The sequence below is a fragment of the Athene cunicularia genome, assembly GCF_003259725.1.
Source record: "Athene cunicularia isolate RWA chromosome 7 unlocalized genomic scaffold, athCun1 chr7_part1, whole genome shotgun sequence".
Taxonomy (NCBI): Eukaryota; Metazoa; Chordata; class Aves; order Strigiformes; family Strigidae; genus Athene; species Athene cunicularia.
The window spans coordinates 24,334,765-24,406,853 of NW_020799107.1; the positions used below are offsets into that span (position 1 = coordinate 24,334,765).

Below are 72,089 nucleotides of genomic sequence, written 5' to 3' on the forward strand. Positions count from 1 at the left end.
GATAGTAAGGTACAGGTTTAAGTCTCACCTTCTTTGTTGCCTTAATTGGAAGATGATCTATTCCTGCCTGTTACTTCTAATAATTGAAATTCTCTGTATCCGTCACTCCTTCTTTGCAAGACTACCTACTGCTTGCCATTTCCCATTAGTGATACACAGAGAGGCTCTACAGTAGGTTGAAATGTTTCCTATTATTTGCTAGTAGCGTCTTACTCTGCTTCTTTGAGAGAATCAAGCAAGTGACCTCAGTTTGCCTCACAGCAATTAATTGTATTAAGGTGATTACATTATTATCACTAAACCAGTGATGCATTTCAGAGGTATATATTTACCATTGGAAGGATTCTTTTGGATGTTTGGGCTGGAGGGAGGCAAGGGGCATTAACCCAGTAGCAGTATGGAGAAGCTGGTCTAAACTGTCGAGTAGGAAGCATCTCTGTTCTTGCATAAGGGTAAGTTCTGTTGTGGTGGGTACTTGCTTGGTATCGTTGTTCTCATATTTGGGACAGGACTTTCACAAGTGATAGATGGCAATATTGGTTTAAGAAAAACAACACTGTGTGATTGTTGATGGAGATGGACGATAATCAAACTGCAGTTTTGTGTGCAGATTGTCTGATTAACCATTGTGTTCTGCAGCAATTGTTTCTTAGTTTCTTAGTAGTTATTGCAGTTTGCTGTTAGGATAGCTTTAGCTGTTCCTGAACTTTGAAGAGACGGGTGAGATTCCTGTTTGCACAACATAACCATTATAATATAACTTCTGGTTTTGTAATTGTTTCTCTGTTTTCCTTCTAAATACAGATGGTAGGACAATTTTTCATTAGAAAGCAAAGGATGTGAATCAAGTAATCTTAACAGTGTACAGAGTACATGCTGTGGTTCACTTAAAATGTTGTGACTGCTAAGGTTTCACTCATGTCTCTGCCTAAGTTAATAAAACTGAAACTAGTTACAGGTATGCCTAACCATAATGTCATGTCAGTGCAGGCCTGTGCAGCTTGCCCTTCTGCCCTCTGTTCTGCTTGTAAGTGTTGGGTGAAGTGCTGTACAGATGGCTTTTTGTGAACAGTACCAAATTCCCTCCTCCTGACTTTTCTTTTTCTTCTGTAAAAAACCTAAAGTGTATCTTGAGTTTGTTAGAAAAGCTTCAGACGTTTGTTCCAAAAAAGTGTATTTAATGGATAAAAACTTCCCTTCTTCTCTGTTCATTTTTTCCACTACTAAGTGATGAAGCAGCAGGCAATGTGGACCTGTTCTGTGATAAAGTCACTTCTGCAGGCATGGAATGTGTGGGTTTTTTTTCTTTTGCCCCTCAAACTCATTGAAAGCCAATGTCTACTAGTTACCTGAAACAGTTTTTACAGAATGTGTCTGGTTATCAGAAGACAGCTTGAAAAAAGAGTGTGTGTGTGTGTGTGTTGAAGTTTTTTCTTGTTACAAGAAGAGTGCTAACATGATTCTCTGCCCATCTTTCTGCCTTTGCAGCATACCTCTTGTTGATTTGCTAGACAGCGCAGAGTTGCCAGAAACTTGTGTTGATGATGCCATAGGCCGTCAAGTTGTTGGCTTGGCAACAGGAGATTCAGAAGAGACTGTTAGTTGCCCTCATCCTGGCACAAAGGAAACTGTTGCTGAAAAAGCAGGCTCTGACCGTAAGTAAACTTGCAGATTTTTCCCTGCTGTGATCATGTGGGGGGACCAAGTTAAGTGATCATGTTGTTATGGCGTTGTTTCCTTATAAAAATTGAGAAGTGTTTTAGAAAGCTCCCTTAGATTATATGCATAAGGACAGTTTTGCCCATCATGGGGACAAGTCGATCAACTCTCCCCCTTTCAGCTGGAAGCAGCATATTTCCAAGGACAGGGGTACAAGGGAAAAGTCACAGTTCTTCATGGGATGTCACTTTAGCCACAAATACAGTGAAGTGCAGCCATCTGAGCAATTAACTCTCGCTGCTTGCTCCCCTGTGAGGACCGCAGTGTTGTAATTAGGTACATTCAATCTGGAGGCTTGAAGGTTGCATTGAAGGTTGAGCAAGTAGTTTCACCTATCCCTCTGCTTTTTCTACAGCTTTAAAACCATATAATTAGTGTTCAGGAAGAATGAATGTTGCAAGTCAAGTAACTCCACAGTGACATTAGGAAGATGATATATCTTTTCTGTCTTTTTCAGCATTTGAAGACACATTCCTAAAGCTGAAACAGCTGGAAACAGAGTGCAGCAGCCCCATGTCAACTGAGGGTCCCAACATAAACATAAATGTACAGGTACTTGGGCTTCATTCCTCCTGGCTGAGTTTTGTTCAGATAATTCTGAAAAGTCTTCCACTTACCTTGGGCTGTTTGCCAGATTTTTAAGAATATGAGTGAGTAATATTGGGGAATAGTAAATGAAATACAAATGCTGTGTTATCTATAAACCTGTGTGTGACAGGGCAGTGAGATAAAGATGGGGGCAGAGGTGCATGTGCATGTACGCAGACTGCAGCCTGTTGAAATTTTCAGAAATCAATGGGAATAAGAGTCATAAATGCTTGAAATGTCCCTCAGTTGTTTTTATCTGTAGGTTACTAACTGTATGGTGTTGTGTAGTTCATTCTCTTTTTTGTGGGAGTGAGCTGCTTTCCTGGTGTTTTTCAGTTGCCTTTGGTAACCCTCCCAGAATGTTGTTTTGACATTTTGTTTTGAGTCAAGTTTGCTGGTGATCCGTCCCTCCTGTTAAGTAACCAGTTTTTAAGTGCTCTCTGAAGTAGGTGTTAGTGCTCTGAGTGTTTACATAGAGAGAAGTGATGTGGTTTGATTTAGGGCTCTCCTAAATCTCTTCGAGCAAGTCAGGTTGCATTTCTGCAGGCAGCTGAGCCAAAGTACAAGCTTTAGTGCCCTGAACAGGGTGAGGGTCTCTTTTACCTCGCTCATCTTTGCTCATCCTTCCCTGGCTTCCCTCTTCTCTGTCACCTCCAGGAATCACTGCATGTTTCAGTGAACCAATGTAGCATACAAAACAGCAAACAAAAAATTTTTTGCCCTTTTTGTCTTGAAATTTTTGTTAAGGTGTTGGGTTTTTTGGGGGGTTGGTTTTGTTATTTAAGTTGCTAAATAGTGGGTAAAATAGGTTCATGGAAGGGGTCAAAGAAATGCCAGAGCCGTACAGAAAATAAGTACTGATGCCAGAAGAGATGGAGAGTACAGGATGCTCCCATACAGCAAGAGTGAACTTTCATAGATTCACTGGTTATCAGACAACTGCACCATGCAGGATATTCTTCTATTTTTAATGAGCTTTAAACAACAATATAGAACTTAGATTTCCCTTACTCTCCTTCTCCTGGTGTTAAAGCTTTAGGTGCTTTATTGCATTTTGAAAAAGCAGAGAGTGTCAAACACCTGGCAGTGTTATCTCTATGCTACCCTCCCTTGCAGGGAGGCCTGACCATTTATCTAACTTTCACTGAAGCAGCTATGATATTTTTCTTTCTTCCTCAAGAGTAGAATGAACTTGATGCCAAGAGAAGTGTTTGGTGTTTGGGCTAAGCCCATTCCTGAGTATTGGTTCGCCTGCTCCATGTGAGAGAAGGCTGCTGCTTTGGTATGCTTGGTGGTGAGGCTCTTTGGCTCATGTCCCCTTTAAGGGCTGTTGTCAGGGATGCCTTGTGCACCTCTCTGCTGGGTGAGTGCATTACAAAGATTACCAAGTCTCTAAGAAGATTAGTCAGTAGCCCATAGGTTCTGTTGTGCTGAAACACTGCCTCTGCATAGACTAAAGCAAATGAACACAGTTTATTTCAGAATATTTTTGCCTGTTGAGCTGCATTTTAGTTCAGACAGGGGGAGGGAAAAACATTTAATTGATTAAATGGATAGAATGGAGCAAAAGCATATTAGTGGTTTTTAAATCATGGCTAATATATAGTAAGAAAGATAAGACTCCTGTAATGAGTTAATCTAACAAACAGCCGCCAATACAGTACAGTCACAGTTATCCAGCCGCTGTCATATGAGGCACCGAGTAACTTTGGATGTTAGAGGTTACACGTACTGGGGTGATAGTAACCTGATTAGAGAGCAAGAACATTAGCGTAACTGATACATATATGTGATGTGTGGATCAACAGTACGCCAATGTGATTCTTTCCTTGGGTAAAAGAGACTTCAGCTTTCAAGAAAGAAGTGCAAATTGTATTATGAAAACATGAGTATATTGTGAGTGGTTTTCCCCTCAGGTAGAAAAGATTGAATAAAGCTTCTCAGCCTGTGATGTAGCTTACCAAGAGGTCACTTAAGAGTGTTTGTTTAAAAAGGTAGACAAAGATTAGAGATTGTCTCTGTATACTTTAAATTCTGTATGCTTCAAATTGCAAAGATGCATAGGTTACGGTAGCACCAAATGAGCACACCCAGTTCTGATTAGAGATGTAAGTTGGTGGTCTGGAAATGAGTCCCGAAAATAGCGACCTAAGAGTAACTATAAAAAGCACTTTTGTTTCCTGCTTTTGAAAAAACAGAAATTTCCACGTATGATGTTTGTTACAAAATGTAATTATTGGTTCTCCTCCAGCACTTCCCTTCTTAAACTATTTTTAAAAATGTGTTTATGGCATCATCTTCTGACGGAAGACTGCAGTATTGCAATATATCCACTAAAACCTTGCAATGAGTTCAGATCCTAGAACTTGCAGTTACTTTACATCAGTGTTGCAGTGTTATCTCTGAAAGGGTGTGATTACAATTTCAGCATGTCTCATCTCTCTTAAGTTTTACCAGTGTGTAAGATACATACCTGTGTAGAAACAGTTAGAGCACATAAAGGGTTTGGTAAAATGCTCTGGGGGAAAGGGTTAGCTTTCTGCTTATGAAGGCAGAGCTGCATCCTGAACTTCCTAAGTGACACTGTCAAATGCCAATGAACTACTCATTTCAGCTTTGTTAATTAAAAATCTTTACCTGTTTTCCATCAGGGATCAGAGATGGCCTGACAGCCATCTTTATGTAATTCTATCCTTGCAATCAATCAATCTTGATTGATTTCTTTCATAGGGAAATATTTACCTAGCTATCTGTGTTCTTTTAGAGAAAAAGAGAAATCTTTCTAGAATGAGAACTGGGAAGGGGGAAATGAATGACTTCATTCTTCACCACTGCTCCCTGCCAAAATCTGTTAGGATGGAAGAATGCGACTTTGTCCTTTCCCAGCTTTCACTAGTGTAGTGACCAGATCTGACACAAGAGAGCAAATAGCTCTTAAATACACCAGCACTCTGCTTTCATCAGCTTCTGAAGTGAAATGAACAATAAAAAGTTCACCCTGTTTGCCCATGTTCGAAGTCTGCTTCAGAGTCAGAAATCCAAGGACGTGAGGGTTGGTTTTTTTTCTGAATTCATTGTGATCTGTAAACATGTGGAAGCTGCTCCAAAATGTGCCTGTATTAGACTTCATCTCTGGCTGCACAAAGTGATTTTCAGTGGCACCAAGAATGCTGCTCAAAAGCACAGGGGATTGGCATTGCATGCCCTGCTGCTGCCTTGAGTATTTTCTTACTTTTTACATTACTGCCTAGCTCCATGTTTTGATTGAAGAATAGAGTACAAATATAGTCTGTCTAGTACATGGAAACAGTAAAAATTGGTAACAAGCTAGAGTATTGACAAACCCCAGCAGCTTTATGGTTTTATGCGAACAACTGAAATGTCATGTAAATTAGACATCTGGAGGCATTATCAGGTGCCAGATGCTTTCCCCTCTGGCTACATGCTCTTTTCATTAAAAAAAACAGTAAAACACCAGTGCTTTTTTCAAACACAAAATAGAAAGGATTGAGAAAAATCTATCTGTAATATTGATGGAAGTATTTCCTTGGTGGTGTAGAACTTATACTTGATTAGTACTATTAAGAAATATTTTAATGTAAACTTTTCAAAAGTTGGGAATCTTAACTGCTAATAGACTAGTGACCTAATTAAACTGGTTGTTCAGGTGGAGGAAGCTAAGAGAAAGGTAAACCACAAAATGGTGCTTAAAATACCAGTGTACTGATGTGCTCAGTTAAAATAATCGAATTTACTATATCACTGGTACTAGAATAATGCATTAGAAATTCTGTACAGGGACTGTTAATATATAGCAACTGGTTCAGTGAGGTCCTCCAGTGTAAGAATTTAAGGATTATCACAGTTGGGTACTCCGACTGTACAAATGATGATAATAATAATAATAATTCAGTTCTAATTATTCCAGCAGCTTCTCTAAAATAAAAACCAATGTTTAATAATTAATTGTTTTGTTAAGTCTTCATTAATTATGTGAATGTGCATCTCTTAATACCTCCTAGCAACATTCTTTGGCATTACTGGTTGTTGGTCCTCATACCTTTTTATGTTGACAGTGACCCTTAAATATTTTGCAAAGTTCATTGCTGACTGGGGTCAAAATTTTAAAATGGGTTCTCCTTTATAAAGTCTTGTGAGCTCCTATTTGGATACCCTGAAATTTGATTCAGAGAGAGACAAGAAAATCAGGTGTTTTTTCGCCTCTCAGAAGACCAAATACATAGAAGATTCTCACTAGCATTTCCAGTGAACAAAAAGGCTAAAAGTGGATGGATTGCTGCGGGGGGAGGCACGTATTCACCTCTTTTAATTTCTCTGCCCTGCTCTCTCTCTGTGCGATGGGCTTCGCTCCTCCTGGACACTCCGCAGTTCGCGCAGCAGGACTGTTCCTGCTCCGGAGCTTGCAGGAATGTGGCACTTGCCTCCAGGAGAGAGAGCCTGCCTTGCCAGCCAGGGTGGCATGTGGTGAGGAAAGCGGGGCTCTGTCTCCCCCTGCTGAGTCATACCCCGAGAGGAAAGGTCACAAGGTTTAGCCTCCACTCAGTTAATTAACTTCTGTTGCTGATCAAAGAGCAATTAGTAGACTGAATGCTTAATTAAAATTTTATAATTAAGAAATGCAATTCACATAATGAAATATACTGTAGTGAAAGGTATCTAATTTTTAATTGTCTTCACTACGTATCTGGCTGCCAGTTTGCTCTGATACAATCAGTGATGGTGCTAATACTAGTGCATTAAACTGTTTATATATGTAAGTGGTTTTTAAGGTAAAAATCTTCCCAACTTGCATGTGAGAGTAAATTATCAACTTATAGTTAGGCAATACTGATATGATGTGATGACTGCTATATTGATCTCCTATCAGTAAACTAGGCTGCAAATTTAGGGTTCACTTCAGTTCTTGCACGCTGTATTTTTAGCACAGCACTTTGCATCTCCATTTTTAAGCATTCTGCTTTTTTTACTTTATGTTTTGCTGTGACATTACAACTGAGTTACAAAATAAAGGAAAAAATTGCTTTTTCATTTCAGTATAAATCTGCTGACTTTCCTCTCACTCAGAGCCTTGCTGTTATTTAGAGATGTCAATAAACTTCAGCCCAGACTTTTCTATGTGGGAACTGCTTCTAAAAAAGATTTCTTCATGTCTAGGATGAAGTGGTAAAATTGACAGATAAATGTCTTAACAATGCAATTGAGAGCCCAATCGCAGCAGGAATGTGGCTTCCAGCAGATATCAAAAGCAATATCCTGAAGGCCCAGGCAGAAGCAGGGCACAAGGTAAATACTCAACTGATTAAAGGACTGTGTCGCACTCGAACATTTTATTCTCTTCAATTGCCTGGTGTTGGAGAAGGTGCCTTGCAGATAAGGGTGCTCCAAGAGCCAAAGTCCAAGGTACAGTAAGAGAGCTGTTCTTCACAATACTAGCAGTACAGGAGCGGTTCCTCAAGGAGGAATCTCCATCCTTGATGATACTCAGCATGTAACTGGATGAAGCCCTGAACAAGACCTTCCCAACAACATTGGGAAGTTATTGAGCCAGATAACCTCCAAAGGTTTTCCTCTAACCAAGAAATTATTCTGCGATTCTGTCACTAAGACTATGCTTCTAGCATGTTCTAGTAAATTCTGTAGCAAATAATGGTATTTTATTTGGCTACATCAGTAAATTGTTTTTATTTCTGCACTAAAGTTTTCCCATAGAATTGATGTTTTAAGTCCCTGAGCAGTAGATGAGCAGCACACATTTATGCTGGCAGGGAGGCACCCTGCTCTTCTGTGAATCTCAGAACTGACACAGGATGGAAACAGGTATCAGAAATTTATGTCTTTGTTCCTTTTTTCCTCTCAGATCATAAGAGAAGACAGTCTGACAGGTGTCAAGAATTCCAATATTCAGGATGCTGCTGCCAGGTACTGAATAGATTTGGAAGAAACGTGTAATCGAGTTACCCAAGAACAGCACTGAGAACGTGCAGTTCAGCGTGGTCTTAGCAGCTCAGTGAGCGTTGCATTTTTCCTTCCATAGGGTACCTTAACCTGGTGTAAAGTCTTTTTAAAATGAAAAACAGCAAGCACAATAGTTGCTAGGTTTTATTATATACAAGGTAATCCAGATACTCTTTATTCTCCCATACTTTAATTCGATAAACATTGTCCCAGTAGCAGCTTCAATCACTAGTTATTTCTGATCTGTGAACAACTTTGGTGTGGAGAGAGGGGATGGGTCTGTTTAGAGTAGCTGTTTTATAATAGAGAAAAAAATGTGTACAAAAACTTGACACTGACAGTTGTTTTCCTGAGAATTACTGAATCTCAAATGATTGCTAGTTCCAGTGGGATTTCAGATATTGAAAAAGTCAAAGGGTTAAAACATGTAGTTTCTTGACTATTTGTGAAGATTAAGCATGTCAGACCTCAAAGAGCACATGGGAATATTGAATAAAATTTACATCTAGTGATCTCAGAAATACGCTGTAACAAGTGATTCATGAAGAGCTTTCCCTGTAAGGTTATACCTGTTTTTTGGTTTTTGTTGTTCCATGCCAGGAACATTTTCCCATCAGGCAAAACACAGAGTAGTCCCCCAGCAACCAGTCCAGTATTTCAAGACCCAAGAGAGCTGCAGAAGGCAATCCTTGCCTCAAACACCTTTGTTCCGTAAGTGATTCAGGAGAAACGTGTTTCTGGGTTAAGGGAATCACGTGGATATTATCACGAACAGGTCTGAAAAGAGGAGGAACAGTTGCTGAGCATTTAGACTAAGCAGGTTTACCAATACATCTTTAATTACTGTTCCAACAGTTAATCAGTGTAGGCCAGGCCTCAGGGTGAATATCCTAGCAAGCAGTAAGCAAATCTCTCTCATCTGAAAGGACTGAAATATCACATCCTGCTGCCCCTGGCTCTAAGGAGGCAGATAAGAGGATGATGGGGGAAGGCTTCAGGCGAATTAGAAACAAGGGCTGAAGAAGCTCCTTTGAGATATATACATAGATACCGTTGGGTCTGTACACAGCTGTAGCTGAAACTATGAAAGAGAGCAGTAATCTGTGGAGGCAGTTGGATGGCATTAACTTCAACATAGTCGTAAACATCAGTCCTTTGTCTGCCTCACATGGAACTGGTGTTGAGTTTTTGGGTTGAGCTACAAGGGAAGCAGCACTGTTTCATGCTGTCCAGTCAGTGTGCTGATGAGAATGTTTTCTCCTTTCCGTAGTGTGTTAAATGAGGACAACGCTGCCTCTAGCCATGAGGACCTGCTGATTCCAGCTAATCGGGCTCCAGCTGAGGAGGCTGCTGTTTCAAAGGTATCCCCACCTCCCAGCCTGGAAGGTTTCTGTGTGTCACGTTCTGAGCTACTGATGCCTCCAGGCAAGCACAGCAGACCTTGCTGCATGCCTCTCATAACTTGATGAATACCAGTCCTCAGTGAATGCCAATGAGTGCTTTCTGAAGCAGACAGGACACTGTACAGATCTCTCCAAAGGCCATTTCTGAGTGTTCTTTCAGGTTCTTTGCCTGACACTTATTTTTCTAATCTGATCATTTTTCTCATGCTAGTGGGGAGACCCTTATATCCCAGTGATTTGATGCTCCAAAAAAGAGACTTCAGGAATGAAATTCTGACATAGGCAATTCCTGTCAAAATAACCAGAGATCAGAAAGTTTAAATTGAAATCTTTGATTGTTGTATTCTGGTTACCTTAACGATAAGGTATTTTTTAACTGGACTCCAAGAAATGCACATAGTAATTCAGGGGTCAGCTTTCTTTTGTCTCTCTCCAAAAGAAGAGCCCAACACTGGACTCTGCTGTTACTTCAGCAGACTGAGGGGTTATTCTGGATCACTAAAGCACCATGCCCTTTATCTGTTGTCCCTCTAAACCATTAGTGTGTAGTTGATCCCACTGAATAATTATCAATTTCATCTTCTTAGTTCAAATACTCAGCTCACAGACCTCACTGACCTTGTTGAATGGCACAGTACCCTGTCTTCGCACAGGAGAAAGGGACAGTTGCACAGCTTTTACTTGGCAATAACATTGTTTCTAGTATGTTGATGAGAATAAGTGAAATGAAAAGGTTATTAAAAAAAGATCGTATGGAAGGATTTGAGAAAACAGACCTGATAAGCAGTGGTGTTCATTAAGGACACTGGTCTGTAACTTGGGAAGCCACTAGAGTATTCAGCAGACCTGTCTGGTTACTACTGGGGATTCAGCTGAAAACTGATTTATTCCATAGGGCACTCCAGATGACCAGGACGTTTCCTTAACATCATTGGCAGAGAATCTAATTGATTTTACAGAAGCCACACCTCGGGTAAATGTATTTCAAAACCTTCTTCCTTCACATGTACAGTGGTTTTTACTCATAAACTCTCCCCTGGCTTTAGTATCTGTCCACTAGGCTAGGATCTGCTGCAGCAGAGTGAAGTGGTGATTGACCTGGATCACTGCATGCATACCCCCCTGCTTGAAGGGTGGCTGGCCTAGGGTCTAGGCCCTACAGCTTTGTAATGGAAGGAACCTGAAGAGTTAACTTGTATCTGTGCCTGTACTCTTTATTTTAGTACATCTGCAGGTGCCAGCCTCCTTCTGGGGCTTTTGCGTTTATATAATACTATAGAAGTTACACTTAAATGTGTATATACACACAGACATATATAACTGTGTGTATATATGTAAAATAAATACTTGAAAAATAAACTTTTAAGAGAAATCAACCCTTTTATATAGATAAAACCACTCTTACAATCTGTGCTAGCGAAAAAGGAGTTAGATTGCATGCACCAAAAGGAAAGGGAAGGAGCAGAACCTTTAAACTGTTCACAGAAGTGCGCTTGGTTAACTTTGTCCACAAAGCAGAAAAAATTAGCAGGTTCAGTTGCCTTTTGGAAGGGAGTGCTATGCTGAAACTGCTACCAGAAAGTTTCTGTGAGTGAGTGGATATTAGCTGAATGCTGTGTGGGTGCCATTTACCTTGTGGTATGAAGTGACATCATCTGTAGCTCATCACTAGCATGGTTCAAAGACTAGTGATGGACAAATATCTGAGATCGTTTTGGGAGGCAATATTGTTTTGAGAATGTTTCCAGCTACTTCAAACACTTTCTAATGAGCATTTGTTTGCTTTTTGTAGGTGTCTTCCCAGCCCACAATAACACCAAGGTGGATAGTGCCAGTGAGTTATTTGACCATTCCTTAACAACAAAAAAAAAAAAAAAGGAAAAAAGAAAGCTTTTGTCATGATTAAGAAACAGGAGCTCAAGTAAAATAGTAAAATATAATAATTTGTAATAAGTTAAAAGCCCATAAAATAATGTACCAGACCAAAAATAAAGCAAACTGATTCAGCTGGAGTAAATCAAACGACATACATATCCTGATAATATTTATACTTCATTTTTGCTGCATTACTGTGCGGGTAAACCATAAAATTTCATTAAGAACTTGCATTTAGTAAAATCTACCCTGAAACTTGATGAATCTTTGTTTTTACTGTTAAAAAAAATAAATTGAAAACTTAGCTTGTCTTGTCCTGGTTTTTATTTCAGTTTTGTGTTTATTCTCCCCAATTTAGACTGGACTGATTTCTAATGGGCCTTTGGGAGAGGATGTCACCTTGGCTATGAAGGCAGTGAAAGGCAGCACGGAGACTCTGTTGCCATCAGCTGGAATGCCACCATCCCAGCAGATACCTGAAGTCCTTGCAAGGTAAGGTCACCTCAGCACTCACTTCAGAAGTCTGTATGGCGTGGAAAGGAAGTATGTGCTCTTACTAATTCCACTTAAAAAGTTATAGAGGTCATTTAGACACAGTGCCTTGCTTTGCTGTGCTTATAAACTATAGTTCTGTTTCACTTTATAGCATTTGAAATCTCAAATAAATAAATAGAGCACCTGGTGTGTGTGTGTATTTTTATATAACAATGTTTTGAAGGGTAAGAAAACATTTTTAAAATTTAAATAAGTAAAGAAACAAAGCATACAAATTTAGCTGGAGTTGGAGGTAACTTGTCATTATAAGTCCTATAAAATCAATTAATTCTTTTAAATTATCATTTCACTTCAGTTTCTTATCTACTAACATGTTTTAGGACTGGACTGAAATTATGGTACAGATTAATTTTCTGAGAAATCACTCTACAGTGTTTCAGTGCCTGCCAGAGGATTGGTGGGGGAGGGAAACAGTCTCCCCGTTATTTCCAAGCTGTAAGGAGGTCAGAGGACAGAATTTGTAGAAACTTTTCCTCTTGCTATTCCATGCTGCCATGATGGTGAGGCAGAACAGTGTCAGCAATGGTCAGATCTTTCGGTGAACCTGTTACAGTGCGGGTGGCAATGATGCTGTTACTGCACTGTGAGAAATTGATTCAGTTTGCTCTTCTGTGAGTTGTCTGCTGGTCTTGTTAAATTACGAGGGAAGCAGCTACTAACGCTTTTTGGAACAATACTCATCTTTTTTTAATCCATTACGGCAGATCTTCTTGGAGGAGTGTATTTACAGGGCCTCTTTTTTTTTTTTTCCCTTTTAGTCCAGTTACTGAGGATGCTACAATAAGAATGAAGTGTTTACTCACCACCGAACTCTAGGAGGAGTTTCTGCACTTCCCACCTTGTAAAAACTCCAACCTTCTAATATATCTCCAAGAGATCCTTCCAAAAGACTTGCTTGGGATCAAACTCTTGCTGAACAAGAGTCAAACAGCCAGCTGGCTTGCTAGGATCCAGGAAGAGACTTCTAAATTTATTGCAACCTAACTGGAATTACAGTCTGAACCACAATATAAAACCACGTGCACGTTTGATCTTCTCCCTCAGAAGTGAAATACCACACTGGAGCTAGTTCTGAACGTGAGGAACAGAGTCTAGTTGTGTTGTGCTCACGCTAGGTTAGTCTTGCTTACGCCGTGCTGCCCCTCTCGTGCTGAGGGAATTCCCGGGGCCGGTGTGAGCGGTCCCTCCCCGCCGCAGAGCCACGTCGGGAGGATGAGGAGGACGCGCAGGGCCACCTTGTGGCCGCGCTACGTGCGGCGGCTCACGGTAGTGATGACTCTTTGATACAGCCAAGGACATTTTCTTCTGTGTGATTATTCCCTCTGTTTTTCGTTGGTTTTACCAACACATTCCCTCCTTTTTGGCCTTAAACCCCTCAATAATCCTTGCACCTCTTGTTACAGTACCTGGAAAGAATGAAAATTTAGTCTGTCAGTGACCAACTATAATGACTGGATTTGAGCTGCTCATTGCAACCAGGCAAAGGAAAATTAACCTGCCAAACAGCTTATAGCATTAGCAGACTACAGCAGAGGTCCCACATTTTGACACTGATTATTTCACTTCCTGCATGACTCAAATACCTGCATTTTAGTCTAGAGAGATGTATGTTTTAAATGCTGAAGCAGTGAAGGTATGAGTACAGCTTACTTCAGGAACTGCTTATTGGTTAGTTTTGTTATCATATAGGACTAGGAAGGAAAATAATTTTCTTGTTTCCATTCATGCTGTTTCAGGGTGTTGTTTCCAGATGCTGTGCTTTGGAAGTACTTAACAGGTATGTTAGCAGCATGAGGGTACAACTAGATCAGTTCTTAACACCACCTCGATTTCTGTTCCAAGTGTCATCTAATAGTTGTATGTGGAATAACCAACAGAAGGAATAAGATGAAAACAGAAAAAAAGATTAAAAGTTCCTATAAACAGTTCACTTCTTTGTAGAAGGAAGCTAGGAGCGCTTCAAGAGCACATTCCACAGAGTTGGTGGAAGGCCTTTTGGTGTTCAGGTGAAGTACAGGATACAATATGTACAGTTTGAAGAGATCATTTGAGTCCTGGGTGGCAGGATCCCCATGTGGATGTGTAGAGGTGAGCACAGGGACCCTGGGGATGCAGCCTGTGAAAAAGGTCAGTGCAGGGTCAGAGGGAGGAGAGATACAGAAGCCTGATGATGAGCCCCACATCTCCTGACAGGGAAGCACAGGTGAAACAACTGGGATCTTTCTTAGGAAGGTTTGTACATATGACTGGGGTTGGGGGGTATCTTCTACTTAGTGCTGCTCTTTATAGCTATCTATATACGTGTGGTTCTTAGGAATGATTTTGAATGTGAAAGTTGGCTGCACAACTTCTTTTCTGCACACCGGCTGCGTGCACATCTCTCCGTGTAGACAAAGATTTGGACCAAACCATTGTGGGTTGTGCAGGTAAGCTGGTGCCCGGCTAGGCTGCTTCTTTCAGACTAGGGCGTCCTTACTGCTGCTCTTGTGCTCTTGTTTGCAAGATGCTGAATGAGCATGTTAGGAAGAAGCCACATGACATTTATGTGGTCCACTGCCACTCCTCTAAACCCCCGAGGCCTTAACAGAGAAACATAGAAGCCATGGAGAGCTCTTAGGACTAATGTACCAGTGTCTCTCTGCAGACAGTGATTTGCAGCCCTTGCCTCAAGAACCAGGAGTCAAAACTGGGGGCAGGTGTATCGGGTAGTCCCTCCAGCCAGCGCCTAAAGCCCGGCCTGGGCAGGCTGCCCGCTCCCGGAGCTGCTCTTCTGCACCAGGTGGGGAGTTTCTGCCCACCAACTGTTCAGCTCTGTCGTTGTTACTTCCAGTTGAGTATTGGTGTTTTTTAATACTTCTAAGTCTGAACCTTATTGCATATTAAAATGTAGAAGGTTCCAGATTCAAATATCAAATGTCTTAGTCTGGATTAGTAATACAGTTGCCAGCAAAGTTCCTGCAGGAAAAGGGAAGCTATGGCTGCAACAGTCTGCTTCCTGCACAAAGCCAGGACTGTGTGGGGAAACTTGGCACTAGCTATTGATCTGTTTGCTCAGCAGCTGAGCTGGCATTCGCCAGCTACATGTGTTGGATTTGTAAATAGACAGAATGCAGTAGCGTTTTCTGTAAGGCATGTTTGATATTTGACTCTTCCCATTGGGTTCAGGAGCTCTGTGAACTGTTAGCTTGAATCCCTCCCAAAAATAGAATAACAGAAGTTTACAGTTTTACAGCACTGCGTGTTGAATACCATCCTTAGATTCCTCCTGAGCACTCACATAGAGGAGATAACAAGTAAATAACATGTGTGGTGAGTGTGTCCCTCGAAAATCTAAATGGTTCCAAACAGCCAACTGTTATTTCGGCATGGCTGGGATAGTGGTGATCCGAGAGGAATGTTGTATTTACACACATGTGCACACACACAAATTTCAGAGGGTAAAGATTTTCCTCAATTGTTGGAGGACTAATGCTTGAACCTATTTAAAAATTCAGAATTTTCAACTGTTAAATTGGGGACCTGCAGTTTCTAGTAGACTCGGTGCTGCAAACCCCTCTTTTCAGTGATACCAGATACTTGGAGGAGATAGTCACTCCATTTAACTCAATGTAGCTTATTTAGCTAATCCAAATCACTGTTTATATAGGGAGCCTGGCAAGACTATGGCACCACAGTTGTGTGATCTGAACAGACACATCTGAACATCCTGTAGTTTGGCATCACAATTGTGCTTTAAAACTATATAGGTATCACGTTGTGTCATGACTGGCTAACAGGTAACATGGCATTACTCATCACCTGCATTTTATCAAACACAAATAGGTATAATAGTTCCTGGGGTTTGTGTTATAAAGTGTTAATTAATGCCTGTGTGCTACTGAGAAAAAGGGATTTTCTTACCATTGCTATACTATTGATTGATTGACTGTAAGGTCCAGTCAGCCTCTAAAAGTTTATTTTGGGGTATTTATTTAAAGAGATTTACAATAAAACTTCTGTGTGAATCTGATGTTGGGATGTTGGCCAACCACTTCAGAGCTGTAAGAGTTGGCAGGAATAAATCAATGCATGTTCTGTTGCAGTTGTTTGGAAAAATTCAGCTCCCTGATTTAAAAAAAAAAAAGTTCAAATTTTTTTCCTAACAAAGTTATCCCCTGGTGACTTACTAATGCATGTCCCAGCCTGTCCTCCCTAACTGGCCGTGTACTCTGTTGCTGCATGTGTATGTGATGCTGATCAGAGGTGGATGCTTTTTTTAAGTCTATAAATAAAAAATGATAACTTAAACTAAAACCATAAGTGATTGGATCTAAAACTAAAAGTGATTTTACTCCAGTCACATTCTTAAGTGATTAAAGTAAAATATTTTATAGAAATCTTAACATTTATAATAACAAAAAAAACCCAGCCTGTATTTCAAACTGACTAATCTGAGGGAGATGCTGGATCTTAGAATGGCATTTTGGTCTCACCCATTTAGCCCAAGAGAAAGAGAGCAGAGAGTCTGCGTGTGCAGAGTACATGGCAGCGGTTCTACAAGCTTTTGAGATGGGTGTTAAAAACTCCCCTTACACCTGAATTAAAGGAATCTCTTTAGTTCAGTGGTAATGGGGTTTAATATTAGGTCAGTCATAGGACATAAAATAACTACTTACCTGCTGATCAGTCACAGTTAATGGATTAGTTTGAATGTATTCAACTTTAAACTTAAATTCCACATGTACTTTGTCAAAGACAGCTGCATAAAAAACATGTTTGGGATGGTTTTTTGAACAGAACTGACAGCACCATTAGAGGAACAGTCCAGTTACACTTGGGTCTCTTTCCACAAACTGTCTTCAGCCCTTGCCTGTTATCCCTTTGTTTGCACCTGGCTCGTTCTTGTTTCCTGAAGCAAAGATGTAGAGTTAAGATGAGCATGTCCTTCACAGACAGCACTGGATATATTTTTCACATCGTGAACATATTCTGGTAACTCAAATCTCCTACAGATTAAGTGTTAGCAGCTCTATTTCACGGCCAGCCGGAATTTAAAGCTCTAGCTGGGCACATACAGTGTTTGTTAGTCTAGGGAGTTGTAGTGTGTGTATATATATCTCTCTGTTAGACATGGTAACGTCACAGCTTTCAAATGCAGCTGGACAATCATAACTTATACCAAAAAATAAAAATAACCCATGCTGATGGCCTTTGGGTGATGCAGGTGTAGTCCGTGTGCGCTTGGTCCAAGCGTTCGCAAGCACAGGGCCCTTCCGCCGTGCCTGCACGGAGGTGGAGTTGGTGTGGTTCTTGGAGCACTGCGCTGCCTTGGCAGTGCTCAGGGGCAGACCCGGGCGGTCGCAGGGCCTGTGGAAAGCCAGGATCCACCTGCAGCCTCCCGGGGGGTTGGGTGCGCCAGTGGGGAGTGGGCGCTGCCCCTGTCCTGATGGTGACAGCGGACCCTGCAGCAGGGAGCCGCAAGGTTGTCCTACAAAATTCACCTCCCTTTTACTGTTTGGCTTGAGCACTCTCCTTCATAAACACACACACAGAGCCCCCTACCTGTAACTGGACAAACTTATTTTTAAAATACGTAAGAATATTTTTTTAGTTAGATTTTTTTTTTTTTTTTTTTTGTTAAAGCCACACTAACTACTGTATTTTTACCTTTTATATGTAAAGCTCGGTAATAGCTCTCAATGTATAATTTATTTGTTGGTTTTTTTATAAAACAAAGTGCACCCTCTTCTGTTTCACAAGAGTAGCGATGTATGAACTGTTCTAGGCACTGCACTGAGATCTGTATTGAAACTGTACATGGGAACAAGAAGCTGTGATTTGTAGTCCACTCAACCCAGTCTTGAAATGTTTATTACTGTAGTTTTGTCGTAAATATACCACATCAGAGCAGAAGTCTCACAGAGTCATCTTTCAAGCTCTGCCGTGTTACACTGGTGTGGCAGCGAGAGGTGGGGGTTGGCCGGGAGGTGGGAGGTGAGCTGCACGCTGGGGGCCGCAGGGCTGTTGCACCCACAAAATCAAAGCAAGAGATACGTGGCAAGCTCATGCTCCGCACTGAGCACTCATCCACCCGCGGTCCAAGGGGCCTGTCTGACAGCACAAGAACTCTCTGCAGGACCCTGGGTTTTGGAGCGTGTGCTAACGCCACTTGGCAGCTTCTAACGCAGGAGGAGAGTACCTGGGTTGGAGAGAGATTTGTAAACTTATTTGGGATGTCAAAACTGTATGCTGTGTTTATTATAAGCTTAATTTGTTGTCAATCAGAGCATAACATAAAATGTCATCTAAGCTTGCAGCTAGATGCTAAAGAATTAAATGTCATCTTTCCAAAAGAGCTGAGATTGTCCAGGAGGACTGTCAGGTGTTTGGTGGTTCTGAAAGTCAAAGTACTGATGTGTGTGCCCAGAAAGGAAGCTTGAAATCCAAGTGTAATTTCATAACATGCAGACAAAAGTGCATGCTAGTTCACTGAGCAATCTTGGGTTTACTTCCAGTAAGGGATTGTTTTATGTTTCAAAGTACAGTGCTGCTAGTGATTGTTTAAAGGAAACTGTTTATTTCCAAACCGTGACTTTGGTGAAATGCTTAAGAAGGCAGCAAAGGGCAACCAAACCATTTGATCATCTTCATTTCCCAACAACTAATAAACTTGGGAAAGCATCAAAAGGAAGGGAAATAATTCCAGCCTAATGACTTAAGCTCATAGAAGGTAATTAGCCTTGTGGCACAATTTGTTGTGCAGGTCAAACTACAGTCCCACTCATAGTCACTGAATTGTTCTTCAAATCTGTTATTAACTCAAAACAATTGTTTAGATTTTTTTTTTTAAAAAAAAAACCCACCTCTTTAAATGTCTACATTTGAGAAGAAAATCCCTCTGCCATTCATGCATTTCAGTGTTCAGAGACTGAATGGTAATTAAAGACAATGAGTTCATTGAGGTAGTTAAGGCTGATCAATTTGGTCTCTTGTATATGTGATTTATGATACAACAATGCGTCTCAGACAAGATTACCAAGGTACGCTACATCCTTTTGCTTTTATTCTATGGATTGAATTAGACTGTGGGCATTCCAAATGCATGCAAGCTTTCCTTTTTTTCAGAGACATTTTAAAATGGCTCGCTTCAAGTGGCAGCCCTTTCAGTCTGTGCCCAGCCAAAAATGGTGTGGTTTGTTTTGTATCTAAATAGTTGCCATTAGCTGGAGTAATTCCATTCATTATTTCATGCAGGCCACCACAGAGCTTTCAGATGGCAGCAGCTTTTAGTCACTCACTTGCGCCGGGGATGAATTCTCATTAACTGCCACAGTTATGGAGAAATACTGTAATGTAAGCACATCCACAAATGCTCTTCTCTTCCTCTGCGCTAAGGTGACTGCGTTGGATGAAAAGGTGACAGGAAAACAGGAGTGAAACCACGTGAGGTGCTCCGAGACCCCCTGTTAAGTGTAGTTGATAGCACTGGTTAAGTTTTGGAAGGGAAGATGACCCGGGTAATGTGGTATGCTGGTATGAGCAAGGGTTGTGTGCCTCAGCCCTGGATACTGCTTTTGGGAGAGAACCTGAAAATACAGGTCATGCGTGCCCAGAAGGGACTGAGGTTGCCAGGCACTCTGGCTGGTGAGCAGCTGTGGGATGCGCCACTTTACACCCAGACCCCTTCCCTTCCACCTTGAGCTCACTCTTGGTTTTTTAAGACCTGGGAATGGGTCAGCAAGGGGAGAAACAACCTCCAGTGGCTTTAGCGAGCCTGTCACAGCCCAGAGCCCCACTGTCGGGGTTGGAGCTCTTTCCTCTTCCGCAGCGTTAACAGGGCTCCGCTGCGGCTCGGCCTCCCGCGAGCAAGCCCTGAGTCTACCACTCCAGGCACAGCCCATCCCCGAGGTCCTGCACACCTCATGTCCTGTACGGCGGCTGGGGAGCAGCGGGGCCCCCCCGGCATCGGGCACTCCAAGGGGTTTGGGATGGCTTGGGCGCGGGAGCTGGCGCGGTGCCGAAGGCGCTGGTGCAGCCACCTGACTTGGCAGGCCAGCACGGGCGCGGGGAGGCAGCGGGGGAGATGGGCACGTTCTGCAAGCTGCTTTTTCCTCCCCGTGCCAAGCCATCGCCTTTGGGCTGGCTCGTGTCCTGCCTGCATTGGCTCCGAGTAAATGTTAAACCCTTCGTTGGGCTGCCAAAGGGAAGAGGGTTTGGGGGGGAGGGAGGAAAGGAATGGCAGAGGCTGCTGGATGGCATTTTCCTGGGGCTCTTGCACATCCCCAGGATACCTGTACCTGCCAGGAGGCCTTCGCGTGACTTGGAAAATCACTTGTGTATTGTTGCCCTTTCCAGTTAAATTTCCTTCCCTTGTCAATCCTAGATAAAAGTGTTACGGCAGCTCCCTGGATAATGCCAAAACAGACATGTCAGCCAGCAAAAGAAAAACATGCTGCCGATTTAAGGTTGCAGTACTCTGTATGTGCTCTGCTCAGTCGCTGTACCGAAGTTCTTTCCGAACATACCTCCTCAAATTGGGCAATTCCCGGGGCTTGGAGGAGAGATTCAAAGCCTGGGCATCCCTCAAGGCTGGCCGAAGTGCCCTGAGATGACTGGGGCTTGCAGGAGCGTGTTCCTTGGTCAGAAAGGTAAGTTCTTTGTCCAATTTGAAAATATAAGTATTTTAAATCATGAAAGCTCAGAAAACAAGCACACACTGATGTGAAATGCAGCAGGCTTTATTTATATGGCAGCACACAATCCTCTGTTTCCAAAGGTCACAGAAAGTCCAAATAACTCTTAAGTAGCTTTTTGCAAACTCATTTGTAATTTTCCTGTTGAATTCATGTGACAGCTACTTGTGAAGAGATGAAAGTATGTGTAAATACTCTCACTTAAAATTCGTTATTCCCATGAAGCTTTTGAATGATCTTTTCAAATATTCAGAAGTATTAAATTACACTTTCTGTGTAATTTAAATCAAACATCAGCATCTCTTTTTACAAACAGCTGAAGTTCAGTCAGAAGGCCGGTATCTTAGTAACTTCTATGGAAATAAATGCTTCAAACACTGGATAATATTATCTTTCTAAGAAAGCACTTTTCATTTTCAACAAAGGAAAACAAACCATACATGAACTCAGGAGTTACTAGTATAGAGGCTAAATGCATGACAAATACTATATATGTTGACAAAACAGAGAGGGAGTCAGAAAAGCAGAAATCCCTTTGAGGCTAAAATCCGAGTTACAGGTCAGAACAGCTTACATTTTGGGCTTTTCCTGTCAAGCCTTCTTTTTTTTTTTTTTTTTTCTCCCCCACCCCCTGCCCAATAGAAAGTCAAACCCTTTTGATCCTGTGCTCAGTCATTAAACCTAGTATTTGCTGGGCAACTATTTTGTTCTTCTGGGTGTAATGCACTTCCTCTGGTCTAAATGATGCACAGGAGTTTCAGGGAAGACTCATGGTTTCACTTCCTCAAGGTTAGATGCAATCCTTGAATATTTTCTAGATTTCACTTGCTAATTTTGTCTGTTGAGCTTATTCTTTGTTATAGGCCATCTCATGTTGCAGATATATTGTGCAAAGAACACTCTTTCAAGAAAACAAAATCTTAAAAATCTTAGAAAATCTTGCTATTAAGATTCATCACATCCCTCAAATGTGACCATAATGTGCACAAACTTGATTCAAATACAGTTTTATGGGTACATTTCTTAGTCCAGTGCAAAATGAGCAAGCTTTGCAGCTGAAATTGAGCAATTACTTGTAGTTCTGAAGTTCAAGGCAGCATCAGCCACTGCAATTTAAAAGGATATTAACTGACCAGAAAAAAAAGTAACAAAAAGAGCAGCATTCCAACAATCTCCTCTCAAAAATTGCAACTTACATGCAAGTTGTGACTTAAATATATGTTGGGTTTTGTTCACATTGTAAAAAAATCTAGTCACAGCAAGTAAGAGAAGGTTGGTTGTGTTTTTTTTTTTTTTCCCCCAGTGTGCTGATGGGAAACTGAAGACAGTTGCAAGCAGTTGGTTTACCACCTACTGGCACATTGGTGGGAATTTATTCTTTCACTTTGCAGTCAAAGTGATCACAAGCTCTCAAACTCCATTTGCCAGAATGAGATCTCAGAGAAGCTGGACAAAGGTTTACCCCCAATGAGCAGCAGCATATTGGTGCCACTGCCAACCTCATCTGCTGCGGTCACGTGTGGACAGTCGGTTCCCTCCTCTCCTCCCACAACCTGAGCAGCAGCAAAAGTCTCTTCTTCTGAAGAGACAATCAGACGGAGAGACTTGTCCTTTGACAAAACGCTTGTTGCTCCGCTTGCGTCTAGTTGTGCCTCTGAAGCAGTTTGAAATGCACAAAAGCCCCCTGGCTCCGGAGGCAAGCTAAAGGTTTTCATTTCAATTGCATGGCTTTCCTCGTTGCTGAAGGCTCGGTACGCGGGCTGCTGACGGAAGTAGTTGCAAAAGTGAGTGTGCTTCGGGATGGTCACCAGCTGGTGGTGGTGGTCCTTCTGCTTGCTCTTCCAGCGGTTGGGGAATCTATTGCTGAGATCTGAGGTACTCTGGAAACCAACACCAACTCCTAAGATGCAGTGATACATTTTAGGAGAAAAGTTTGCCTTTGTAGTACTACTAAGCTTCTTCCACATCTGCGTATGGAAATGATACTTCCAGAGGTCATCAGTAGGACTGGAATTTGAAATCCCTCCACCAAAAATCAGCATAGAGTCTTTGAAGACTACTGAAGCGTGACCTACCGCTGGAGGAGGTCCTTGGCTAAATGTAAGAGAAATGAGTAGTTAAGGGGAGACCAACAAGAAGCTAATGCTGATTTTAGCCCCTACTTTTCTTTTGACCCAAAAGAATGACTGCTGAACAGCTGCACTGGGACATCACAATTACACCGCTGATGGCTGCATCAACGTGCTGGAACAGTTCTCCCAAGCAAAACCAACCAGAATCCAGGGATGGCAGCAGCACTCTGTCTTGATCTGAACAATTCCTACAGTCGCCAAAAGGGCAGCATCTCCCTCTCTGCCTGCATGCAGTATCAAATGGTAAGATCGATTCTCTCGTTCTCTGTTAATTCAGTGTAAAAAACAGTACAGTTTACCTTGTTCTGATGTTGGCCCAGCTGCTGCTTACAAAGTCCCACTTCCATAAGTCCTTCTGTTCACTCAGCCCCATCAGTCCTCCAAAGAGGTACATGCCTGTATGATAAACCACTGCTGAATGGCCGTGCCGAGGTCCGGGGCCAGCACTGTGAGATGGGGTGGAAACACACAACCATTTTCTTGTATCTGGAAGCAAAATATTAAGTTATAGATGTACTAAATTTACCTTAGTATTTGAGAAGGGATTTATTTCAAGAACAAAGTAACTATTCTGTTGGAGAATAAGGGTTTCTGCTCTAAGTTTATTACAATAAAAGTTAACAGCTTAAATTCTGACACTGAAAAAGTGCATATAAAAAATCAGTTTTGAAATAAACTTTTAATGAAAATGTCAGATGCTGTATGACAGATGCCATGGAAATTTTATTTACAGAGCAGTTTTTCCTACGGCTTTGTTAATTCATTAACTCTGACACTGAAAGATAATTTCCTGGCTATAAGAGGGAAAAATCAGTCAACAAAAACATTCCTTCATTAATGTCTGTGCTTATTCTCCCTGTGAGGGAATGAAGGATGAGATAAACCCATCATTCATTTCAAAATAGCGACTGAATGGGCACCAGATAACAAAAGCTATCCATTTAGGAAGTCTCTGGGAATCATGGGGTTTGCAACCACCAGATTAGTGATGAATATGCTAATAAAACCATCTCCTGTCAGGTTTGGCTCCCCATGGTCAGTTCTAGATTTGAGATTCAAAAGATGGCATTAATAGGATGAAGTCAGGGTCTCTGCTGCCTCTGAGTTTTTGGTAATCCTTGAAGAATTTAGTGAATAGTAAACAAAATGTTCTCCCCGATTTTCAGCTCTAAAACTGACAAATATTGCAAAGCTTCTTCCACTATAATACAGTATCATTCATTTCAGCTGGGTATTAATTTAATTGACAGAATTCATAATTAAATGCTGCCAAACAGAAGCCAAAACTAACTTAGAACATTTTTGTTGATAAGAATTTTCTTAACAGAGCAAGCCATGCTTTTCTGCAGCAGTCAATGTCTCACGCTGGATCAAAACCTTATCGTGATTTTTAATTTACCAAAATGGAAAGTCCAAAATTCCTGTGAAATGCCTCTGATGCCAAAGTATCCCCCGTAGATGTACATGCTGGAATGGTACACTACTGCACTGTGACCTTTTCTGTTAGTTGGTGCCGAGCTCTAAAACAGTTTAATAATAAGACAAAAAACTGTTAACAGAACAAGTCCTACCAGTAGCAATGTCTATCTTGGGAATATGCCCAAGTAATGAAAACCATGGCTTTGGGTTGTGTTAAACTTCTTTGAAAATACAGAAGAAACCCACCCCTGAAGGCTTGTACGGAGGCAAATACAAACCATTCTCAACTCCAAGCAACCTTCCCTTTCTAAGCCCACCTCAGTATCACAGCCCTGCAGCCTCCCCCTCTCTGCACTCACCTCAGTAGTGCTGCTTTCACAACTGCTGCTGGGTGTAGTGTCAGCACACGCTGTAAATTTAGCGGGCAACTCTTGGGAATACAGCGGGGGGATGCAGCCCTTTCCACCATCGAGCGCAGCCTTTCCACACTGAGGAAACTTTAGTCCCAAGAGTAGCTCTCACTTGCTTCCCCTGGCGTGGATTTGACCCACCACAAGTCCTAGGCTACGCCCAGACCCTCTGCAGGAAACCAGGTGGTTCCCACTGCGTCCACAGCAGTTCTCAGCGCTGCCGAGACTCCTAGATGCAAACCTGGGGAGGCCCAGCTAAACAAAATGTAAGGCAAGTGTCCGGTTTTGTTGTTGTTCTTTTGGTTGTTTCTTTGCAAACAGCCCATTTTTGGGGAGAGGGGAGCCACCTTCTCTATATTCATTTTAGGATCATTACAAGAAACCATTTACTCCTGTAAATAAGGAGTTGATACATAATTCCATCATATTTATTGTACACACACAAACAAAATTTAATCAACCATATAACACTTTTTTTTTTTCCCCCACAAATGACCCTACAGTCCCAAACTCTCTTGACTCCTCCACCAAACACAGGTAACCACAACAGTGACCGTGTCACATCTTAACAATTTTTTTGTGCAATTTCATAGTGTAGTAACATTGTAAGGATGAAGTTTCAGTAGCAAAAATGAGTCATTCTTTACATGTAGTGATATAAAACCAATCTCATAAGACCAAGACACAAATGCTTCCACTGAGGTTTCATTTAGAAGTGGCAGTAACTTGATGAGTCCACGTGTTCAGACTGAAGAAATGAAAAATGCTGCAGCACTTCACGTTTCAAAATTTATTAGTGTGACTGCCAATCTGTTTTCACAACCCTACTTTTAACAGCACAGGCTTCATGTATGGTTGCAATATTCCATTTAAAATTAGTTTTCTTGATAAGTATTTCAGAAAAACAGAAGCAGTAGTAGAGGAGAGGACTTAACTTTTTATATAGCACTTAAAATTTAAGAGCAGTATTTTTAAACACTGTTTTAAAGAAGGAAAAAGCCTTAGTTATTGAAAGTGCAAAGAAATAAAGTATAGCCACATGTCTCTGAAGAGATGAGATTGGAACTGTTTGGGGGAACATATTTCAAAGCAATCTGTTTAATCAACAAAGCAACAGGCATTTGATTCACACATTCACCACTTCCTGGCTCCTTACCTCAGTCTCTGCTGGTACGTTACGGCACTCTGTCCATCTTGCAGAATCTAGGGGATTGTTTTAATAAAGCGCAGTTTATATCCCAGACCACAAGAGGACACTCCTCCAACATTAATTTTTCAAATTACAGATCTAATTTTCAAGTAAGTCTCATCCTGGTGTTTTCTACTGACAAGGATGAAGAAATCTGCTTCCCACTAAGACAGCAGTAACAAGAGACTTACATGAGACATAGTTTAAATAGTTTTTCTGTATCCTTATCTGATACTGAATCATGGAGTTACCATACTGTATTTCCTGTTTCCTAAGGCTAAATTTCACAGTGCAGAAATAATCTGTGATTTTCAGCATTTTCTGAACTTGCAGAATACCCAGATTTACCGATGGATGTATGGCTCCTTTTACTTATTATGTAAATCTTATGACAACAGCCTTATTTTTCTTGTTCCTTTTCACAGATCCCTTAAAAGTAGTCTTCAAATAACAGTCACAAATCACTACAATCACCATGAAGGAGAGGAAATATCAGATACCCAATGCCAGAGGTAGAATGAGAAAGCCATGCAAGCTTAGATTACTAAAAACTTTACTTGCCAGGAAAGATTTTAAATAATGACTATGAAAAAACTATACAGGCAACATTTGAATAACTCGTTTCCAATTTTCACTGGTAAGTACTGTGAGCAATAAGATGCCTTCTCCTATGAAACATCTTCTATCTGAGAATCTCTGTTCTGTCAGCAGGTATTTCAGACAAATGGTGGAAAACAAAGAAAGGATTAAAAAAACCCGATTGACTTAAGGTTACATAGTGAAGTAGCAAAAGAAGCCAGGAAACTTAAATCTTGGTCTTGCCACAAGATTTACTAGCTCAAAAAGAAATCACTCTCTCTCTCTCCTCCATCTGACATCAGAATAAGCAGCCATTACTATACACAGTATTTCCAAAGGGAGAATATATAACGTATGACACTGCTATTAAATTCAAATGTTGCACTGCTTTTATTAGAATACACATTTAAGAGATCCCAAATGTTTGTTCTTAGGAAAAAAAAAAACACCCTGTTATGAAATGCTAATGTTAATTTCCCACCTTCTTATTTAATTATACTTGTTTTTTCCTTTTCCATCATTGCTGTTGCCAGCTTATGTATTTCTTTGGTAAAAATACAAAATGAGATATACTTCACTGATCCACTTTCTTCCATAATAAAACAATGAGCTTGGTTTTAAAAATTTATGTAACATGAGGAAAAAGCTTTAAATATTATACATAATAATTACTGGGTTTTATGATCAAATAGTAAATTATGGGGGAGAGGAATGGAAATTCTGAGATCTTAAAATACATAAAACTTTCCCGTAATACTTCCTAAAGTAAGAGCTGACTCTTTGATAGCTTAACAGCCTAATTTGGGGGGTAAAGTATGCATGGTTTTGCTCACATTATTTCTTGTAAAGCCTAGGGAAGGCTATGTTAAAAGCAGCAGAAAACAGTTTGGTTCTTATTAGTAGCAGTACCTATGGACTTTGAATGTCCCATGGAAAAGATGGGCTATTGTGTATCATACCAATGTCATATATCCAGAGAGGAGTTTTTGTTTGCGTGAAAGCAGAATCCACCATCCCACCAAAAATATACAGGGTCCCCTGCAAAATTCAAAAATATTTGTCATGTACAGGTAGGCATATAGCACAAAAATAATTTTTAAGATGCTTCTTAAATGAAAAGGCTGCCATCACCAAAATAAAATTAAGGATAATGCATATGATGATCTATGAACAATTCAAGAGGCAATCACAAAAAGCCACCAACATTTAATCATTTCTTTATCCTCTCCCAGTAGGAAACCCCAATGAACATCCTGCTACTTTAACGGGGACGGCATTCCAGAACCACTCACTTCCTTGTCAATCTGGGACAGTTTAAGGGATGCGGATCTGGAGCTCTCAGAAGCATTGCTCAGGTAACATTAGATTATGCATGTTTATAGAAATATTGCATTGCACTGCAGGTCCTGATAGCCTAAATTCTGTTTTCCCCTCACAGGCAAAGCTGTAATTCTTATTTGCCTTCACTCCCCCGTCCCTCTTCTATGCAAGTTCTTAAGTGAATGTTTTTATGCTGTAGCTTATCATGCAAATGAATTCAGAGCAACTGTTACAACTATACAACTAAGTCAAAGAATGTGCTGCCAAGGTCTTTATTTTGTATTACTATTATGTACTGAGCATTGACTGTGGAAAGCGGGGAGCTGCACGCTGGTGCAAAGCTAAACTACTGTTACTTTATTCAGAATAATTCCAAAACATTGGTACAGCTACATCCAGAATTGCACTGACATAGAAGTATTTTCTGGATATAATATTTCAGTATATAATAATCTATGGCATTTCATTTCTTTGGATAATACAAAAAAAACTGTCAGGGTATGGACAACATAAATCTTGGTCCACTACCTTATAAGCCACCATTGAATGTTCTTCCAGTTCTTCTGGACCATCTCCTGAGCAATCCAGCATTTCCCATTCATTTTTCACTATAAACCAAAGTTGAAGTTAAAATAGCAGTGCGTTCAACACATCAATGTTAGGGAAAAGGTGAAAAGATCAGCTTTGAATTTCCTCTGTGATATCAGGAACATCTTTCCTCTGTGTTAGTTCAGAAGACTAAGGCACTTCCCCCCAAATTAAATATGTACATTTTTCTATTTAGTAAACTTAAATGTAACAGAAATTGATCATTATTGCTTTTATGTTAATGCTATACTGTTACTTACATCAAAATGCAACTATTCTATGAGCATGAATGCCAGCACAAATCAGTTTTACTCCAGTGACAACAATGGAACAGGGAACACCATACATTAACTCAAAAAATATAAAGGGTCACATCTGATAGTGCATAGGTATTGCATTCCTGTGTTCCCTTTGTGCACTTTTACATGCATAAACTATTCCCATGTTCAGGAGTCAAGAAGGCTATGTGTTTGATACCCCTTCTAGAACTAGAATATTTTAAATGATTCCGTATTTCTGGTCGAAGGGGAAAATTAAAAAAAAAGAAAAAAAAAAAGGAACTGAACTGAAATTTAAACTTTCTAGGACATCTGCAACAGGAACAAGCACGCACCATTTGGCCAGTAAACAAAATGCAGTTTATCCATTGTTTCGACAGAGCGACTTTGAACAGGAATAATCTGTTAACTACAAGAGTATCTCTATTTCATGATGACTGGATGCAGAATCTCTTTAATCCTGACATATAAATGAAGGGGCAAACTTACCTATGTTGTATCGCCAAAAATCCCTAAGACTGGTGGTGTTCCTCCCTCCATAGAGATAAACAAATCCTCTGCAAATAATGCAAGTGTGTTTATATCGATCACAGGGAGAGGGCTTCTTTTGGGGTGCAGATTTCCAATCACAATGTGCAGTTTTTCCTTTCATGCTGACAACTAGGATCTTATCCAAATATCAATTTGCAAAGGACAGCTATGCCAGGGGAGTGTCCCAAAAACATCGTGGATGGGGCTTAAATCCTGCTTGGTCTGCAAAAAGAAAAAAAAAAAAAAGTTTCAGGTTAGAAAAAGAAAAAAGAAAAGGATAGAAAAAAATAAAAGTCTCCGCCTTACAATAAAAAGTTTTGTTTTCATTCCCATCAAAAGCAACCTGATGATTCTGGCCATCTAACCCTAACTTAAGTAAAGCATTTGAAATGCTGAATCCCAGAGTCTTCTATCGGTGAGACTGGGACAGGAACATTCCTGGAGCTGAAAGTTTTCCAGTGTGAATGTCAGCAAGCTGAAGTGATAAACTCCAATATCCTATATTTGCAATATGGTAGAAACCAAGGCTTGGGTCTTCTTTCACTACTAAAAAGTACTTAAAACAAACCTGTACTTAAAAACAAAATTTGTAAAGAGTTAATATTACAGATGAAAGTAAAAGTAATGCATTAACAGTTGTCCAGAATTTATTTAGACTTTCATCTGTAACCAGCTGAACTTAAGATGCATGTGGAAAAAATGCCACAAGATGTCACTGTGTTCTGCGAAGACAGAAGTACCAGGAGCAACATTCCTCTATATTACATTCCTCTTTATCATGGCCACAGTTTATTTCACGAAGCACAAGAAAAATAAAAAAAATAAGCATTAGAACAAATTCTGGGATTTGTGTTGGTAACTTGTCTGAGGTGATACATGTCACCAAATGAGGTGACAAAGTCTCCCAATTCAAAGACTATTTCAATGAAAGCCTGATTCCAGCTATACTGAGGACCTAGGATGGAAATGAACAGGTAACAAGCTGTCAGTACGGACACACGCTTAAATACTGCGAAGTCATGCCTGTTCTTCCAGAGTTACAATGTTTTTCACACTTAATTTCTCTAATTTAAGTATGCATATATTTAGCATCCCAGTGGATAAAGTCATATAACCCTCCGCTCAACATAATGATCATGCAGCCAATCCATTCTTTTGAGACTGTTTCCAAGATAAATGTGATAAAAAAACCTATGCTTACTTGGCCCAATTATTTTTTCTTTTCTTTTTTTTTTTTTTTTTTTTTTTTTTTTTTTTTTTAATACAACAGACATACCAAATTTGCTCTGGATGTACAGCAATAAAATTATGTACATCCACAGAGAACTTCCATGACAGCTGCTGGCCATGGCCTTCCTGAGTAAAGCAATGACAAGGCTGGAAATTTTCCCTCCGTCTCTTCAAAAATGGGATGACAGTAACAAAGCTTTTACAAAGCCTGGTCATTTAATGTCACCAGCAGCAGTGTGGGCAGGCACCAGAGCCATTCACCAACTTTCAGCTTAGTGCATTGGCATCTTCAGCCTGTATGTGCCAAATGCATTTTTCAAAGTAGCCCCTGTGCTACTCAAAGGCTCTCTTCTTTGAAGAGAGGCCTTAGATTAAAAGTTTCGGTTTCCAAAGTTAATTCAGAAGAACGCCGCATAAAAGCGGCAATGCTGCTGTCAGAAACCACTTCCAGGTCAAGTCTGAAATGTAATTCCTTTCCCACAAATGGTAAATTAAACTTTCTTTAGGCCAGAACAGTTACTTGGAATAGCAATGACCACGTTAGGTTAAATGAAGCCCTCTTCTTCAGATCTACATGCAGGTATTTTTACTATGTGCATAGCCACAGTATAACTTAAGACATGAGCTGTGTCTTGAAGTTCATTGTGTAAAACTGTATTTAGCTATATATATGCCAGTGAAGGTCAACATAAGCGGTGTTCACCCTGTGCACAGCTGATTACGGGATTAAGGAGGTATATACAGAGACTACAAAGTATCTAGACCTCCATCAAAAGTTGCCCTCTTATAAAAATGAAAGAACGATGTTCTCTTGGATTCAGTGATGAACAAGCAGTTAAATACAAGAGGAAAAAAATACTAGAAAAGATTTTTCTGGACATATAAAAGCAGTCATTGTAGCCATAAAAATTCGGAGTAATAGTGGCCAGCTACATAACTCCGTATTTCTTTTTCTATATGCTTCCTTTTTATTTTTCCATCAGAATCCTGCATGTCTTCTGTTTCACTGCTGCACTGGAAGCAACATTTTCGTTTCACAGTTTTCAGTACTCTGCCTCTATGCCAACATCCCTTGTTTGGAGAGGTTTATCTATCAAGCAGCACAAAAGCATCCCCCCTTCTAACGTCTCCTGTGTTCAAGGATTCCCTTGTTTTCGAAAGCCTGGATTTGTCCCAGGCAAATTCCCGAGCTATCCTTCCCTCCACCCATGAACAGCGAGGTTCCTCACTGTCCCCTCACACCACCTCCCTCCTCCAGGACTAGCAGATGAGCCCTGGCAGAGCAGCTGCAACGTGACTGCTCGGGTTTGCTGCTCCACCAGGTGTAGAGTCAGGGTGTGTATACAGAACTCAGCTGCTCCAGTCCGCAGCCTGCCCTGCCTGCAGCGCCCATTCCCACATGGCCCCGGCTGTAGGAGGCACCTGTCAGCAAAGTGCCAGTGTAAAATCTGGGAGGAAAGGAGGCCTTTATACCTTAAATTACCATTTACGCAGGTAGGCTATCTGGAGTGATCTGGAAATCCTGACCACTCAGGATTAGCTCAGGCATAGATGTCTTCAAGTACTCGCTGTGTGCTGCTTTGAAAGCTAGCTCTCAGCCAGAATAGCAGTAGCCTCCTATACTGGTAGAAAATGAAGACTAATGCCTACTCAGCTCCCTCTTTAAAATCAGACTGTCTCCATCAAGCTTGTGCTGAGCTGGTGACAGAAAGCCTAGCAGACCTCGGGCCAGGACCACACGCAGTATAAAGTGCTTTTGCAGCATGCCTATTAGCCCAGGTCCGTGCATTTTCTGGGGTATCTCCACTGCTAATGTCCTAAAAATACCAAGTGATCTGTAGCCCAGTATTCTCTGATATTACTGATGTGTCTCTCTGTTAAACGTAAAGGAAGTTAGGACACAGCCGTTATAAAATAGGAACAGCTTAACATTTACTTAGATTCCTGAAATCACAATAGATGCAATGAGACAACATGCTACAGTGAGATGCCTCAGATATTAAATATTCTGTTTGCAAAAGGTGTAAGACTATATTTTCACTATATCTGAAATCTGTACTTATCAGTATTTATTCCCCAAGGAAGTGAGCCTAGAAAGTGTTTACATGATGAATCCTTACTGCATCCCTCTCTTCAGGTTCTTACAGAGAAGTCCAGGGGAAGTTGCACGTAATTTGAGGAAAAACACAGATTACAGTAAAACAAGCTAGAGAAGATAGTCATATTTCATATTTTTATATATATCATATTAATCTAAAATGCATGTATCTAATTTATCATCCAATTTATCTCCAAAATTCACCATTTGTAAGACTGGAATATATTCAGTGACAAAAACATGCTAGAGAATCTCTTGCAGCATATTCTGACAAGACTAACTATTCAAACTGTGTTAATCTTTTTTATGCAAAACAGTATTGTAAGCTATTACTGTAGAAAACTGAAGTATATTCTTTGTACATTTTCTCTGGAAGAATACAAGATTGGCAGCATTTACAAAGGGGTGCATTTCTCTGTTCCAGGGGAATTAGCAGCTATGAAGTAGTAATGCATTATAGGTGTATAAATCCATAATACTTTATGGCATGCCATCGAAAAGGGAAAAGCAGCTGAAGTCATGAAACACAGATTCTCTCCCTAACTCTGCCAAGCTTCTGTGTAACCACAGCCAATTCATTTATTTACTTCCACAGTTAAATGGGTACAAAGACACCTCCTTAGTAAAATGCTTCAAAGTTGCTGATGCGGTGCTGTGAGAGAGTGTCAAGGTATTACTACTATTGATACAATTTATTGTGAAGAAGGTGATAGAACTCTACTATTACTACTTCACAAAGGTAAAATAGGATTTTACCCTTTTCTTTTTTTTTTTTTTTCCAGCTATAAAACTGGTTATTCCTCTACATATTTCTGTTTGTTATTTTTCCTACAAACCTTGCCTCCTATTACACAAACATTCACAAAAGAAGACAGCCCTGATTTCATATAGTAGATTAGCAACAAAATCCTGTCCACTTGCTCATCTACCCTAGCAGAACTGTGTGTAGGGCAGGCCAGCAGGAGGGATGACAAAAAGCCAATCTGGGATTAAGTGAATGGGTGTTTCCTCCCAGTCACACCTTCTGAGCATCAACTGACCCTTGTGAATCACGGCCATTTATTCACTCATCATAAAGCATTCCTGGAAGCAGACCTGCAATCCCTTAAACAGATCAGTTAACAGACTGCTTCATTTCAGAGTTGGGAAAAAACACATTCAAAATTAATCTTAAATCTTGCCTTTCATCACTGGTATTTTAAATTATGAACTTGACTCCTGGATTGCCCTTCTATAGAACCAGACACCAAAATTCATCCGCTGTCTACTTACCAGTCCTGTTCCCAAAGAAAAACTGCTACTCTTCTGAGAAGAACGTCACCGAGCAACATCCTCTGTCATGCAACACTGACCTCAGCTTCAACTTGGTACAAGCAAGATCAATGATCCAATAGGAAACTCTAACTTCAGCAGAATTTTAAAAAAAATACCCAGAAAGAAAACTCAGTACACTTTTATCCAACTTTTTTTTTTTTTTTTTTCAAAAACAGCTGTAGCATACAAAAAAATGGCTGCTGCTCTCCAAACTCTTCTGCCATTTCATTCTAAAAATAGTTCCTGTGCAATCAATCCCAATTGTTAAACTGCTGGAGGAGCTGTGAGACTAGGAGCTAAAGAGCTGCAATTAACACGGTAACTATAGCACAGAGTGCTTATCAATTAATGGCGACACACTACTATTTCATAATACAAATAATTCAGGAAATATAGAAAGACAGAATTACTTCAGGAAATGTGGTTTATATGTTCATTATATAATTATTTATATTTCTATTAGATGTGGTTTCTCAGACAAATGACTTAATAATTTAAAGTAATACTTTAAATACTTAAATAGGTCTTCATTAAAGCTTTTTTTCTACCTCAATCCCCCAATTCATTTCCATCTGTTTTCAATATACTCAGAAAAGCTTCAGATTTAAAAGGAATGAGCTTTTTAAAATATAGTAAATAATATATTATTTAAAATAAAATATAAAATATACAAAATCACTTATATTGGGGGGAAAAAAAAGTAGGAAATCTTACTGTTCTGGTTTGGGTTTTTTTTGTTAATGTCCAGTTTTCCAAACTCAACCCTTGAACCTTTCTGGGCAGAACACTGTATTTTCCTATTAGACAACATTTTACTGCTCTTCCAAAATAATAGATCTTCCTGATTCTACTTATTTTAGAAACTTTTGCTGTAGTGGTAGTTTTAATGCAGTGCTTGTTCCAGTGGGACTGCCTGCATGAATAAGGAGGAAACTTTGACTGAAGACTCAAAAGGCAGTTACAAAGTTTTCAAAAAAACCCCTTTGTTTAGAATAGTTTAGAGGGCAGGGTGTTTTTTTCAGGATATCGCATTTACTTGCAGTGTTTTACTTTGTGTGATAAATTTTAGTATCCTCCAATTTGTCACTTTATTATTTCCAAAATTCAAATTGTTATGAACTGTTTCTGGGGTGAGGTTGGTTTGGTTTTGTTTTTGTTTTTTTGTTTTTTTAGAAAACCCACTAATCTTCAGAGATGCTCAGCTTCAGAATTTCAACCTGAATGTCCAGAATGGCCGTAAGAATGTAGGGTATCTGTAATATTTCTACATTATTCAAATTCTGAATTGAAATAAGGGCCTTGCTTTTCTGCGTGTTGTAAGAACTGCAATTACTACATGAATGAGCTTACAGCTGTAGTCGTCAAGACAAAAGGAAGGAGATAGAAAACGGTATTTCTTCTTACAGGGGGAAGCTGAAGGACAGAAAGGATTTGTGAAATGACAAATCAAAGCAGGGGACACAGCTCCATCCTGACTTCAGGGTTCAGAAAAATGACAGGTACTTTCAAGTAAAACAGTAACATTCCTGTTATCTTATAGAGATTAGAGTGGACATACTGAAAATTTACAGAAAATCTGAAAGGCTTTTATGTTGAATAACTTATTTGAATTTTAACAAGTTTAGGGTAGTATTCTTAAAACATTATCACTGTTATATTTCAGTGCTTCAGAATGCTTTTTGTAGTGAACAGGTATTTCAAAGGAGGTAACTCTTCTAAAACAGTCATGTATAATTACAGTTTTATATACTGTAAACCTATATATGTAACTACTTCTGGAGTGTGCAGTCCTAGACCACCGAGGGCATTGGCACCTTTACTGCAAAACAGATGAGACCATCTCGAATCTCTCCTCGTGAGCAGCTGTCTGCCTGTTTCTGGAGCTCTGCAGGTAAGGTATTGCGTTTCTTTAATTCAGGTCACATTAATAAGAAAGCTCTAATTTCAAAATTTCAGAATAAACTTATATGTTTGCACAGAATTCCAAAATTAAATTTTCTATTTTCTATTTATATTTTCTGTGTGCTAGGTATGTTTTGCATTTTTAAGTAAACAAATACAACTTGGTTTGGAGTAATACAGTAAATATTTCATCTGTTTCCCAAATATGGTGGAGGGGTGTTATCCAGGAAAAAAAAAAAAAATCATTATTTAAAACGTTCCTGGGATTGTTACATCTTTATATACACCTCTAGTATATGAATCAGGAAATTATCATTGTCACTGTATTGACATAAGTTTTAAGGTAGAGACAAAAAATAAATGCATCTATATATCATAATGTCATGGTTTATTTTCCTTAGTAAATTAAAATTTCAGTTGTTGGGTTTTGTTTGGGGTTTGGGTTTGGTTTTCATTTGGTTTTTGTTTTTTAAGAATGGAGCTTTTTAATAAATAAAAATTAGAATATATACTTTTGAGTAGTAGATCTCCCCAGGTAATCTGTTAATTATGATTTCCAACACTGTAATTAATCATTTGACTGCAATTCAGTTTTGAATGAAGTTTCTGAGAAAGAGCTTCCCAAAATACACATCTGTAAGTGGCATAAGTGCAGCATGTTATGGACATATAAATCCAGTGCATCAGCCATGCCTGATCAAAAGTTTATGCTGATAATCAGTGTGTATATGGGTCTTATTTATTTTGGGGCCTTAATAGAAAAATTCAGAAGTCTAATCTGCTTTTTATATCTTATTTAGGGTCTTCTTGGGGACTCCACCCACAGGCATGTCAAGAGCTCAGTCTCTGCTCTGGTTTTACAATTTAACTGGAATAGACGCCCTGACTTCAAAGTGTCACTGCAGCAAGATGGCTCTTCAGATGTCAGCTGAGACAAACAGGTAATTTTTCATGTTCTAGATATGGCAGAGGGAAGAAATACAGCTTCTGGTCCTCACACCTGAAGATAAAAGAAATGAGAAACTCCCACCATGTTCCCAGGGCAGTCTAAGATGTATATGGCCTTTTACCCTTTCCTTGGAAGTAATTTATACTGTCACCACTGGAAACAGGTCATTTCAATACATAGGGTCATCACCCCTTTCCCCCTGGAAAGAGCAGCTTTCAGTGTTCCTAGAAGGCATCATCTGGGGATGTCACAAAAACTTACTAGTTGGATTCTTTCAAGATACAGTAGGTAGATATCCTGGAGATTCAGTGTAATAAATCTGTACTTAGGTGTGACTGAATGCATCTTCTTGACAGCTCATGACCACTGCTGAAGCAACTTCAAAATACTTCCTTTCCTAAGGGAGACTCTACTCGTGCTAATTCACAAAATTTTCTAGGTTAGGAAGAAAGGCTCTGGTTGACAAAGGAGTCAGTGGCTGCCCAGTCTGCCTACTCTCCTCAGGTGTGAATTAGAGTACTATAGTATACACCTGACAGCTGAGAGTGTATCAGTGAAAAGCTATTAACTTCCATTAAAAAAAAAACAAAAAAGCACCCACTGAATTTTACGTATTTGGGTTTTATACCCCCTGACTGAGGAAAAGGAACATCTAATAAAACACGCAGCCACACTTACAGCTTAATGCCACACTTCATGGAAGATAGACAATGCATTTTTCTTGTCCCCAAGACATTTGGCCCTTGGATGAACATGGAGCAATGGGATAGAGAAGACATACAAGGTTTTATGAGTATAGCAGAAGCTGTAGCTTGAAGAAATATGAGGGAGGAAAGAGAGAGCATTTGGCAATGAGAATAATAAAATGCTCCAGCTGGCAAATATTAAAACATCCAGATATCATGTTAGAATCAGTATGAATTTAGATTACACGGTATGGGAGAAGTCATGAGAGACTTGCGTGAGAAAGAATCGGATGGCACAACTGGAAAGACTGTCAGTAATGACTAGAGGAAAAACTGAGTACAAAAAGGATCTTTTATAGGGAAGATGAATTTACACAGTCAGGTGAAAGATGGTTGCATAAAAACAGATGATACAATTGCATAGCTGGAATAGATTGCATAGAGAGGAATAGCTGGGTTTTAGTCTGGCAAGGAAAACAAAGGTGTCAGGCGGGCAAACAGTAATAATAACCGTGATGGTTCACAATAACCTTGATGCCAACAGTTACTGGGCTGCACCATCAGATGGAAAAAAACCAAACCCACATAATTTCAATATATAAAGGAGACAGAAAGCATATGAGTAACTTTACACATACACATTGTTGCTCCAAATTCAAATGGAATTACTCATGTGAATAAAACTAGTGATATGCATGAGCCTGCACAATGTAGCCTAGATACCAGAGCAAAAGAAGGACCAACTCTTTTGTTAGGAGCCTGAAAAAATGTTTTGCAAGCTGTTTTCATATTCAGGCTCCGAATGACAGGGTCCATTTTTGACTGGAGGCTGGCTTTCTGAAAAATCCTCACTCCCAGCTAACGAGGTCCAGTATTCATCCCAAGCCAGATGCACTGTCTTGGGTTTTGGATGGTTGCATTTCTTTGTTTGTCTTTTGCTCGGTAGAAGGCATTTTGTTGCTTTATGCTCTTTGATTGTGGAAAAGGGGATGAGCAAAAGGAGGGTGGCGAAATCTCCCAAACTGCAAGTGAGGAAACGAGAGCTCCGGCTTTGGCCCTAGCATTAAAAAAAAAAAAAAAAAAAAAAAGCCAACACAAAAAAACAAACCCAAACCCCAAAACAAACCCACACATTTTTCATAAAAAGAACTCTGAGATCATTAGCTAACATTTGGAAGTCCCTCAAATTAACATGCGTGAAGGACTGTGGCCAAACTCCCACTGGCTCCCATAAAAGCAGTAATCAGTCCTTCAAGCAAGATTCTCTACAAAATAACACCCAGAAGCCCCTGCAGAAGGGATTGCCAATCTCACCATCTGACTAGATTAAAAACAGCAGTAACAATGTGATAATTGACAGGAGAAACTTCCCTGACAAGGAATGAATCAGTGTTTATTTTTAGCCTTTTTCCCAAACGCGTTATTTAAACAAAAGATTAACTAATTATTTCCGTCGTTATATTGTCCACGCTAGAAACAGGAGGTGGCAGATCCTTATGTATCTGCAGGGAGCACTTTGTTTTGGCTCATCCTTTGAGGTCTACACCCTGGACAAATGTGATTGTGCCAGTTGTCCTTTCATTTCTAGTCCAATCAAATATGAAAAGTATCAAGGTTTCACTAAATTTAGACAACACCCCAATCGATATTTTTAATTTCCTAAATAGCAAGCCACAAAAAAGGTTTCAGAAAATGCAAATTGTGATTTTTCTCTGTACCCCACCTTTGCTCCAAAGCTTCACTTGGACCAGTCAGTATTAATCCTGTCATTGCAATTGCTGCAGCAGCCTTTTGCAATGACAGAGCACTTGCATTCCAAGAAGATAAGGTTGCTCTACCTGGGCACAGGAGCCAGCAATAAAATCTTGTCTAGGAGAAGGCAGCTCACCTGAGAAAAGACTGTCAAAAGATGTGTCCCATTTTATGCAAGGAAACAGTGTCAGTCCCCAAAATACCAAATAATATCTATTTTTCTGATAATAAGCTTTTGGGTTCTGCTTTGTTTTGAAGAGGGTGCTTCAATTTTTTTCTTAAGTTTTGACTGAATTGTGGATTGCAGCATGGGTTTGATTAGCATAAAAGGAATCAAACTTCTTTGAAAATGTCTGAGGACAGGGGTTTTTTTTGGCTTACCTGCTATGGAACTAATAAACTTAAATGACCCTTTGTTTCATTTTACCACATATCTGTAATATGAGAATTGCTACAAACATACAAGGAGCTGATTTACTGGTCTCTTACTTCTCATAGCCTCAAAGCAATTGTACCACACTAAATTCATAGGTCAAATCATATTAGTTGTACTCCTGAAGAATAAGCCTAATTTTCAGCATTCAAGTAATTATTCTTCAATGGAAAATGTTTGTGTAGAATTTCTTTTCCACACTCCTTAATATTTCAGATAATTTTGAATATGACTACTTAGGCTAAGCCAATTCTAGGTAAAATAGTTTATTTGTGCCATTTTAATGCATACCTGATCATTCTTGAACAGAGTGAAATATGAAGTAAAAGTAGTAGATGACCACAGAAATAATGGAAAATTATCGGTTCCTTTATATGCATACAGCCCACTGGTCTCTTACAGAGGTTAGAGGGAGAAACTCCACTGTTGTATTGCTCATAGGAGCAAGTTGGATCTTTGGTGTATCACCTCACGTGTGAGTGCAAGAGATGCATAAAAATAGAATCTTACCTAGAAATGAATGTATCCTTTCTTCTGTTTCTACATCTCCTGAAGAGACTATTGCAGAAATAGCTACTCACTGAGATGAGGTCTGTACCTTGCAAGTATGTACCTGCAAATATTATCTGCAGTGGTGACCCCACAACCTCAGATAATTTAATTTCTGTTTAGAAGTAAGATGAATGTAGAACACTAACAGGAACATTGGACAAAATTATTTAATCTGTGGGCAATCAGGCCAAACAAATCCATGTATCATTCATAATTGCTCTTATGTGTCTGCATTGCAAGAGATACGGTTAACTACAAAGGAAGACATTACAGATGGGGGGGAGAGGGTGAGACAGAGAATAAGGTAGATCACTAAAATCTGCATGAAATACTTGGGCGTTTAACCATAATTTACTTTGTTGGCTACAGGCCAAGTCCAAAAAGTAAGGGTTCAGGGCAGAATTTGAACTCCTAAAACTAAAACAGAGATAGTGGAAAAAAAAAACAAAACAGTGAGCTGTGTCTGACCTTGCATCATGCCTAAATTCCCAAGGCACCTTACATGTTTTTACATAAGCTACTCTGCTGTATAGAGAGTCTCTGTAATTGCCCAGATCTGCACCTGTTCAACAGGGCTAAGCAGCTTGGCACTCATTCGTATCTCAACTCAGTCAGGAACTAAAAAATGTGTGTTACTCCATTCAAGTTCCCAGAGTGGCTCAGTTCAAGAGGTGATCTTCAAACCCCTCTAATGGATGCCGGTGGGACTGAGTCTTCACAACTGCATCTATATTTTGTTCTCTCTAAAAAGACATTTTTATGATATACTTGAGCAGGTAAAGCATTTATCCTGGAAGTGGAAGGTCTGAGTTCATGGCCTGTTCTTCACAGATCAGAGATATCAGTAGTCACATTGATGTATGGATGCATAACTAGTCACCTGAAATCTGCCTCAAAGCTTGATCACTCTCACTCTCAACTCCATCCCCTGCACAGTACACGTCTGTGTGGGAAGCTCTGTCCAAGGATGCTCAGATTAGCACTGAGGTGTTCCTATCAGAACTAAGTAATGCTGTGCCATCAGAAGGGGCTAAAAAGTAGCAGAGTTCATTAGCTGAGATGAGACATATGTTACGATGGTGGTACATACTGCTTCTGAGTCTAGCTAGCCCAGGAGCCTCCCACTTCAGTATGTTCCTACTCTTAAGCAAGCAACAATCTACATTCATCGTCTAAACTACGTCAATATGGAAAAGAGATTTAAAAAAAAAAAAAAAAAAAAAAAAAAAAAAAAAAGGAAAGAGAGAGATATGTTATTGATCTTTAACGGAAGTGTTTCAGCCTGACATGAGCTACTCGGGAGTTTGGAGTTGCAGCTATCAGATTGGTATGTATAACCAGTACCGGCTACTAGTCAACTCTCCGGGAATGGCTTCGGCAAATACAGATTTCGGAATTACCGCTGGATGGCACTCTTGTGCCACAGAGTGCGTAGCTGTATGTGATTTTATTTGGCTGTAAATACAGACATCTTTTAAAGAAAAAGAACCCAACTTCACGTCTTCCTTATACCATCATAAATTTGGAGTGGCTTCACGTAAAGCATTCAGTTTAATTTACGGTTGCACCACCATAACTTGGAGAAGAACACGAACCAGATGTTGAGAAGCGATATTTTGGCTATTCTTGCTATTGAACAATTCATGAAACTCAAATGCAAGGAACAGGCATAGAGGCTGTGTCCATGAAAGACCAAGAGCACCCAGCTTCAGTTTTTGTGTGTGGTTACAAGCTACACTAAATTCTAATAATCGACCCTAATGCTTTTTTACATGCCAGTTTTTTTACCCTTAAGGCTGCTCTATTATACACACTATTCTATAAAGATACAAGAAAATTTTTCTATGACTGGCTGTAAAACAAGATGATATCTTCATTCCAGAAGCAAACATTTGAAGTCTTTGTTTTATAACTTCCAGCCTAAATATTTAAAATGTTTGGAAAATATTTCAGTCATTTCTAATGCCAAATATTATGCTTTTATTTTTAAATATCTGAAAAATGGCTAATTATTTTAACATAGAATAAACATTCTGAAAAAGTCAATATTTTTTTTCAGAAATTATTTAGGTTTTTGAGAAGAAATCAATTTTGGACTAAATTTGCATTTTAAAAAGTGGTGATTATCTCAGCTGTCTAGTGAAATAGAATCAGATCCACAATAACTCTTTAATAAAGATAACACATTTGGCTTAATGTACTGTACATGTGTTATGTATCAATGCAGTGTATGGGAAAATACCAAGAAGTTTCTGCAAATACATCTTAACACCAGGGAAATATCTTAATTAAATTTGTGCTTCTGCTCCTTTTCTGTTGGTATAGATGGTGACACCTCTCACCCGTGTAAATAGCTTCAGTTCCCACAACCCCAAAGCTGTACAGTACTCTGAATATTAGGAATGTCTGACAAGTTCAAGAACTCTTTCAGCAAAGTCATCTCCACCTTCACTTCCACCAAAACTAACAGGAGAGCTAGTCATCAGTTTAAGCTGAGGCTTTTTCTATTCTGGGACAGGTTAGCGTATCTCTGGTTTCAGCCAGGGAAGGAAGTGCTTAGAGTGTTTTATCACAGACAGCTCTTGTGACTTACTTGGCATAACTGGAAGAAGGAAATTGTGACAATATGGGCTAAAGCTTATTCTTGGGAAATGCATAGTTCCATGGACTTGGGATCTTTAATGTATGTTCTAGTTATCTCTGGTATGCTGTCACTTCAGTTCTCTATTTGTAACATGGGAATAATATCTCACTAATTCTGTGATGCTTGACAGAAGAGTTCTTCTGTGTGTGCTGAATTTACTCAGAGGCAAATCTGGCAGGCTCAGGGTAAGAATGTTTCAGCATACGTTTCCTGCCCTCCCTGGTTTGGGCTTATTCTGAGGGTCACCATGGCCCTAGCGTAATTTGGTCACTTTAGGAAGATGCTCTAAGTTAAGAATTGGCTGTTGTGGCTGAATAACACAACCACCTGAATCTATTCAGAGAATAGGATGGAAGCTATTGTCTTCTCACACTTCTTCCCTTCCATCCATTTTATGGTGGGACTTACAGCATCCACAGTTGACAGGATGGTCTGCAATTACCCTATAAACAACCTGTGTCTCCTCCCACTTTCTTTTATGTACCGTCATCATTTACTGAATAGCTGGTAGTTAACCTAATTTTAAAAATCTATTTTATGGTAATACCCCGGGGCTTTGCTCTTATTTCTAGATTCTTTGTGCTAGCTGTTGTAGATACTGGTAGTTGAGAACTGAGATCCAGGGAAACCAAGTGATTTGCCCAAGGTCACATGCTAAATTTGTGGCAGTGCTAATCTACCCAATCATCTAAGGCATGGAGGCACCAATGCATGTTCTAGTGTATGTATCAGCCACAGGAATGCTAAACTGGGAAAATTCATTTGGAAAAATAAAAGGGAAAAAAAAGAAAAAGGCATACTTGAAACTTGCAAGAAATTTCTGCTTTCCCATTCTTCGAATACTTTAGAAATACATAAGCTCTTGGGATCTGCATTTTAAAAGGTTGTTTCATACTGGAATAACATCTGTTAAATGTAGCCAAGGAACATCTGGCTTTCTGTTCCTGGAACCCTGAGCTGAGGTGACTGTTCTCCTATCAGCTGTGCCTTGTAGTGAAATAGGTCATTCTGTTCTCTCCATTTCTTAGTTCTCAGTTTCCTATTAAAAAGATGGCCAACAATGAGAGTAAGCAGGAGGAGAAAGGAGATTCTGTGTAATGTAATTACCCTGTGAAAAAAATTGTAACATTTAGCTTCAGACTAAGATAACTGGTGAGAGCAGAGCTATTAAGCATTAGAAAGGGATTATATGGAACTGTAAGGTTTATTAGCCCCCAAATGATTTATCTTGCACTAGTGGAAATAACAATCTGATACAAATCCCACTGAAAACAATGAAAATCTCACATTGTGGTCACTGGGATCTGGATTTGACCCTGTCAGGTATCACTGATATCACCGGTAAGATGGCCTAGTGGAAGCTGATCACTGGTACACAGTATATCAATTGCAAGATTGTCATTAACTACCACCTCAGCAGCTCTAGCCAATGCAGCAATTGAGGGGCCAGAAGTGGTGGATGCAGTGCATACACCATCTCTTCAACAATTGCTCACTCCAGTGGAGTTAATCTGAGGTCAGATGGGAGGGAGAACCAGAAGAAGAGTTCAAAGGCCTCAAGTAGAGAAAACCATAAAATATTGTGTAAGTTTTAGTTCTTACATTCCCAGCTTGGATAATGTCTTGGACAAACAAATACATTCTTGAGAACTGCATAATTTTTTTTCCTTTGATTTTTTAAGAACAGGATCGAGATTCATAAAGGCATCTAGATGCTTATGCTTCCCCTGAAATCATCAGGCATTAAAAGCATAAATAACACTGAGAACATGCACCATGATCTGGTATTTAATTAGCAATGAAAATCTGTATCATTCAGCCAGTGGCATTAAAATTAGGAGACTAGTAACAGTGAGGTGGCAGAACCCTCTGTATGTATCCTTATTGAAAAATGGCAGCACCCTTGTTTTTCAGGACAACTGGGAAAAGAAATGCCGTGGCCTTCAGACATGAACCTTTTGGTGACGCATAAAGGCCAAAAGGCCTTCAGAGTCCTGTTTCTTATACAAATGTAGTTTGCCACCACTCACATGGCTTGAAAAGCAAAACTAATCTGGAGGAAGGGTTTCTCCATTTTTTTCTTTAGCTGTGACCTTTCCCTTCCCAGTCTATAGATTTACAATACAAGGAATTGAGTCCTAATCTGAGGAAGAGTTTCCAAAACAGAATTAGAGATGCAGCGCTTTGTGTGGCAGGGTCTTGCAAAGTGCTGATGATATAAATTAAGTAATGGGGGTCAGGTCTGTGTGCACAGAGGAAACTTGCTAAAGGCAGATAGGGTACAGGAAGGTAAAAGGGAGTTGTACAGCTCGTAGGCAGTTGCAGGCAGCTTCCTGACACTATTTACTTGGTGAAACATTTTGTTTTCTTCAGAGCAGTGATTGCCTTCTCTTTCACAGTCACCAGTATAAGTCAAAAGTCTTTATTGGTATCACGTCTGGTTTACAGTGCCCAGCGTTCACAGTCTGATACTGAAATGACCATTCCCCAGTAAGTCTGTAATTATCTAAATCCACATAGTGATGTGGTCCACCCATACCCCAACTACACTACAGTCAAATGCATGCTTTAAATAAATAAGATCTAGTCTGGCTGCCAAGGAAGGCTGCACCATTTTACTTCATCTGATCTAGTGGAAGGTTTTACAACCTGATCTAGTGTAAGGTCTCCCTGCCCATGGCAGGGGAGATGGAACTAGATGATCTTTAAGGTTCCTTTCCAATCCAAACCATTCCTTAATAGCAAAAAAAAAGTCGGTAACAACATATGTATATGGAAAATGCTGTTGTCAATTAATAGTTGGGAATGGAATGACCCAGTTTACTTTGTGGTCCATGGGTTTGTAGCCTGTTTTGCTCAATGTCATCTACATCTGCTGTCTTCAGCCTCACCTGATTTCTATATTTGCCATATATACACTTTGTCCAAACACAGTTACATTTGTTGTGTTTGGCACATCAGTATTTGGAATTGTCATGATTTATAGAATCACACTCAGTGGTGTGATTCAAAGGACCCTCATTTATTACAGAAAAACCCTGCATGCTGTGAGCACAAACATGCTTCTACACTGCTTGAGTTCCAGCTTAGTCCCTCTGATGTAATCATGGATTTGCCCTTATCTGGAGCTTTATGTAGGAACGAGGGACATCTAGTGGCTTAGTAGAATATAGCAAATTAAGATGTTGCTCTCAAAAAGGTAATTGTTGTGCAAAGTAGACAATTCAGTGAAAATTAGACTAAATTAAAGATTTTCTCAGTGGTTGAAGTGCAGTTTGAATATAAGAAATGACTTTATCTAAGAGTCGAATAATCTGTGTGAATTTTGATTAATTTTACTGAATATTGATTTTTCATATATAATGAATATTATTTTTGATTGATGAATTTTATTTTTGTGTTTCTGTCTTCTTGTGAAAAGGCGAGCTGCCTTTGAAACTTACACAGGTTAAAATGTATTTGCTACCTATTTTCAGGAGGACATAACATCCTCTTTCATTAGGTGAAGCTGGGGTACGGGATAGGTAGATAAGAAACAGGACAAATCACAGAACACTGCATATACATTTTTTTCTTCCCCCAAATGAACACATTTATTTTATGCATGGTAATTCAGGACATGATTAATTAGACTAGGTGATACCTGATAACTTACAATGACTAATAACAACTGTGAAAAGCAGTTAAATAGAGAACTTTCTCTGTAATGTGTTTCCTATTTTAATAAATAATGACTTTCTTTAACAAGTAACCCACTGTGAGTCATGTTTTCCTCTCTCTCCTTTGTTCTTATCCTAATCAATAACTACGTGGCATCCCAATAGCTTTTATTACGAAAGATGAGATGCACATCGGAGAAGTAAAACTATCTGCATTGAATTATAAGCCGGTTTTGTATTTTGAGCCTGTGTTTGTATTAGGTTTGCTATTCTGTCTTTTTCTAGTCCATACAGAAAGTCAAGATAGACTATGTTAGTCTATTATGCTGCTCAGACCAGGGACAGTGCTTGACCTCTCCTGGAATAATGAAAATTGAGACCAACATCAGGTAGTCAAGGGCTGCCACCTCTGAATGTCTCTCATTCCCATCCTAACCCTACAAAACAACAAATTCAATTTATTCAGACAGAGCTGGAGTATTTTGGCTGGAGCATATGACTAAATGAGGCAGCCTACATATAAAAAGGGAAACTTATTTGCAAATGAGATCAAATCATTGCCAAATATTAAAAAAAATAATCTGGAGAGAGCAACAGGAGGTATTTTGTCTCACCTGAGATGCTGATACAATCTGGAAGCCACAGGAGTGAGATCAGACTGAGAAAAGACGAATCACTTGTTATTTTGCAAAGATATGTAACTCAGGAGGGTTTTTTAAGAATAAGAAGTGATGATAAAGAGAATCCTTTGCTAAACAAGTGGATTTTTCTTCCCTTTCCCTCTGAACAGTCTAAACTAGAAGCTTGTAGGCCTTGGTGAAACTAAGAAAACTATGAATAGAAAAGCAAAGGGTTCTCTCATTCTGACACACCAGGTTCAGCTCCATATCCTATGCCAGGGTTCAGAGAGGGATTCTCAGCCAGTGTATGTGCCATTAAAATGTTATAGGAACAGTTATTTAAACACTGCTCAGACTGCATTAGGGGCTTGCATCCAGTGGTTTCAGGCTGATGTTGTGGGGAACTGAATTTACAGAGTTTATTGCTTCATCAAGGTACACTGGAAGCAGAAACTTTATTAAGGTCCTACGATTAATGAGTAGTGAACACAATGAGTACATGCTAGCCCCCAGATCATAAAACTATTTCTTTAGAGAGAGGTATTAGCAGCCTTTATTTATGTGCTAGAGTTTGCAGGTTTTAAATTCCTAAAGTTTTAGGTGCACAAGCAGGTACAAAGTTATATTGTTGAGGTCCCATTTATCTCCAGATTTGTTTCAGCAATAGCTCATCGTAGAGAGAAGTTGCAGTGAAGAGAGTTTCCAGAGGATTTTTCTGTTTGGACCTCTTGTGAAGGCTATATTTAGTATGTGAACACAGGTATACCAAAACCCTATTGCTAACCACATTCAGACTGCATTTACCAGTGTTAGGGAAAAATTAACTGAATTTGTTTTATCTGGAAAATAATTAAGTCTATTTCAGACACTTCTGGGAAAGAATGGCAAAGCCAGGGTACACCTGACCATATGAAGTACCCTGATGCAAGTATTGTCAACTACCCAAATGAAGAAAAAGAAGCTGGTTGGCTTTTTAACCAATATTTATTGACTGAGAAGTAATGACTTCTTAAATCTCTACTTACATTTGCCACTGCGAGGCTCTGGTTACCACATTCCCACTTTACTGATTAATAGGGCCGTACCAAATGAATCTAAAGTTACATGAACTTTAGACTGAATAATTTCCCTTGTGAAAAGATCTAGGAAAAGTTATCAATCCTCTACTGACCCAAGATTAGGTGAAGAGAGCATACGTTGGGGAAAGGTTGAAGTATGCTTTGCACAGATCGTTAGCAGAAAGGGTAAATGGGAGAGCTGAGACTCAGCACCTGACATCCTTCAACCGTAAGGTCTGTTACAATGCTGGAAATCAGCCTAGGACTCCTCTGCTCTTACTTCTGTTGGTGTTGGAGTGCCAACAGCAAAAAAGCTATGACTATACAACTCAGGCTTCCACTCGGGCTGCCCTAGTGCTTTGCCCCTGGCCTTATGCAGGGATGGGTACATATTTATTAACTAGTACGGGCAGACACAAATTTCCATTGACTAATCTTCCTCTGGCAAGGTGAGTCATCATATAGAGAAAGTTGTTTCTGCTTGTTCGCTGTTCAGATTATAATCCAGTCAGAGCTCCAAAATAGGCCAGGCCAGTAGCTTTAACACCTATGACCATTTCTGTTCTCCCATGGTAACAGAGGGAAACTTGGAGCGATGTCTGTAACTTCAAGCTTTCTGCAGGGAAAGATATTCCTTGGAAATTACTTTGAAAGAAGCTGGCAAGGATCCTGGTAAGAACTTAACCTTTTCTGTCCCCATTTGTCAAAACAGGGCATAATCTTTCCCTAATTCACAGTGACATTGTGAGGACTCATCAGTGAACATGCTTACATCACTAAATGTGATTGCCTGCTCTAAATCACATAGACTTTAGTTCTTAGGAAACAAACTCATCTCACCCTTCCAAAAGATCTTTTCCCTCTTTTCACAAATCCATATTCCTCTTTGTTTTCTGCTATGGCAAAATGCAATTGCTGCTAGCATTACTCTTGGACACCTGAGAGCAATTTTAACACTTGCACTGAATTTTCCTGGGCAATTAAATAATCAGCAAAGGAAAAGAATTCTTCTTCAATTCCTGTTTTTCCTTTTTATTAGTGTTAGAAAATGATTTATACCTCATAGTACTCACTACTAAAATTTCCCATCATTACTCCAACTCCTCGGTATTGTCATGAAAAACAATCTTTACATATATTTATACAGCATCTTTTAGTACAGAGATCCCTGAGAGAATTAACTGTGATCAAAACTGATATTATCTATAAACAAACTCCAGTATAAATATCACGTGTTGTCTATGTTTTTATGCTGCAGGACCTGTACCTCTTTCTACAGAAAGGCAACTTTCCCTGGAACAGAACAGTAGCAGACCAAAATATCTGCACTGTCTTAAATGCGAAGTGCACTATCCAACTGAAATTGCACAGGGAACTTAAGAGAGCAAAATGATCCACAAGCTCCTGTAATCAACTTCATGCCAGAACTGGCAAGATATTTTTAGTTATGGCACACTGTTGAAGGTTTTATTGTGGATGTAAGAGGTACCCAAATCTGGAGGTGGTGACCATTTTAGTTATGGTCCTGCTGCCTTTTCATCATCAAAGATATCCTCCCACACACAACCTTGCCTTTCTTTTCTCCCTCCCTGCTATGATCCCTTTTACTCCTGCTCATTGCTGTCTCTCCTACTGCCTTCTATAAAACTGAAATCTTGTATTTTCCTCATTTCCCCATATTATAGTTCCCTTCCATCCCTTTCTGAAGTTGCAAACTACTTCCTCATCCAGGTTTACTACCAGATGCTGTATGTTAACGTGGGGAAACATCCCAACCTTATATATGCACAGAGAAATGTGAGTTACACTTCATATGGACTTCACAGTGAGGGTGGTCAAACCCTTAACAGGATGCCTAGTGAGACTGGAATGTCCACCATTGGAGATATTCACACCTGGACCAGGCAAGGCGCTAAGCAAGCTGACCTGACTGAAGATAGCCCTGTTTTGAGTAGGTGAAGGATGAGATGATCTCCAGTGATTCCTTCTGATCAAAATTATTTCATTATTCCACAATTCTAACTAAATCTTGAAAGAAAATAGGAAGAACACACAAGAATCTAAAGGAAAGATGGCTTTCTGGCAAGAAGAAAAAAGAATACAACAAAACAAACCAGAGCTGTGCACAAATCGTCTGCTTTTCATCTTGCTTGCACTGAAGTAATTCAGGATGAAGTTAGATGGATGTTAAAATCTATAGAGAACCAAGAAGAGAATCAACACCAGCATGACTGTGGTTAGTCTAGGCTTGCTTCATCTGTCTGGACTCAAGGCCTGGTTGTGTGTTTTGTCCTCAGAATATCCTCAGCTGCAGTATTCCAAGGTACTGTCTGTTTTATTTCCTGCAGATTCAGATTAAGAGCATAATGCAGACAGTACCCCTCCCTTCTCCTCAGAGTTTGGGCTGAGCAATGACCCAAGTGCTGCAGCCAGATGTGTGCTGTAGAGTAGCCTTGTCAGGGGGCTGGAGAAGAGTAGGAACAGATCAGAGGCACCCCTGCTCCCTGCAAGCCGCTGTTCCAGCTCCCTCATCCTCTGAACATTTAGGAGTATGGTTTGCATTCCTGTGTACACAAAATGTCCAATTCAAACCTGGAGCTGTGACAAATCTACACTGTTGTAGGAAATCTTCTCACATGTAGGTGATCACCTATATAGGTTTTATAGTACTACTAAAAATCAAGACGAAAGCAGACAAACAGAAACATAAATGTAAACTGTATCCCAGTTTTTGAGGGCTTCTCAAATTCTACAAAAGAGGATGTATTAGTGATCTTAATTCACACTCCTCAACCTCACACGCAATTTATATTTGCCCAGTTTGAGATGTGACTACACTTTACTACACAGAACTAAAGATCTTTGATTCAAAAGTACAAGTAGTTAAAAAATCCTTAGAATCTTTACGAAGAAAGTTGTTCTGTGTTCTAGTTTATTTTACTACTGCTGCTAGTTTATTTGGGAGGCACATCATTGCTGGATAAACAAGCATTGATAATACCAGCATCTGTTTAATAAATATTATATTATATTGTTCTTCCACTATCCTCTTAAATAGAACAAGTTCCTGAAATTGAAAGTCCAGTAACAAAGGGCACAAATAGAACAAGAAATCTGGCAGCAAAATATTTCGTTTTAAACAATAGAGCTGCAGACCAACACCCTGTTGTACAGCTCAGTAGAAGGGTACTGACAAACACTGAAACATGAAATGTCCAATCACTAAACTGCTTTAATATGATGAAGTTCTCTGAAATCCAAGCCATTAAACCAAAAGCCAATACAGGAGCTTGAAAATGATGGTAAACTATAACATATCACTTATGGGTGGCCTTAATGCTAAAACTGGGATGACTTACATGAAAAAACAGGAGATTTTGAACAAAAAGAAATCTGAAAGGCAAGCACAATGACTGCTATAACAGAGAATTTAGCAATCCCAAACACAACATAAAAATGTTGTGTGCTTCAAGGCTGGGCTAAATTTTCCTCTGAGAGTGTTTTATGGGATTATTACAGAAACAAAAATATCCTGACAACTTGAGAGAAAAATGAGTGACTTATCAGACTATTTGATAAAGCTGGAAAAACAGAGAAGCTTGCAGGCATGCAGGTGCTTCTTTGGATCTGAAATAGAAACAGCAAACTTCAAAGCTAAATCCAGGTTAAGAACAATTCTGCTGAGTTAGGACATCTGCTTTGCTTCAAATGTTTGTTAATTTATTTTTTAAAGGCTATAAATGATGACCTGGGAAATAAATTTATAATAATATAGCCCTGTAAATGGATTATTATTTCTAAAGCAGGCTTACAATTAGAAAGGGTTCTAAGGAGTAAAACTTACCCCAGCAAATCTGCACAAAATCACATTGACTTTCCATGAGATTTACGAGCCTGTTTGCTTACATTTCTTTAGAAAATATTAATTGGATTCCTAAGTTACTTAGATGCTTTAGAAGATTTTACTTTCACTGAAAAAGGCAATAAACAAGTCAAGGAACTGCCAGGGAGTGGATACACATGGGTCCTTGTTGCTTACACAAACCCAACTGTGGCTGCAGAGCCAGTTATGCTGGGGACTGGTGTGTTTGTCTCAACAGACCTGGTAACAACCTCAAAGCTTCAGATCTGCCATAAGCACAGACGATGCCAGGCAACACTAGGCAATGCTCTGAGGCAGCTCGCCTGTAATACATCTCTTAAGCTGGTCCTAGTAGTGATGTAAATACTGTTTTCTAAGTTTGTTTGTATTTACTGAAAATTTTCACGGACGGGTGTAGGGAAGGTAAAGCAGAAAAGTCATGTTCTGCTATTGGCCATTCAGGAATTTTTAAGCTGTTACTTTTTCAGTCATCTACAACAGTTTCCTTGTTTTTAGAATGAGTGCATGATATCATATCCTGAGCCCTTCCCTTGCAGCTTTCTGAGGCACTAGGAGGAGTCCAGCTACAGTCATTGTGTGAATTGGTCTATAATACTGTAGCCAAGCTGCCTCTGTCATCGCCCGCCTGCCTGCTTTATTCATACTCCGTAAGAAATTGCTGCTCTAGGACGAACAACCCTTTAAACACAGTGAGTATCAGCTAAGAAAGCAAACAATCTATATAGCTTGTAAAGTTGCATCCGAGAAAGATCACTTCTCTATGTTTTTACATGCATGTGTAGTTAGGGACACAAATACAAGTGAAAGGAGAACTCGCTGTCATTATCCACCACTGAAGTGAGAGAGAAAGGAGATTCCTGGCCCAGCTGGGATGAGAAGATGGGTAACAGCAACAATGGGGCTCTGGGGTGCAAAGACTGGATTAAAGGTGTGGGCTAGGTGTAGGACAGGGCCAAGGTACGTGTACTTGTGTGAGGCAACATATTCGCTGTGGACAGACAGGAAAAAATAACTGCTAAAACGTGTACACAAGCAGCTGTGCCCAAGCACACGGCATTGTATTAATGCTGGATGACAAGCACCTCTTGTTTATTCTTAATCTTGCTTGATTTAATGAATGCAATAGTACTAGCTAGTAATAAAGAAAATAAAAGAAGAATAAAAGAACTAGTTTTCTGCAGTAATCTCCACTCATCCTTAAAGCATACAGGCCAAGTAAACATTAACAGTGAGTCACTGATTCTTTATAGTGTGACTACATAACCCGTGGTGGTGGTGGTGGTACTTCTGCACTTCTCTGAAACACAGAGCTAAAGGCTCTGCCACTCTTGGTGGAGGGCCTAACGTTTTGTCTAGATGGCTCTGAAATGATAATTTAGTAGAAACTTGTTGACTGTATCAATAATATATTTATAGTGTATGAACAACTTAGTATGATCCAGAATTTGAAGTATAAAAATATTACAAGGGAAGTAAATAATCATCTTGCATTTATATCTGTCAAATTACATTGTAGAAGTTATTTATTAACCTAGAAAGTTGCTTTTAAATGGATAGAGCATCTGAATTTTCCTGTGCATGTTGCTCTGGTAGAGTACCATATACCAACTTAATTTCAAAGTTGTAAAATACTTATGACCATGATGCACACAAAGGCCTCACTCTGTTTTGAATGGAACCAACAGAAAGCAGTAATGATAGTTTTGTGAATATTTAAGATAACAACACCTGACTTCAGAAATGTGCAAATAAGTTGTGTCCTTTCCCCAAACCATCTTTGGTGAGGCAAGCAACTGTACAGGAAACACAAAGCTCTGAGTATTTCTCGATCACACTACTTTATCCATGTTTCCTTTGCTCACTGTGGTTTTGATCCGTTCATCTGTAGGGTCACAGCACAACGTTAGTAAAAAAACATTGCTTTTTGTTATTTGCTAAAATACATTGCGAGGTGAAAACTCCTCTTCAGTTATAAGTTGCTGGATCCTCTTCTGTTGCTGATGCAGTTTATTTTATGACAGAACAAACCTGCCATTTCCTACAACATAGTTATGATAAGAGTAGAAGGATGCTAAAGATGTGCTCATGTGCTGCTCGGTCTAGCCTCAGTAACATCAAGATTGCTTCATTAGAGGCGACCATTAGTTGACCTACTCCAGGGTTCTGCCTCTGACAGTGACCTGTACTAGGTGCTTCTGACACCGTTGCAAGTCAGTCCAGAGTGATCAGCGGTCGAACAGGCTTCACAGGAGAATTTTTTTAATGCCCATCAGCTATTAGTTGACTTGTACTGTGCAACATGAGGATTTTTTCACTCTTTCAATTCATAGAATATCACAGTGAGGATTCACATTTCCATATAAATGTTTGTTTCCTGAATTCATCAAGATCTTGGTTCCAATGATGTCATGTGGCAATGAGTTCAGTTAAAAACTGTGGGCTTTTAAAGAAACGTTATTGTTTCCTTTGTCCAGATTTAAATCTGTTGCCTTTCACTTTCATTAGAAGTAAATTTGATTATACATCATAGGAAAGAAAAACTCACCTTAGTGTTTTTATTGTGTGCTCTACTGAAGACTGGCAATGTATTTTTATTCTTAGTTATAGTCTGATCTGCCTAGTTTGTAGCTATGCTTTTTGTCAATTTATAAACTCATTTCAAGGGCTTCACCCACAGTTTTTCCTGTAGTTAATTATTTTGTTGTCATGCTGAAAAAATTCAAAGATGAAAGAGATGTGAGTTTCCTTTATAGAAACCACCCAGCTCTGCTCTTGTATCCTGTTTATATATGTGTTTAATAATAAATTTTCCACCACCTTATATGCAAGAAATGTTAGGTGTGCAGCAAATGTTTAATTAATTAATCTCACAAACAACTTGTGAGGTAGGTTCCCTCATTTTACAGGTGAGACAGAGAGACAGTTAAATTAAGACTTGCTTAATATCACACAGTGAGTCAGTGCTAATGCTGAAAATAGAGTTTATGTCTTCTAGTTCCTTGCCCTGTATTTGAATCATCAAACCAGACTTAACTCTAAAGTTGAAGGAACTCCTTAAATTATTAAAATAATTGTTCTCAATTTCATGTTGGAGTATTATGTTTTAATCAGCTAAGCAGCTAAAATACTTGCAAAACTTTTCCTTGCTTAGGATTTTTTCTTGTTCAGATATTGCTTCATGTATCAGCTGAATATGTTTGGTTTACAGGAATCCTGAACCTCAAAAATACACTCAAGCAGCTCTCCACAAAAAAAACAAGGAACGCACTTAAAACTCACAGCAATCTCTTCGCTGTCAATGTAGCAGTGCCCTTTTTCATACTCTGAACAGCAATTCCACTTAATAATACCCATAGCTTTAATTAATGGTGCACAGTAAAGTTATTGCCCCACAGAAAGCAAAAGATAGACTGCTGGTTATGCTGTCATGACTAAATGAAAATGTAGCCCGAAGCACAAAAGAGCAATTGCATCTTAAGAAATATCGGCTTGGAAGTGCAGTTCTGAACTATATGCTATGTCATCTCTGAATAAACTGGTATATAAAGAGGTGCAATCCTTGAAAACATGGTCAAATGAATAGTACCTGTGCTCAGGCTGATAGTATGCTCCAGCAGGTTTATAGCTTTTCTGAGCATAGTCCACATACTTGTTTATGCTGATAGGACATACATAAATTTTTCCAGACCTCACTATTTTAACTGTTTGATAGTGTTCTTCAGTACAGGAAAGAATAAATGGCCCAGAAAATATATACTTAGGCATAAGACTAGAAGAGGTTCAGGAGAGGGAATGAAGAAATATTACCATGGCTTGCTCCCTGTTCAACCTGGGTATAGACACAGCTGTCTGTTACACAGTCTTATACAATGCTTTGTATCATATAATATTTGTGGAGAGTGTGAGACAGCAGCACAAGGCTGTGGTCAGCTCCAAGATTTTTATAAAGACTTTTGCCCTATGTAATGAATAAGGCATTGCTGTGCAAGCAGCCTTCCAACTTAATTGCTATTTAACAACAAAACACCTTAAAAATTCAACTGTTTCACTGATGAATGCAAATAAAGCTCCTAGGTGGTAAAATCAGTCACTAAGCATTGACATGCTGTATTTATGGAAATAACTCTAATGTAATTTAACATGTTATACTTGTAAAGAAGGGCGTCACATCTTACCTACTGAATTGGAGGCTAGACAGAAGGATCCAGATAACAAACCAAGGAGTGTTGCTCCACAAAGGCCATTCTGTTTCTTCTCTGGGGTCAATACTTCTAATTACCATGTTGCTTTCCTTTTCAGTTTATCTTCTCTTTAAAATGTTAACTCTGAACATATTTTACATTTTGCCACCAGGGCTCTGTCATCAGTGATCAACTGTCCAATATTGGTCAGAGTGCTGCTCCAACTTCACTTTCAGTTTTTGTTAGAGACTAAGGTGTTTTTTTCACAGACTTCAGAAAATGGCTTGATGCCAAGTGATGAACAGTTTGCAATACAGCACCGTGTCTGCACCCATCTATCAGGGCTAGAGATGTTGCCTTTCAAAGGGGTTTTTGAAAACCAGGCAGGAGTTGTCCAGTATAAATTGGACAAAGAAGACACTTCTGCGACTTTCATAGAGTTTGAAACCAAACCCAAGAAAGCAATGCAGATAATTGAAAATATTTCTGCAGCTCTTCACTCATGTCTCCTTTTATCCTAATAATAGTTCCTATTATTAACCCATCAAATGTAATGGTAATAATGTTGGAGAAGCTGAAAATTTTAATCAAACATTAGATAACATTTGTGAAAAACAGAATTGGAAAATATAATGTGCCCACGTGTTCTTTTCCAGACAGGGAATAGAAAGAAGACTTTGTGGTCTGTGTGTCTGATCAAAACTAACCAAAACAGTAGAAAAAAAAATACATGCACATTAAGTTCATAGGCAGAGAATCCTTTTCAGCAACAGTTCAGCTAATAGCTATGAAGAATGAGTCAGCTTGAAAAAATTAGAAACTGCTTGTGGATAATCTGAACGAGAATGGAGGATGCATAATACAGTATCTCTTTTGAGAAGAGCTCTGACAAAATATAAGCCTTGGATTTTGGATGTCGAGAGAGTTACACTTGCTTCATCTATTACTAAAGAGAACAGAAAACAAGCCAGCCTTTATGATTAAGTAGACATTGTGCTATTTTACATAATTAACTTAATTTATGATCCTACCTTCAGTGAAAACCTCAGTGTGTCCTGCCTACCTTAGCAATTGCATTATTAGTCACTGCTCTTTAATGGGTCTATTGCAGTCTTGTTCTGTTGATTCAGCACAGAAAGAAAACATTTTAGGAATGTCAGTTCTTCAGGCAGTGGGGATTATAGGCATGGTAACAGTACATGTTTGTGAAAGGTATATGCTGTCTGCCTTCGCTCCCCGCACAACAGCGAGAGGGAAACTGAGAGGTACAGCCATAGTGCTGCTCTGAGGAGTTAATGTAATGATTATATTATTATGTAAATTTGATTCGCAGAATTGAGAAAGCATTTGTGATAATATGGTGCTTATACCAGAAAATGAAACGGAATGCGCTATGAAATGGAAAAGAAAGTGAAAAGAAATGCATAATGAGGGAGTTGGCCAGTTCAGTTCCATTATGTAAGCACAGTGAAAGGTACAAAGGTAAGGAATGCCACAAGTAACAAAAAAAAAAAAAAAAAAAAAAAAACCTTACATTATATTAATTATTAAAGGTGGAGTTAGTGATGCAGGCAAGGTACATTTTTCCCAACATTCCTTATTATGTGTTAATCATATCACTGTAAAGATCCAAAAATCTTGGATCATGCACCTTGAAAAATACCACTAGAATGTTTCTTGCTGGAACTAGGTACAGCAAGGCAAGTACAAGCTGCAACTGTAAATATGGGGAAGGACTTCTCTGTTCAATAAAACAAGCAGTTTCTGCTGAAACTAGTTTCGCCTGAGGACTACTTTGTGGTTCCAAGTGTCTTTCAGTGCTGACAGCTGAAGAAGGTAGCTCTGGGCCAGATTGTAATGTTCTCTCCTTGCTCTAATGGGCGGATGTGTTTAATTAACCTTTGTTTCTGCAGAAGCAGACATTCTGGCAAGCTGTAGGAATGCTGAAGGAGGGAAATCTAAACAGCAGTGCCTAAGCACATTCTATACATCTAGTACTAGGTAAAGAATGTTAATGTAGACAGTTTCCTAGGAGACAGGTTTGTATAAGTAACTTCTGCAAAAGAAAGTTAACATGATTCCAGCTATAGGGCTCCCCCTATTTATTTCACAAGACTCAGATATGGTCCCATGCCCGTGGACATGTCTCTCATATCTGGTTAAAGACTGGGCACAGTTGTTCAACTGGGGGTCAAAAAGCACATATTCAAGGGGGAAATATTCTGCTTAGCATTTTAATATAGAGTTAGCCTTGCTGCCTGTTCCATGTCCGGCAGTGAAGAAGTCTCCAGATACCACAGCTTGGACAGACCCTTCCCAGAGCTTCCTGTAAAGTACAGGTCTTGAGGTTTATAGCTAATTCTTCAAAAGGCATATGGCAAGTGTAATGCAAAGCAGATATCCTTTGCACAAAGTTGCTGAAGGCACTGTTTTTCACTTGAAAAACTAGATTACAGTTCATACAAATACAGCATACTCCCTGACCACAATGTCCCTTGGCCCTAATCTTTCACTAAAAAATCACCAACTTTGCATGAGTGTTTTGAAAGCATCCAAATTAGAGTTTATCTTCTCTGATCTTCATCAGCTCAGCTGCCACAATAGCATCATTGTTTCCTATCTCCTCCCCTTAGTAAGCAGCACCCTCCATTCCTCTCACTTCCTTTCTGGCCCAAACCTTTCCATCTGATAGGCTTTTTAAAGCTCTGCTTTGTCATCTAGTTTTGCTACTACGGTGATCTAAACTCCAACCTCCTTCAGTCCTGGTTGTCTCAGCCTCAGCCAGCCAAGGCCCTGTTTTTACTCAAAAGGCACCTTTTAAACTTGAGTGATGGACATTTCTTCTACACTTGCAGTCTTACAAGTGTTCCCAACTGACAGAAACATTTAGGTTACAGCATTTTTCTTACTAAAACTACACTGTAGCAACACAGTATCAATCACAATCATAAACAGTACTTTTCCCACCTCAGCACTGTGACACGGAACTCTTCCTTTCATAACATTCTGCAACCATCTCCACGTTGCCACAGTACATAGCAACTAGTGTTAAGGCTGCCGTTTCATTACTAAATTCCTAATCCCATGCTTTGTCCGCTGTGTTGCTGTTCCAGAATGGAGAGTTGTGACAACAAATGAGGTAATCAAGGAAAAATAAAACTGGATACAGTTGTCAGGATTATGAGTTCAATATACTTCTTCAGCTTGTTCATACTGGTCTCTGTTTCTTGTAAGGAGTGATGATTCCAAAAGTCATAAGATGTGTGTTAAGTTCCTGGGTGATGACAATTTCCTTTATAATGTTGCCCAGTGTCTGAGATCATAGAGATAGGATCGTGTAGGCCTGCTAGGAGCAAAGTGTCCTATTGCAAAGAAAAGGTTTGCACAAAGACTGAGGATAGAGTAAGAATCTTTATGTCCAGATATAGACCATATATATGATTTCCAAAAGCTCTGAGCATTGGCCAAACTCACAGCACAGTCAGTAGGTATAGTCAGGTTGACATATTGCTTTTGAAAATTCTTCACCAGCGTGGTTCAACATGCAGCCCACTGGACAGATCTGGTCTGCAGGATCCTCTGTCTGGCCTGAACCACCTTTTCTATGGAAATTCCTAGGAGTAAGCTGCTGCCTCATCTCAAAGAGAAGGAAAGGAAAGCCCATGCTCCTGAGAGGTGGGTGAGAACAGCACCCTGATACAGATAAGTTCTTGTGCTTCTGTCTGAAGCACATTATCTCCTGTTGGGAAGGTGAGAACAGCAGCACTCCTCCACCTCTGCCACTCTCATTTGCCACTTGTTGCAGGGGAGGGGACACACACACAGTAGGGAACAAGAGACAGTAGTGTTTCCCTGCAGCCTATAGCTCCCCTCAGCCTCTCCCTCAAGCCTGCTTCACTGTCCAAGTCTGAATGTGTGAATGGTAGGAGGTGTGAAATCATAGTCCTGAGCTGCTATTGATTGTCATCTCCATGGCCTGTCCTTAAACTGGGATCTGACTCATGCAGCCTCTAGGGTTTGCCTATCCTATTAATACACATACTTCTGCTGCAGGTATCACTCGCTGAGAAGAACTGTATGAGTACATTTCTTTGTATTTGTGTTCTTTGTATTGAATTTGTGTCTCTTTTCTTTGGCCATCTGTATGTGATGCATGATTCAATTTCCCTACACAACTGTAGGAATTATGTTTTTCTTGTAATTATGGAAATAATTTCAATAACTTAGAATTCTGTATGTATACTGGATGTATGGGTTAACCTTACAGGCCTTTCATTCAAGTGAGTAAATTCAGCAGGTTCTGGGTCCTATCTTCCTTCAGTACAGGAAGCATAGTGCTGATGGAGGCAGAAAAGAAGCTGCTGTGCTTGGAGTTGATAGTAAAGCTCAGACACTAGTGGGAAGAGGCCACATTCTGACCTAATATGAAGATTAAAAGCCAATGGAAATAATTACAATATCATCTTAATTTTAGCATAATCTAAGTATGAATTATCAAAACTGAGAGCTCTCACTTAAATACAAGTTGAAACAATTACTTTATCTTCAGGGAGACTCTAAGTAATTGAGACCAATGTAAATCTCAGCTGAAACTTCTGCTTGAGGAAAAGTACTGCTGGATGTGTCCATGGCTTGGTTTCAGCACATGCAGCCAGTTACAGTACAGGGGAAAGCTACATTAACTTTCAGTCAAGCTAAATGGGTAGCTATCCTGGTTTTGACATATGACAGTTAATTACATTTTTCCTCTCTGGAAGAAGTATACGTTTCTTTCTTTTGTTATCATGTCTGATAACAGCAGGGGATTTTTCTGAGGGTAGTCTTGGAACAAAACAGGAGCTCCAGGCATTCTTTAAGAAGCCAAATACAAGGGAAGGGTGGAGTGAAGTTGCTGTTTGATAATAGGAATAATCTACAAGAAAGTTTCCTTATCTCCCTTCAATACTTGTTTTTCAGAAGAATCTGTGATGAAAAGGCAGGAGCTATTCTCCTCTGTTGTAAATTCTTTTCTGATAAGTCTTTTGGAAGAAAACACAATGCTATCTTCATTCAAATCCTTCCTAAAATGCTTTTCTTCCATAAAGTGTTTCTATGCTAATCCACTAGGCGTTGCTATTTATGTCTTTAAAAGAAAGAGAGTACTTAACCTGGATTGATTGTAGATTAAAAATTACTAAATGCATTCCTGTCCCATAGGAAGGTCCATGAGAAGAATCTATTGCCTCCTGGCAGTAGTTCTTTGTATTGTGTTTTTATTTCTTATTGTTGATTGTAATCTCTACAGGAAAGGGGCGTATGTCTTTATGTACCTTTGAGGTATCCTATATGTCTGTAACTTTATGCAAATTAGTGAAGATCAAGCAGGAAACAAGAAGTAATTTTACAATACAAATTAGCTTTGCCTTGAATAGCAGTCAAATTCTACTCTGTCATCCCAATGTAAATCCAGATTTGGTGCTGAAGTGACTGGAATGGTATATGGTCATAGCTCTTGATGCAAAGAAGACTGAAGGGGAGAGGAGGCCAGTGATGCTGTATCTGATAGATTAATTCCCATTATTTTAGACAACACAAATGTTAAATAACCCTGGTTTTCTCTTCAGGACATGCTGACTATGCTGCCTGGTGCTATGGGCTGCTAATATAACTCAGAAATGCTCACCTGCTATTTAACAGTGTGTAAAGCAGTGGTTCCCAAACCAGGCACTATACTAGTGAGGTCACAACAGATTCAAATGATGTCACAAGCTACATGAAATTCAGTTTGATCACATATTTATGCTAGTATTTGGTGTTGCATTAAATTCTGGCTCTACAATAGCAATTTTCTGCAGTGAAAAGTTTGGGGAACTGCTGTTTTACTCCGTGAAAAATTGGGTGGAGAGATTATTTCCTCTGAGTCATCAATAGGAAAAGTCCACTATTACAGGGGTGAAACATGTGAACATGACAGCTAGAATTGAAAAACACCCAACAACTGTGAATATATTCAAATCAATTGATGCAGCATATTTCAAACCCAAAGGTATCAACACTATTGCTTTCCAAAATTGTAATCAATCTATATATATGTCCAAATTATTGTGTTGCTATAATAATTATTATAACAAAGTTAATTATAGATCAGTCCTTCAGAACCAAACTACACTCACCACTAGATAAAACATGGGAGTTATTTTTGCACGATATACAACAGATGAGAAGAAAGATATAAGATTATTACATCCATCAGAAATGGCTGGACCACTGTTTTTTTAGCAGTGTGTGCATATCTGTGCTGGAATCTGGCAAGGAAGCCCTGCCAGTAAAGGCAGGGGATGTTGTAGAGGCAGCAAGCTGGAAGCTGGGAAGGAAGGCAATACTTCCTGGTGCTCATTAACAAGCTCAGAGGAAGGAGAACATCCTGCCTCGTCATGTTGAATCAGCTAGACGGTCCCTATTAACATGGCAAATCCCTTACCCATCCTTGTTTCAGCAGACGGATATTCAAATTTGGTCAGGAAAGAGAAACCATGATTTCGTACATGTGTGCAAGGCACCCATTGAACTTCACTCTCCTATACTGTGACTTCATAATTTGTTCAAGGGAGCTGTAAAATTAAGAATCTGAGGACTGACCTGTCCTTGTTTTGTCTCCCTTTATCAAGCACCCTTGGTTGGTTTTCACCTTTTTATGTTATGCCTCAATTTAAATATTTATGCCATGTCCCATTAAAATCCTCAGCTGAGAACTTTCATCCTTTTAGCTGCACAACTACTGTGTACCGTTTGTTAAGTTGTGAATTTAAAATCTATTTAGAGTGACTAAATGGCAGAGTTTGAAAAACAATGTTTTGTCTTTATACACATCCCTTGAGCCAAGGCAATTCAAATCTGACCTGGAAAGGGACATCAGGTTCAGTCACTTGTGCCCTAGTAGTCCTTCGTTTCCTGTCTAGAAGTTACCAGTTTCACAGGCAGTTTTTGTAATATTAATATTTTCAAGAGTCAACCACTGTTAACCACATACAGTTTATTGTTTTAACTGTTTACCAGTGGATTTGGTTTTCTTATAGCATTTAGACAAGTTGACACAAATAGCAGCTTAAATCACAGATTTAAAGCTGTCATCCCCACGAGGCAACTTCACACACAAGTTATTATCAGCAACATTAAAGTGTAAAATCTTTGTTAAATAATATAAATTGAAATTTGTATATGCCCAAACCAATGCAAATAGCATGTCATACAGACCAGAATACATTTAAAACTAAACAAAACAAAACACAAAAAAAACACCAAACAAAAAAAGCAAACCCAAAAACCTTGGAAAGGAAAACATACAAAGAAGAACGCTGATGTAAGACTAAATTCTCAGGCTATGTTTCATTACTATGATTTTATTGTTACCATTTATCAAGGACTTTCAAGCCAGTTCTGGCATTTCTCCCCTGGTGTTTATAACTCCAACTGTTACATTCTTAACTGTCATGTTGTTAGCTAAACTTTTCCTCTTAAAAGTTTCTTAGCCCACATTATTTCTGGTCAGATTTGAATCAGCAAAGGAGAACATTTCCTGTCCTTGGGGGGATGAATCTCTACTGGATATTAGGAGCCTCTGTCAGCACCAACTGCATCCTGTTGGTTGGATCAGGAAGCTGTGCATTTTATTAACACGAACTACAAGAGTGGCAAAATTTTGGCAGAATTAGAATGAAAAGTTTGTACACGGAACAGAGTAAGAACTGGAACTTAAACGTTTTTATATAACTAAAATAAAGCTGACAACAAACTAGTTTGGTAGTTTTGGAAATTGTCAGGAGAGCTTATGAGAAAAAGCTTAAAGCCAAAACTAGGATTTGAATGAAAGCTCTAGCTGCCTAACTACTAACTGGAGCCATGTCTCTGGCATGCTGAAAAAGGCTGCTTTGGTGAATTGAGAGTACAAATGAGTTACATCCTGGAGCAAGAAGCCATTGATACTCTACTGACAAATGAATAGTCAAAAATTTGGAATCTAACAAAAATGGAGCTAGAATTAATAATATTGGTCAATAAGAATAAAAATTGACTCAAATTCTCATGCTGGGACACAAAGCATGCTTCTCAGGGAGCTAACAGTGCACATGGACCAAAATACAAATAGGAAGTAACTCGGTGGTGTGGATCTAAAATAAGACCAGAAGTAGCCACAAGTGTGGTGCCATCTAATGTATCACAGCTCTGTCTGCTGGTCAGCACTTTCTATCTGGACTAGCATGTTTTCATACCTCTTCTGGCAGCAACTCAGGAGTCTCCCCATGATCCAAATCTGTGACAGAGCAAGCTTGGTTGTTTGAAACGTGCTAGATGAAGTAGAAATGTGCATCAAAAAAAAGCTGACAGACATTTTACTGGTCAGCTTTACAGGCTGGTCTTCCTGTTAATTATGGCTTTCTGCTGAATGAAGTCTCTAACAGGGATAGTTGAGCATGGACCTCCATTAGCTGGCTGGAGAAGCATCAAAAGCCCTATTTCTTCCACAGCCAAAAGGAACATATATTTAGCTTGAGGTATATAGAAACCATATTTCTGAGACATAAATTCCATAGCCTATGTCATTGCTGATTTATGACCTTGAGATCTGTAAAATCATGTGGCATCCTCCTTTATGACAGCTGCAGATTTATTACAACTAATATGGTAAGGGGAGCAGCCCTTTTAAAGTAAGTTTTTAAAAGGGGGGAGATGAAAGCTGCTGGTGAAATTGATGCTGTAGGTGCATCAACCAAGGACAAGACATGGCAATCACACCTACTTGGTTTTACACCTGCAGCATTTGGGAACTGACAGGAAAGATTACTTTTGATTTATACCTATTTCTGAGAAGCAAGACTTGATAATTATCAGGTAGTTCACTTGTCATGCAACAGCTATGTCAAAAACCAGCAGTTAAACTACAAGGCAGAATGGGAGTCACCCCATGAGGACGGCTTTAAACCAAGCTTGAAAACTGTGGGGATGAGACAGTGCGTTTCCCACAGCCATTGAATAAATATCATTTTCTTTTAACTAGAATAAACTCGTGTATCCAAGGTCTCTTAGGGCCCTCTGGAATGATATTACAATGATTCCTATCTTTTAATGAAGATAATAAATTCTTCTAACACAAGTAAGAGTCCTAGATGAACCTTTTACCCTCTTTGCAAAGTAGTGCCCTATCAGACGTTTTTAATTTCCTTCATGCTGCAGTCTTCACCTGCTTCTACTTTTTAACTGCATTGTTGGTATAAAAAGAACTAAGAAACAAAATTTCCAGAAAAGACATGGAACCTTAATGACAGAAAAGCTATGGCTTAGTGTATTGAAAATTTTTCTAAGAATCACAGCTCTCTCAGTGCACGGAATTCAAGAAAGGATTGTAAAGATGAGCTCACTTTTAACCAATTATTAAAGATGAGCCCCAAAGTTTAAGGAAATTTGAACTCTACAGGCAGAGTAGTGCTGCAACTCTTTATGCCATGATCCAGACTGTATTTAGACATGGCAGCTTAGATCCATCTCCATTAATATCATACAACAAAGTAAGAAAGTACAAATGAGCTAAGTGTGAAAGGAACTGAGTTTTATCATCTTTTCCTGAACTGAAATCTTCCCAAATTATGTTCAGAAAACCCTTGGAGAGGTTTAAGAAAAGCCACAAGGAAACTGTTGCTGAGCCTTCAGTGCTGAGAAGTCAAAGGAGCCCAGCTGATCCAAACAAAGGATTCTTTACATGCTAATCAAAAGAGAGATTCAGCAGGTGGCCACATCACTTAGGCTCTGTGAAAAGAAACTGAAAAGGCAGAACTACATCAAGCTGACTCTAGCATGGACGTGACATGACTATTGCATTTTGCATTTGACATAATGGATATCTCCAGCCACAATGGCCAAATCCATAGCATTTTTGCTTTCTAAAAAGCATGAAGGACTGCCCCTTCTTGGAAGGAAGTGGAAGCTGCCACAAGACTATAATAATATCTCAGGCTTGCTCTATATAAAGATCTTTTCTAAATTTACAAGGAAACAACTTGTTGGGTTAAAATATTTGTCAAGAAAAGATAAATAGATAAACATTTGGGATCTTCTATTTACTTCACCCATTCGCAGCTATGTACCTGCCTCTTAGCTGTCTTGAGTGTCTTACATCCTAAAGTAATTACAGCTGTTAAATGGAACAGCTAAGATCACAAACATTATCATCTACCACTCTCTTAAGACCTTTGGCTAAAGGACCAGGCAGGCTTTAGGGAAAGCAGCATCTTAAGCTGTTACCATAAGGTTCAGTAGCACTCTCAGATCCCTTCTCTGAATATGATCTGCGCAAGCCAACAAGTTCAGTGGGAAGCTGATAGGAAATGACTTAGGAAGATGGTATCTTGTAAATCCTGCCCTCCTCCATAAATTGAAAGGGGGAAGGAAGGAGAGAGTAGCAGTCTTTTTAGAATCACAGGAAGAAGATGTATCCTTTGTATGCAAGCTCTTAGGGATACAGCATCTCTCTAGCATGTAGTGAACCAGACATCAACTTCCTCCTCTTATGAGGTGATTTGAGCCCATATCTCATAGGAAAATACTCCAAATAGCAAGCCAAAGGCAATTGTGCTAGGCAAGTGGTATAATTAGTCCTTGTGGAAGCTGATTTATTTTGTATAGAATACTTTTCTCTAAACCAGAGACAGTACAAGCAAGAGTTATCATCTGTCTTATCTAATGGTTACAGCGTGCACCGAACAGTCCCTGCTCTCATACAGATGTCATAATTTCTACTGACTACACCAGTGGCGTCTGCGCCTTTACAGTTCTAGCCGTTATCTGCTTGGCATCGTCCATCTATTGCTATGAACCAGGCATGCTTATGGGACAGTATAACTGACCAATGTTAGTTTTCTAACCTTATCAGTTAACTTACAGTGACCCACATAAGAGGTTAAGCTTGAGTTTTGCAGACTGAAGTCTTCTATTGATCTACAGAAGGGAAAAACGCACTGTTTTTATGCTTATACTGTGTATATGAAGATACAACTCACTGTGTGCAGAAACCAGTTCCTGAAGAGAGTTTACTTAATTTTTCTGTTCAACTGAAATAATGATAATCCAAATGCTTCAATATGAAGTTGATTTTTATTCTATACAAACTGCCCAGAGACAAACAGTTAATTTGGCATGCGCCACCAAACACCTCACTTATAGCAACTTGGATTTCTCAAGTGGCACTACAAGTTTTCAGAAGTCTCCCTAACTAACCAGTTTTCATCCCTTCTCTGATTCCAGTAATATAATTGTTACCATCAAAGCTAAGAGCAAAGAGCATATAATCTAGTGACATTGAAAAGAGTACGAAACAAATCACCATAAAATCCAGTGACCAGAGACAGCGGTGTCTCGGGTGGGGCTGCTTAGAATCAGACCACTAGTTTCGGGGCTAATTCTTCATTTTCTGATTTGAAAAATTCCACATTCCTTTTGATGCATTGTGCCCTGGTTCTGGAGAATGGAAAGATAATATTATGGGCCACATTCTCCATTATCTGACCATTTCTGTAGTGGCTTAAATCGGTATCAATTGCAATTTAGCATTTTGCAGATATTATCACAGACAGGAATCAGTATGGAAGATAAAGGCAGAGGAAAAATAGGCCTTGTATGTCTTATGACTTGGTTGTAATTCCATTTAAAATGTTACTGAACTATTACATAGAAAAAGGAAAGCCTTAGAAAGGACAAGGTTTATAAGGGGAATAAATATAGTTATGTAAGACAGATCAAACCAATTAATTTTCTACTACTGAAAGTCTGATGAGAAAAAAATTAAGGTAAAGCTCTATTGTTGCCCTTCAAGGAATCCAGCTTGAGGATGAAATTCATGCCTGAATGCAGAGAAGCAATTTTGAAAAGTCAAAGTTTGATTCATTGTTCTCTGAAAGGTTGTGTAAAGCTTCTTACTAAAGATCTCAAAGTTACACAAAAGTGATTTGTATGATTAAGGGCAATCATAGTTCTCAAGAACTCTTACAAGATATAGACACAGCTTGGGCTTGTTTCTTACAGTAAATTTTATTTTTTCATTCTAGATGGAACTTCTTAAATTAGCTTGTTCAATGTTTGCATTACAGACACACATGATCCAGCGATAGTACAAGTGCAGATTTGCAGTATATGATATACACAGATTCTGTTCGTTCTCATCTATGATAATGTCAAATCAAGTAAAAAAGATTTGAGAAAACCAAGACATAACACTGTTCAATAAACTGTAATTGATAAAAAGTGTCCTTAACAAAGCCATTCTTTGGCCACTCTGCTCTCGGATAGAAAATCTGTAACACAGCTTGTCAGCTCTTAAAACATGGCCCTGCAATGAAAGGGAAAAGACAAAACCAAATGAAAGCAAATGACCACTCCTTTCCAGCAAACAATTTCTTCTAGGCTGCAAACATCAGATGAATTCAGGATTTCAGTTATTTATTTTGAGATTAGTTTAGGTAGAAGGGTGGGTGGATTTGCCTGTGAGTATATAATGCAGTTCTCTTGTTTTGTAAATCAGTGTAGCTCCAATGAAATTGGGGAAAAAGCAGCATTTCTGACCCTTAAACATGATTTTAGTTGTGCCTAACTACAATGGCTTCAACTTTTAAATGAAAAATATATGTGTACACAGATATATATGCATCTCTCTCGACTCAAGGGTTCTTTTCTCCTTATATTGCACCTTTGCTTGCTCACATTACCCACAGTGTCAGAATTCTCAACTCAGAATTTCCTGGCTCTCGGTAATTATCTCGGGTTTTATTTTAATGCAGTGCTTCTGTTTTATTTTTATGATTTTCCAGAAATAAGTCATAATGAAATAAAAACTTGGGCACTGAAGAGAAGCTTGGGCTGTGGGCTTGCAGTGTCAGATGGAGTCCCATACTTACACTTTGGCCAAGGTACATTATTTTTGCAGACTGAGGACCCCACAAGCCAGCACAGCTCTTCCCAAGCTTTTTCAAAGGAATATGAGGCTTAAGGTAAACTGCATCAGAAGATAAAAGATATTTATTTTTTATTTATAATTTATTTATTAATGAGTTAAGAGATTGAATATTAATTAACCTATTAACACGTTGAATAATAAATTGTTACTACTGACACAACTTCTAGCAAATTGTCTTTTCTAAAAAGTGAATCTCTCACTCTTTTGACATATTCTAAGTATGTTACTCTGCACTGAAAAGATACAAGACAATACAGAAGCCAGAATATTATGGGATACAATGCATGCTTATTTTGAAATTACTTTCCTTAATCCTCTAATGTAAAGCATATTGGACTCTTATCGATTTAACATGAAAAAAAAGAGGCTGTTTCTAGATGGTATTAGGTTATCAGCCACAGGTAACATGTCTTTTCTACAGAAGAATGCTGTGTAAACTAACACATGAACATTCACTTCATATTCAGACCTTCTTTAATTTGACATTTGCCAGCATGATAAAGTCATGTTGTAGGTGCAAGAAGGTGCAAGGTGATTTTTTAGCCACTCAATCATGTCAGAGTTAATTATAGAAGGTGTGCCATTGGTGAATATGTAAAGTACTACCATAAAAATAACTAACTATTACAAAATTCAGGTCCCAAGTTCCCTCTTATAAATTGTGAGATGCTTGGGGAAAAAAAAAATAAATTCTATTGCCACTTAAACAGTAAAGAAGTTTCAAAGCTCCCAGATGTTTGCAATAGATGTTGCAATTAAACATTGAAAAGAGAAAACTGCGTTGATAACAAGATAGCAGAATAAATATGAAGTGCTTTCATGGTGTAAGAATATGTTTGTATAAAAAATGCTCTTTTTCAATTTGCAGGAGGACATTTTAACCTCATTCTAAGTTACCTCAACTTGATTAGAGACTGCAGACAAAAATAGATACTTAAAAATTTAATTGACAAATCTTCTTTCTGAGGTATTGATCCCACACTGCTAGAATGCTGGCTGCTATGAAAGACAGTAATTTTCATTATTAGTTTAATTATTTGTCAAAAATTTAATCTCAAAGGTTTGATTAAAAAATAAGGGACACAAGACCTGTTAGCAAGAAATTTTTTCAAGCACGCTGAAATCACTCTCCAACAGCAGCTACTCAATAAGGTAGCACTGTTCAGGGAGCTAAATTCTCAATAATGTTATTTGCCTTATTATTCTGGAAAAATCCCCTGCCTTATTTATTTCTGGCTTTTCCAGAAATAAATTCCAGTTTTTACGCAACTGGCTTCAGTATGATAATGATAATCACATTCAACTCAATCTGTAAGACACTAAAGTACACTTTCTACCCTACATATGACCGGTAGAGCCTTAGTTAATGTATCTGCTTCAGCAGTGCACTTCAGGAAACGTGGGCCAGCTGGAGGGAGTCCAAAGAAGAGTGCCTGGCAATTAGGAAACATAACCTATAAAAAACAACTGAAAAAACAGGTGTTATTTGAAGGAAGAAAAGAATTCTGAGGACTGAAAAAAAATAATGGGTTTTGAATATTTAGCAGACTGTTGCAAAAGGGGAAAAAAATATCTGATTGCTATGTCCAGTATGCAACTAATTAATATGCTTAAACTGCAGTAAGTTTAATAGTTTATAAGTGATATTTGTTAATTTTTTTAATATTATGATAAAGTGATTATTTCAAAAGAGATTACAATATTTAAAATAAATTTCTATGATGATACTGCAATCTTCACTGCCATGAAAGAAATATATACCAAAATTATATATGTCTAACTGATCTTGCCTTTGAGCCATGGAATAAGACTACTTGACCGCTTATGACTCTCTCTAGACCTTTTATTTTCTTTTTTTATTCTAGGCTACCAAGATATTTACAATAAACTTAGCTCCTTCTGTAAAGGCTCCAAGATCAGGCCCTAAATCTGTCATGCTGTTGATAATCATGACAATCAGAAGTGTAGCACTTGTAAAAACTGGAATGTGAAATCCCTTACCTCACAAAATGTCAGTGAGAATCTCCTTAAAAATGACCTTGCGATACGATCCTGACAAATCCCAGCTGTATCTGAAATGGAAAGGTGATTTAATAGTGAACTTTATTTTAGTGTGGTGGTTTCCTGCTTTCTGTAACAAAAATAAAGTGCATGATATAGTCGAAAACGCCATAAACTACTACAAGGCCAAAACCACAGTCCTATTTCATTTACTGTTGTTTGCTTCTGATATATTTTAGTTTACTGCTTTATAGTTTTTGAATGCTGAAATTCATAAGTCATGGCAAGGTCAGCTTCATTCTCTCAAGTATAGAAATAATCTGTATAATGTAGCTCTTCTTAGACTACCCATGCCCAAAGAGAAAATCATATATATCTAAATTATCTTTATTTTAGAACAAACTCCATTTGAGTGCACACTATGTACATGTACCTCTTCTGACAAATTTTCTGAGCCTAGATTAACTCTGACAGTTGAACTCTGCACATATGAAAAATTGTTGTATTTTGAGAACAAAAAGGACAACCACAGCATTCTGGATAATCCAATAGGGGTTTTTTTCTGTTTTCCCCAGTTTTACACTAGCATTAATTTTGACTGAAAAGTGGTTTAAAAAGTAGGATTAAAAAAAACTCAGTGGCTTTGCAATGAATAAATTAATAAAAACTTACATGCCTGATACCTTCACTGAACCATTGCTTTGTGCTGCACAGGTGCTACAAGGGACTGGCCGTATGTAACTAAGAATTCCTTCAGAGAGGGACAAAACCTCCCTGCTGCTTTAACCTGTTCTTATGTTTCTGGCTCAGCCTCACTGCTGGAGGTGTGGCAGGACCACTTCTTTCTCCATCAAACCCTGATGTCTTTGTGGTTATTACTGGCAACCATTCCTGTCTCAGGCTCGTGTAAACCG

At 39.1% G+C, this 72,089-nt stretch overlaps 2 protein-coding genes across 8 annotated transcripts in view; one reads left to right on the forward strand and one right to left on the reverse strand.

Moving 5' to 3' along the window:
- EPB41L5 (erythrocyte membrane protein band 4.1 like 5) overlaps positions 1 to 18,008 on the forward strand; it is a 59,207-nt gene extending 41,199 nt beyond the window's left edge. For 3 of the 7 annotated variants that reach the window (XM_026852075.1, XM_026852070.1, XM_026852073.1), the window contains exons 17-26: positions 1,489 to 1,655; positions 2,177 to 2,271; positions 7,483 to 7,611; positions 8,186 to 8,247; positions 8,884 to 8,994; positions 9,551 to 9,644; positions 10,582 to 10,659; positions 11,479 to 11,520; positions 11,920 to 12,053; positions 12,875 to 18,008. In XM_026852075.1, the coding sequence (XP_026707876.1) occupies positions 1,489 to 1,655; positions 2,177 to 2,271; positions 7,483 to 7,611; positions 8,186 to 8,247; positions 8,884 to 8,994; positions 9,551 to 9,644; positions 10,582 to 10,659; positions 11,479 to 11,520; positions 11,920 to 12,053; positions 12,875 to 12,932 (970 nt within the window). In that variant the 3' untranslated portion in view covers positions 12,933 to 18,008. Of the gene's footprint in view, positions 1 to 1,488; positions 1,656 to 2,176; positions 2,272 to 7,482; positions 7,612 to 8,185; positions 8,248 to 8,883; positions 8,995 to 9,546; positions 9,645 to 10,581; positions 10,660 to 11,478; positions 11,521 to 11,919; positions 12,054 to 12,874 lie in introns of all 7 variants that reach the window. The other 4 variants (XM_026852072.1, XM_026852074.1, XM_026852071.1 and 1 more) reach the window with 3 other exon arrangements.
- A 3,798-nt stretch (positions 18,009 to 21,806) lies between these two features.
- Positions 21,807 to 34,228, reverse strand: LOC113482372 (tip elongation aberrant protein 3-like). Its single transcript, XM_026852945.1, has 8 exons — positions 33,835 to 34,228; positions 29,193 to 29,456; positions 28,366 to 28,445; positions 27,477 to 27,555; positions 25,906 to 25,952; positions 24,320 to 24,440; positions 23,220 to 23,406; positions 21,807 to 22,882 (listed from the first exon to the last, which is right to left on the reverse strand). The coding sequence occupies exons 2-8, from the start codon at positions 29,353 to 29,355 to the stop codon at positions 22,189 to 22,191; spliced, it is 1,371 nt and encodes a 456-aa protein (XP_026708746.1). The 5' UTR covers positions 29,356 to 29,456; positions 33,835 to 34,228; the 3' UTR covers positions 21,807 to 22,188.
- Positions 34,229 to 72,089: the final 37,861 nt, after the last annotated feature.

Bases quoted from the DNA above. Each gene is read 5' to 3' on its own strand.
- LOC113482372 (XM_026852945.1), bottom strand. From the start codon at position 29,355: ATGAAAGGAAAAACTGCACATTGTGATTGGAAATCTGCACCCCAAAAG. The intron at 28,446-29,192 runs GTAAGTTTGCCC...TTTGGTTTATAG, and splicing joins TTTTTGGCGATACAACATAG to TGAAAAATGAATGGGAAATG. The intron at 23,407-24,319 runs GTAAATTAAAAA...TTTTGCTTCCAG, and splicing joins ATTTTGGACTTTCCATTTTG to ATACAAGAAAATGGTTGTGT.